The following is a 69,850-nucleotide window of genomic DNA, read 5'->3' as shown; positions in this document are numbered from 1 at the left end:
TTTCGGGACATATCTTGTTTTTGCCGTTATTATATGGGCCGAAAATTTATTTTCGGGACATATCTTGTTTTTGCCGTTATTCTTTTTTGGTTTCCTATGGTTTCCTATGGTTTCCTATGGTTTGTTTCAGACCGACTTTTGTCCGAAGCTTTATAGAAAAAGTAGACATCGTAGAACCTTCAAATTTTCAGACATGGCGTAGAGTGGTATGTAGGTGCTTTGTAAAAGTTTATGAGGCTGCACTCCCAGGGGCCTTTGCTTGGGGGGTAAAAACCTGAAATATTGCGTTTTAGCACTTTGTAGCTAACGACAGCCATCTAGCAGCAGAAAAACTTTCATACAGAATTCGTTCATATTCGCTTGCTTTGTCCAGCTCGCGTCGCGACGAGGCGGCTGCTGGCATCCCTGCTGCGCCCTATTGTCCCGCGCGTGCAACATTTGTGTTGGAAGTGGCTTGCCTAGTAAAACTATGCACACTCGACTTGCCTTTCATAAAGAGGCCTCTCTAAGTAAAAAAACCTGTTGCTCTTACAACACAAAATATTTTACCACCGCAAATTTAAATGCGAATCCTACAGGCAGTGTACACATCTCTGTTAGCACATGTTGTAATTGTTGCACCATTCAAACATATCAACACCAGGTCTAAGCAAATATAATTATGCAAGGGCCGCAACAACAAAAAGCTTAAGTTTAACGCATTCTTAACGACGACGTTACAAAGCTACGTCATAACATGGCGTCATAAATAAATAAATCTTGCGTTTATTGGATTTAAATTGGCAAAACTTTCAATATAAAACGTGGCTTATTAGGCACATAAACGTGTTTGCATATTGCTCAAAACTACAGATTTAAACTCTGTTTCAACAGTGATTGCTCAGACCAAGGCATGGTAAAAATTTACACAGTAAAAGTTGGAAAAAGTATAGCAAACCATAGACGTTAAATCATTTAGAGAGAATGAAAATATTGACTTTTTAAACATGCTAGCTGACCAAAATGTAATAACATGGCCGTAAGCATTATCTACGTAAATTTTTATTGATCAAATGTATGTTTCGATCATTTGCCAAAATCTACGCCATATTTGAACCCCCTTCGCTTCAAAGCCATAACTTATTATATTATTATACACAACTTATAATTGTGTGTAGATATGTTGGATTGGAGTAACATACAGAACAGGTGCAAATAGCAAATATTCTCCAAATACGATGTTTCCAATATTCTCCAAATTGTATTTCATCGTATTGTCGCGGTAATACACAAAGAGGTAAGGCCGTGAATAAAGTTTCACCCACCGTACAATTAACGGAGGGAAGCATTTCGAGTAGGGATGTTCAAGGCAGAATATCGGCGACACATTTATAATGCTTGCTTTAAATGCGGCGTCAGCATTTTTTGGGGCGACCAATTACTTCGCGATAAGCTTCGCCTAATAATTAAGTGTCAATAGGGTGTATTTACCGCCGCAAGTTTAAATGCGAAATCTTAAGGCAGTCTACGCCTCTCTGTTAGCACCTGTTGTGCATCTTGCTCCAACCAGCATACCAACATCAGGCCTAAACTTATCTAGCAAAACTTTCGATTTAATAGTTTGCTTATTAGGCACGTAATAGTGTTTTTCATATTGTTTGAAACGACAGATTTAAAGCCTGTTTTAACAGTGATTGCTCGGACCAAGCTATGGTAAAAAAATACCTAGTGAAAGTTTGCAAAAGTATAGCAAACCATAGGCGTTAAACCATTTTTAGTCTTTAAGAGAATGATAATATTTGATTTTCAAACACGTAAGCTGGTCAAAATTGAATAAAATAGCCATATGCATTATCTAAGTAAATTCTATTTATCAAATATATGTTTCGATCATTCCCCAAATTCTACGCCATATTTGAACCCCTTTCGCATCAAAGGCATATTTTAAGTGGGGAAGTTTTCGGCCCATATCTGTTTTTGCTTGCAGAAACAAGTTAAGGAAAATGAAAAACAAAATATATAATATAAAGTACACAATACAAAATATTAAAAAAAAAATTTAAAAAAAAAAAAATTAAAAATAAAGTAAAAATTGAAAATAAACACTAAGCCCTGAAAATATATCCCCTGACAAAATATACAACAACCGCACCCCCGTCTAGTTCTTTTTTGGTTTCCTATGGTTTCCTATGGTTTGTTTCAGACCGACTTTTGTCCGAAGCTTTATAGAAAAAGTAGACATCGTAGAACCTTCAAATTTTCAGACATGGCGTAGAGTGGTATGTAGGTGCTTTGTAAAAGTTTATGACGCTGCACTCCCAGGGGCCTTTGCTTGGGGGGTAAAAACCTGAAATATTGCGTTTTAGCACTTTGTAGCTAACGACAGCCATCTAGCAGCAGAAAAATTTTATACAGAATTCGTTCATATTCGCTTGCTTTGTCCAGCTCGCGTCGCGACGAGGCGGCTGCTGGCATCCCTGCTGCGCCCTATTGTCCCGCGCGTGCAACATTTGTGTTGGAAGTGGCTTGCCTAGTAAAACTATGCACATGCGACTTGCCTTTCATAAAGAGGCCTCTCTAAGTAAAAAAACCTATTGCTCTTACAACACAAAATATTTTACCACCGCAAATTTAAATGCGAATCCTACAGGCAGTGTACACATCTCTGTTAGCACATGTTGTAATTGTTGCACCATTCAAACATATCAACACCAGGTCTAAGCAAATATAATTATACAAGGGCCGCAACAACAAAAAGCTTAAGTTTAACGCATTCTTAACGACGACGTTACAAAGCTACGTCATAACATGGCGTCATAAATAAATAAATCTTGCGTTTATTGGATTTAAATTGGCAAAACTTTCAATATAAAACGTGGCTTATTAGGCACATAAACGTGTTTGCATATTGCTCAAAACTACAGATTTAAACTCTGTTTCAACAGTGATTGCTCAGACCAAGGCATGGTAAAAATTTACACAGTAAAAGTTGGAAAAAGTATAGCAAACCATAGACGTTAAATCATTTAGAGAGAATGAAAATATTGACTTTTTAAACATGCTAGCTGACCAAAATGTAATAACATGGCCGTAAGCATTATCTACGTAAATTTTTATTGATCAAATGTATGTTTCGATCATTTGCCAAAATCTACGCCATATTTGAACCCCCTTCGCTTCAAAGCCATAATTTATTATATTATTATACACAACTTATAATTGTGTGTAGATATGTTGGATTGGAGTAACATACAGAACAGGTGCAAATAGCAAATATTCTCCAAATACGATGTTTCCAATATTCTCCAAATCGTATTTCATCGTATTGTCGCGGTAATACACAAAGAGGTAAGGCCGTGAATAAAGTTTCACCCAGCGTACAATTAACGGAGGGAAGCATTGCGAGTAGAGATGTTCAAAGCAGAATATCGGCGACACATTTATAATGCTTGCTTTAAATGTAGCGTCAGCATTTTTTCGGGCGACCAACTCCTTTGCGATAAGCTTCGCCTAATAATCAAGTGTCCGCTGCAAATTTAAATGCGAAATCTTAAGGCAGTGTACGCCTCTCTGTTAGCACCTGTTGTGCATGTTGCTCCAACCAACCTACCAACATCAGGCCTAAACAACTAGCAAAACTTTCGATTTAATAGTTTGCGTATTGAGAACATAATAGTGTGTTTCATATTGTTTAAAACTACAGATTTAAAGTCTGTTTTAACAGTGATTGCTCGGACCAAGCCATGGTAAAAATTTACCGAGTAAAAGTTTGCAAAAGTATAGCAAACCATAGGCGTTAAACCATTTTAAGTCTTTGGGAGAATGATAATATTTGTTTTTCAAACACGTAAGCTGGCCAAAATGTAATAAAATGGCCATACACACTATCTACGTAAATTCTATTTATCAAATATATGTTTCGATCATTTCCCAAAATCTACGCCATATTTGAATCCCTTTCGCATCAAAGGCTTAAGTGGGGAATTTTTCGGCCCATATCTGTTTTTGCTTGCAGAAACAAGTTAAGGAAAATGAAAAACAAAATGTATAATATAAAGTACACAATACAAAATATTAAAAAATAAAAAGTATTAAATAAAAAAAAAATGAAAATAAAAATAAAACATAAAAAATGAAAAATTAAAACAAAAATCAAAAAAAACTAAATAAAAAAAATAAATAATAAAAATAAAAACATTAAAAAATAAAAATATTGAAAAATAAAAATAAATAATTAAGTCAATCAAAAATATTAAAAAAAAAATTGAAAAAAAAAAAAAATTAAAAATTAAAAAAAAATAACACTAAACCTTGAAAGTATACCCCCTGACAAAATAAACAACAACCGCACCCCCGTCTAGTTCTTTTTTGGTTTCCTATGGTTTCCTATGGTATGTTTCAGACCGATTTTTGTCCGAAGCTTTATAGAAAAAGTAGACATCGTAGAACCTTCAAATTTTCAGACATGGCGTAGAGTGGTATGTAGGTGCTTTGTAAAAGTTTATGAGGCTGCACCCCCAGGGGCCTTTGCTTGGGGGGGTAAAAACCTGAAATATTGCGTTTTAGCACTTTGTAGCTAACGACAGCCATCTAGCAGCAGAAAAACTTTCATACAGAATTCGATCATATTCGCTTAAATGCTTTGTCCAGCTTGTGAAGTGACGAAGCGACTCACCGCCTGCTGGGCTTTATTGTCCCGCGCGTGAGACTTTCATTGTGCGAAGTGGCACGTCCTAAACTGGGCTCGTGCGACTTGCATTTTAAAACAAGGCTTCTCTTTAGTAAAATTACTTAATGCTGTTAAGAAACAACTTATTTTACCGCCGCAAATTTAAATGCGAAATCTGGTTGCAACTCTAATCCAACATATCAACACCAGGCCTACACAGCTTAAAATTGTGTGTTGATATGTTGGATTGGAGTAACATACTATACAGGTGCAAATAGCAAATATTTTCCAAATACGATTTTTCCAATATTCTCCAAATCGTATTTCATCGTATTGTCGCGGTATTACACAAAGAGGTAAGGCCGTGAATAAAGTTTCACCCACCTTACAATTAACGGAAGTAAGCATTGCGATTAGAGATGTTCAAAGCAGAATATGGGCGACTCATTTATAATGCTTGCTTTCAATGCGGCGTTAGTTTGTTTTCAGGCGACCAATTACTTCGCGATAATCTTCGCCTAATAATTAAGTGTCAATAGGGTGTATTTACCGCCGCAAGTTTAAATGCGAAATCTCAAGGTAGTCTACGCCTCTCTGTTAGCACCTGTCGTGCATCTTGCTCCAACCAGCATACTACCAACATCAGGCCTAAACATCTAGCAAAACTTTCGATTTAATAGTTTGCGTATTGAGAACATAATAGAGTTTTTCATATTGTTTAAAAGTACAGATTTAAAGCCTGTTTTAACAGTGATTGCTCGGACCAAGCCATGGTAAAAAATTACCGAGTAAAAGTTTGCAAAAGTATAGCAAACCATAGGCGTTAAACCATTTTTAGTCTTTAAGAGAATAATAATATTTGGTTTTCAAACACGTAAGCTGGTCAAAATTTAATAAAATGACCATACGCATTATCTACGTAAATTCTATTTATCAAATATATGTTTCGATCATTCCCCAAATTCTACGCCATATTTGAACCCCTTTCGCATCAAAGGCATAAGTTAAGTGGGGAAGTTTTCGGCCCATATCTGTTTTTGCTTGCAGAAACAAGTTAAGGAAAATAAAAAACAAAATATATAATATAAAGTACACAATACAAAATATTAAAAAAAAAAAAAAATAAATAAATTAAAAAAAATAAAATAAAGTAAAAATTGAAAATAAACACTAAGCCCTGAAAATATACCCCCTGACAAAATATACAACAACCGCACCCCCGTCTAGTTCTTTTTTGGTTTCCTATGGTTTCCTATGGTATGTTTCAGACCGATTTTTGTCCGAAGCTTAATAGAAAAAGTATACATCGTAGAACCTTCAAATTTTCAGACATGGCTTAGAGTGGGATGAAGGTGCTTTGTAGAAGTTTATGAGGCTGCACCCAGAGGGGCCTTTGCTTGGGGGGCAAAAACCTGAAATATTGCGTTTTAGCTCTTTCTAGCTAACGACTGCCATCTAGCTGCAGATAAACTTTCATACAGAATTCGTTCATATTCGCTTGCTTTGTCCAGCTCGTGAAGTGACGAAGTGGCACGTCCGAAACTGGGCTCGTGCGACTTGCATTTTAAAAAGAGGCTTCTCTTTAGTAAAATTACTTAATGCTCTTAAGAAACAACTTATTTTACCGCCGCAAATTTAAATGCGAAATTTGGTGGCAACTCCAATCCAACATATCAACACCAGGCCTACACAACCTAAAATTGTGTGTTGATATGTTGAATTGGAGTAATACAGGTGCAAATAGCAATTTTCTCCAAATACGATTTTTTCAAATATTCTTCAAATCGTAGTTCATCGTATTGTCGCGGTAATACAAAAAGAGGTAAGACAGTGAATAAAGTTTCACCCACCGTACAATTAACGCAGGGAAGCATATCGAGTACGGTTGTTCAAGGCAGAATATCGGCGACACATTTATAATGTTTGCTTTAAATGCGGCGTCAGCATTTTTTCGGGCGACCAATTACTTTGCATTGAGTTTTGCCTAATAATCCAGTGTCAATAGGGTGTATTTACCGCCGCAAATTTAAATGCGAAATCTTAAGGCAGTCTACGCCTCTCTGTTAGCACCTGTCGTGCATCTTGCTCCAACCAGCATACTACCAACATCAGGCCTAAACAACTAGCAAAACTTTCGATTTAATAGTTTGCGTATTAGGCACATAATAGTGTGTTTCATATTGTTTGAAACTACAGATTTAAAGCCTGTTTTAACAGTGATTGCCTGGACCAAGCCATGGTAAAATTTACCGAGTAAAAGTTTGCAAAAGTATTGCAAACCATAGGCGTTCCATTTTAAGTCATTAGGAGAATGATAATATTTGCTCTTCAAACACGTAAGCTGGCCAAAATGTAGTAAAATGGCCATACACATTATCTACGCAAATTCTATTTATCAAATATATGTTTCGATCATTCCCCAAATTCTACGCCATATTTGAACCCCTTTCGCATCAAAGGCATAAGTTAAGTGGGGAAGTTTTCGGCCCATATCTGTTTCTGCTTGCAGAAACAAGTTAAGAAAAATGAAAAACAAAACATGAAATATATAATATAAAATACACAATACAAAATATTAAACAATAAAAAGTATAAGATAAAAAATAAAAATTAAAAAAATGAATATGAAAAAATAAAAATTGAAAAATAAAAAATAAAAAAATAAAATCAATTTAAAAAAAAAAATAAAAATAAACACTAAGCCCCGAAAATATACCCCCTGACAAAATATACAACAACCGCTCCCCCGTCTAGTTTTATTTTTATTTTTAAGCCGTTTTTAAAGATAGGCCAAGTTTAACGTATCCGCGCAAAACTTTTTTTCAAGCGCAATTACCTGCCGGGAAATAAAAAAATAAAACTATAAAAAAAAGTACATTTCCTTTATAAAGTAAAATTTTAATGTTTCCAACTAAGACTATTATGTTTAGGAACTTATTGATGCCTGTTTACGCGTAAAATTTAGGTAGAGTTCGCAAATTTACGAAGAATTCACTTTTTTATTTTTAAGCCGTTTGTTAGCGATAGTAATTGAGGCCAAATCCCAATGACTTCTTACAATGTGTTTACCCACGCAATACTTATATATTAAATAATATTGCGTTTATTGCAAAAATATTGCGTTTATTGCAGTAGTTAACATTAAGCATTTGTTTTTTCAATGAGGATTTTTCTCACGTTTGACGCAGTTTAGCACCGGGATTACGTATTTGCTTAAACATGACGCTATCAAGCAAGTTTAATCAATTGCTGCTGCAACCTAAAGTTTTACGTTTGGGAGTTATTCTCAATTGACAAACGTCACGGGTTTTCGTTACTTAAAAGATGTATTGCATGCTTAGCCAAGTGTTGTGCGCTATAGTTAACCGACTTCATATCACATGATTTGAAATTTCTATTTAGTGACACTCAGTTCAAACGTTTAGGCATAAGCAAATTTGTTATGACATTTAAAAAATATATGATTGCATTATTTATGTCATTTACGAAGATCTTACGAATAACCGGTAAATATTCTTTTGGGTAATACTAGTTTACGGAATGATAAATGGTCACGCTCACTAATTTAAGTGTTACCCCGTTAAAACAACCATTAAACCAACACACAATATTTGATTTAGGGTGGGGGTTAGCGTTTGGTGAAGGTTAACCTGGGCAACGCCGGGTATTTCGTCTAGTAGCTTATATTATATATCAGTACCGGTAGTAATTTTAAATAGGTTTTCATCAGGGTTTTTAGAAAACACAAATCAACTGACTCACCGACAATTTATTTTAAATCGCTATGTTTCATATTTAAACACCACTGTACAACATAAATATCGTTAAAATTTCGCCCTATTAGCTGTTTCCCATCTAAATAACTTTTCCAAGGGCTAATTCAGGGCGAAAACCCAGCTAAACTTCATCACGGCAGCAAAAGAGAAAAATCGATTTGATTATTTCGAATTCTGTTTTATAAATTCATAGTTGGATGTAGAAATTACGATAAATGCTCGACATCTCAAAGGAGATGACTGACGATGATGGACAAAGATACCTGATATGTAAATTTGAAACGTGTTGTGATTGTTTTTTTGTTTTTTTATTGCGACAAAATTAGCCTACTCATTATTATAAACTAGTTAAAAGGTTTTCCTTTTTTTTAGAAACCCAACATCATAAGCTAAAAGTTTTGCCTAAGTAAGTGGCATTCGATAGAAGTTCGGGTGATTAATACGAAGGCCATTAAAGGTTTAATATTATAACGAGTATGCTTGATGTTGATGTTGAAGAAAATGTCTAGAAAATTATATACTTTGGCAACCTAAATATATTTCCATGCTTTTATTTTCTCGCTATAGTCTGTTAATGAAAGCGACGGGAAACAGATCTCAAAAAACTTATTTTTTATTTGAAAAAAGGAAAGGCAACAACGTAATGCGCAAACGAAATCTTTGGAGAAAATACAAAATCTATATGAACCACAAACACTATAATCAAACAGCTGTTAATATACCTTCATTTTCAAAATTGAGTTTTAGTACAACAACATTAAAGCTGGGTGACAGAGCGTAAGCAGAATTACGGTACTAAAAAAAGTAAAGACCTTTAGATTTTTTTTTATATATTGCTAGTTTTTTGTGGTTGAGGATTGGAGATTTAAAACTTTCTCAGTTTTCCGCTTTAAATTAGCTTTGTTTTCGCCCTAAATTAGCCTTCGGAAAAGTTATTTAGATAGAAAACAGTGGATGGGGAGAAATTTTAACTATCTTTATGTTGTTCAGTTATGTTTAAATATGTAACAATAGCATTTTTAAAAAAAAATTGTCGGTGAGAAAAGTGATTTAAAACTTTCCTAATTTTTCTCTTCAGACATTGTGTTTAGATAGATTTTCGCCCTAAATTAGCCTTTGGAAAAGTTATTTAGATGGGAAACACCTAATGGGGCAAAAATTTTCCTATCTTTACGTTGTTCAGTTAAAAAATTGTCGGTGAGGAAAGTGTTTTGAATCGATCTTAACTTCGTTCGAATTTTTGTTACAATTTTCGCTTAAGCACTCTTGAGAAAAGTGATTTTGCAATTAAACCAGTGACGATTAAAAGGCCAGATTACTATTATTATGTTTAGTAATGTTAATTTCTACTATATGGTAATTTTCAGCAAAGAATTCGTTTAGGAACTGTCTAAATTTTCGTTTCCTGCGATTCTTGCGGCAAATGGTTTCATGCAGTCTGCATGGATCTTAATGAAACAAAAATAAACGAGAATGCTGCAAAACCACGGTGGTGCCTACAACTTGTTATCAACAGGATACTTGATTGTTCTATAGTTTTGTTTTTCTTTCGATTTCTATTTCACTTTTTATTTTTTATTCGGATTGCGTGCAACGCTAACCTTTTTTGTTTACGTGTGTGTAGCAGTAAAAACCTCAATGTGTGGCCAAAACTAGTCCGTATTTATTTCGTTGTGCGACTGTCAACCTTTTTTGGCATCCCTTGCTTTGTAATAAAAGATAATAAAACGATGTGTTGAATGTCAACTGCAAGAATCCAGGAAGAATAGATTTTTTGTGTGTTCTGCGAGTGATTTATTGTGATTTTGCAAAACAGTTATAAATACTGTTTGATATAACTTCTAAGGCATGTCTAATGTCCTGTGTATTTCGGGGCAGTAATGTGTGACAAGTAGCAATCATTTTGGTACAAATAACAACTGCTTAAAATTAAAGTGTTCCAAATTACTAATAAACTTAACCATATCATAATAGGCAATTCAAATAACATACAGAGTGCTTTTAATAATTACTTTTTTTATAAATCAAACAAAAATCAGTCTCATCACTACCGGGTATACATTTAATAGGATTTTAATGCTGTTAATGGAAAAAAAATTTGGATAAAATATTTTTTTGGCAATTTTTTTCAAAATATAATTACCACAGTTTATTTGAATAATATTATGCCCTGAAAAATTTCTTTAGTGTATAAATTAACGATGTATGACTATAGTCTAGATATAATTATTATTCACCAAAAAACTTAAAAAAGAAAAAAAAAAAAGAAATTGTTCCTAACAGAGTTTTACTTTGATAGCTATTAATCTTTGTAGTCATTACAGTCATTTTATGATCAAATGGCTGCATGGCCTTCCTTTAAAGATTCCATGTGGTGATGGACTGTCCACACAGCCAGCAGGATATGAACTTACCAATTTTAGTGTTTCACTACTTGACTTCTTGAACAACTTCTGTTCTAACAAAGGATTTCCAGTTGACTGTAAACAATCAATGTAAAGTGTTGTACCGTATACAATTTTTTATGTTGTTAAGTTTCCAGCCGCTGGTTTAGAAGAAGGCTAGGTACCTATTATCGGGCTGAAAATCTGGTACAATTGTATATTTCAACAGGTGAGACATGACCACCGTGCTATCTGAACTCCACTAAATCGAAACTAAACAAACTGTCATAGCATTTCAAAGTGCATACTGTCAGGTCGCTTATAGATTTATTGTACATTCACATAATTTAGCATAGCTCGCTTTCAATAAAAGAGCTTACAGCGCAGTAAAAACGGGTCTCGCAAGTAAGGCATGCATCTGTTGACTGTAGTGTTCAATCCAACAGCAGCGTGACACTATATAGCACAAGAGCGACTGCGATGGAGATTAGCTGAGTCGAATGTCGGCTAGATTTGCCAGAACGGCCACGAAAGGAAATGAGTATCTAGGTGAAATATTTAACACTTTACCAGGCGAACACGCTATAATTACAAGCACAAACAGACATGCGTCGTTTCTCTACACAATCAAAAAGTATTAATTTGAACAGTATAATTTATCAGTGATGAAAAATCCACAATTAAAAATATTTTTAACCTAATAAAAGTGCGCTTTGACCATAGCAAACCTTTTCCAGATTAAAAATAAAAATGAGTGACAGGGTGTCACCACATCCATGACAGGGTGTCACGAATCGTTGACAGGGTGTCAGTGATTTTGTGATAGGGCAGTGGTTCTTAACCTTTCTCCTTGCTGCACCCCTTTCAAATCACCAACCAATTTTCGCACCCCCTTCTGTAATTGCTTAAATAACAAAACCATTGTAATTTAACTTTTATACAAGTAGGCTAACTGATAACACAGCCTGACACGAGATTTACGATGAAGAGGAAAAATTGACGCATAGCGCTTGACTCTAAAAATTGGCGAAATAGCTGACGGCGCTGTCACCTTCGTCAACTAAAAAATAAACTAACGGCGCTAGCGTGAGTGTCAACGTACAACACCGATAATGGGTTTTTGTATTTGCATAGAATAAACCTAACCAACCTTAATGATTCAGCATCCCCGTACCCCCTACGAACAGTTCTCGCAACCCTTGGGGGTGCGTGCACCCCTGGTTAAGAACCCCTGTGATAAGGTGTCACGGAGTCGGTGACAGGATGTCAGTGATTTGGTGACACTAACAGGGTGTCACTAAAAAGTCACGACCCCTCCTCGAAATTCGCCCGTATATGCGACCTCGGCTACCAACCCCTCTCGGTCATAGTGGGTCATATAATAATATGCGGTTTACATTTTAATTTTTTTTGTATACTTTTATGAAGGAGTCCCTATTTTTGTTACTTATATGCGTTAATTAAGGAGTAAATATATGACCGCTTTATCATATATACAGGGTACTGAACACAGTGCTTGGTCTAACAACAAAGTTTTTTTCAGGTTGTGTCTTCCTGAAAACATTTTGTTAGCGCCATCATGAGATGTTATTATGCATCAGTTATATGTGTTTGCATTCTGGCAAGTGTAAAGATTGTGCAGAGCCAAAATGGTGAGAATATGTGACCAAAATGAATTTTGAGTTAACAGCATACAATAGTTTAAAGGTTTGCCAGCCTACAACTTCTTCCCTGTTGTCCGAATAGCACTAAAACTTTCGTTTTTATGACAACAAGTAAGACATACTTTTTAAAATTGAAATGCCTAAAAAATTTTTTGCTGCACCAAGCAAAACAACAATTTTGCCTACCGAATAGTTGAATGCATTTTAAGGGATGGCTTTTCAAAGTTACGTCATAACATGGCGTTATACAAAATTGAATCTTAAAAACACCTGTTGTTCCTGAGCGAATTCTTGTCTGTTTTAACGGTGATTGCAAAACTTAAGAAGCGCACCGCTCCGAACAAAAATCAGTCAGCAAGGTGTAAAACTTTAATACAAATATGCATTTCGCCTATAAATGGCATCATCAGTTTGTCTGTACAAATGATTGCAAAACTCTTTTATTGCCAAGGCACGTTAAATAAATATTAAAAAAATTGTATTTACTGAGTAAAAGTTGGCAAAAGTATAATAAACCATAGGCGGTAAACCATTTTAAAATAACTATTATATTTGCTTTTAAACATGCTTGCTGGCCAAAATTTGTTAACATGGCCTTGCATTAATAATTTTCATAAGGTCTATTTATCAAATATATTCTTTATCATTCCCAAAAAACCTTATTGCATTTGAATTTAAAGTCAAACAAATTTTTTTTTTAAATTAAATGGATATTATCCGACGGGTGCTGGGAAATTTCTTTTTGAGGGAGGTCCAATCTTTTTTATTTTTTTAAGAAGGGTTATTTTTACTTTGGATGTTGGGAGATATTTTTTGTGGTCCCCTTTGGGGCCTTAAATTAGGGGACAGAATTGTGAAATAAGAGTGGTGTCATCGTATAAAAGCTTTAAGCTCTATAGCCATATTGATAGCAACTTTGAGGCAGTGTTGAAAGTAGAATGTTGGGTCCTTCGCTACAAATTCAAACTGAATTTCAAATGATACATACTTCTGTATGGGCTTTGATATTCTTATTATGTCTTACTACAACCTCCAACCATTATGCTCCAAACTGAATTCTTTTGCCGTTTATATCGGGTAATTGGAACCTCTATAAATATATTTTTTACTCAGTAAGCTTGCGCCTAATTTTACACACGCTAGTGGCAAGTTCGGATAAATAACTGTCGCTGTGGCTACACATTTATACTGCATGCTTTAATCTAGCCATGTAGTGCGGCGCCAGCATATTTTCAAGCAACCAATTACTATGCGATAACCTTCGTCTTAAAACTAACAGTCAATCAAAAAATATTGGAGCGAGCGACTAACGTGTAATGCCAATGGAGGATTTGACAATTTCCTTAAATGCAATAAATTGCAAAAGTAGCATTCCATCGTAAAACACAATAGCTTTGACAAAATGTGCTGTAGGGTTATGTTAGGCCAATATTTAGCGAGGTTGAGCACAACGGAGTTGTTAAGTAATAGTAACCCATTACTGGCAATAGTAACTTTGTATTCTTGTAGCACAATATTTGACCAGATTATTGACAAATCATGTTTGTAGTAAAGTAAAACGAAATCGCAACAATACCTTACAAAATAAACCTAATTTGTGAAGAGTTTATTATGTTGCATTTTACTTAATACATGGGCAAAAATTAAGTTTGACAACAACCTTTTAATGTGTTTATTTGTGTAGTTGTGCACAAATATTTAAACTACTGCTTTCAATGGCAGTTGTTTAGAGTGTAAATCATTTGTAATTAATTATTTGATAACTATAGTGTATACATATGTTAGAAAATATTTTGTGATTAATTACTGTTTTGGCTTTATATATTTTGAATATTTTACCAAAAAATAAAAGGTAACTAATTAAATAAAAATATACTAGGATTCGCTATTCTGGATTCGTTATTCTAGATTCGAAACCTAATATTCTAGAATACCTTGGGATTCTAGTTTGTGCATCCCTAATGAAAGTAACGCCCACAAAAGTCCTATAAATTGGTGTTTATAAATAAATGAAGATATGATTATTTTAGTTGTTCTCTACAAATAATAAAAAAATATAATTAAAAAATACACTTTGTACAAGCTGGCCTCTTAGGTAACTATAATGCTTACTAAAATGTTTTTCCTAATAAAATAAGGACTTGTTTTATTACTTTTAAATCCATGTACCCTTACAGTTGTCACTCCACTCCAAATAACCCCAAGCAGTAAGCAAGTTGTCGGAGGATCTGTGACAGCTTCTGTAGAACTTCAGCTCACCACTTTCCAAGTGCATGTTAAATTCAATACTAATGTAAGTCTGTCATAACCAGGACTGTTTGCAAACCCCTGTTACGACTTTACTAGTAATTCTAGAAAATTACCTAGGCCTCCTGTAAAGTCGCTAGTGAGTCCTACTTTTCGGGCAATAAATAACCTACCAAAGAGAACTTATATTAAAGACCACAACAAGAAAACCCAATGTACAGGTGTATTGGTTGCAAGAGTAGAATATTACCACACCACAAACAATAATGACACTTAGACACACACAATTACTTACAAACAACCGACAGACAGAGCATAATCAAACTTACAGTTTTACTCGCTAATTTCACAAACCTACACCCAGACGTCTAACGAGCTGTAGGCGGTCAGCCGCTCGTAATATACGCTTAAACAAAACTCCTTTTCACGGGAACCGACGCGCTCCCGGAAACCCCAGGCCCGCCTTGCAGGGCGGCCGTTTCGTGGAAAGATAACATTGGGCGGACCTTTTCGTGAGAAGTTAAACCGCGCCGGAAAACAAGTGATTAATGATCGTGAGATTTGCAGAAATGTTTGGAGACAGGAAAAAACACATGTCTAAAGTCCAATTAACGGCGAACACCACAGCGCACAAGAATATTACACTAATATACGATTATACAAGTCTCGAAATGCCAAAACCTAATTCCTAGCCCTACATTTAGGAACAAAGGCGCAAAATTAATAATGAATGTTAGAATTTACAGTCGGCGTAATTAGCAACCGGTGATAATTTTGTAGTGCTAATTAAGCACGTAACACCCCTGACCGTTTAAAGTTAAAAACTTTTGCTGTTTCGCAAGTCAGTTTTAAAACATTGCCAAAAGTTACCATTTTAAACTTATGAGTTTCACCAAAATAATACAAGCAACAACAAAAATAGTGTTTCTTAACTTCCTCGTCTTTGTTAGAACAGGGTTTGCTATACATTTACTATTTAACTATTATAGTGTTGTGTTTCTTGCAGTTTTATTGTCACTTTTTTACTCCCAGAATGCTTATCTGTGCCAGTATATTTCTGGAGCTGGTAATGTTCCGGTATGTGCAAACAACTCTGGAAGTACTTATACGACCCGGTCAACTATAAGGTAATTCGATTAATTACTGTCACTATAGGGTATATTGTGATTAATTATATGGGCCGAAAATTTATTTTCGGGACATATCTTGTTTTTGCTCGAATTATATGGGCCGAAAATTTATTTTCGGGACATATCTTGTTTTTGCCGCTATTCTTTTTTGGTTTCCTATGGTATGTTTCAGACCGATTTTTGTCTGAAGCTTTATAGAAAAAGTAGACATCGTAGAACCTTCAAATTTTCAGACATGGCGTAGAGTGGTATGTAGGTGCTTTGTAGAAGTTTATGAGGCTGCACCCCCAGAGGCCTTTGCTTGGGGGGCAAAAACCTGAAATATTGCGTTTTAGCTCTTTGTAGATAACGACTGCCATCTAGCAGCAGAAAAACTTTCATACAGAATTCGTTCATATTCGCTTGCTTTGTCCAGCTTGTGAAGTGACAAAGCTACTCACCGCCTGCTGCGCTTTATTGTCCCGCGCGTGAGACTTTCATTGTGCGAAGTGGCAGGTCCAAAACTGGGCTCGTGCGACTTGCATTTTAAAACGAGGCTTCTCTTTAGTAAAATTACTTAATGGTCTTAAGAAACAACTTATTTTACCGCCGCAAATTTAAATGCGAAATCTGGTGGCAACTCCAATCCAACATATCAACACCAGGCCTGCACAACTTAAAATTGTGTATAAACTGTTGCTACCAGGCATGGTAATGTAAATAAAAAAAACAGCTCCTCTGGTAGTGTAATTGTTAAGAAAACGTTTAACGTTCAATAATAGCACAAGAATCAGACTACAGGAAAAGATTATTTTTGGAATCGTGGAATATTTATAAGAAGGGTAACACCATGAACGTCAAAACTGACGTGATGCTTTCTGCATGCTACAAGCACCTGCTAAAGGCCTAGAGGCAGTCGCTAATTATTTTCTTATCGTTTTGTTGCTCGCGTTTATTTCTGCTTTTTTTCCTTTCCATTTATTGTACGAGCGTTCAGTGTCAATCACCCTGACGAAGGCGGCTTGTATAGGTTGCCGAAACGTTGGTTAACAATTACACTTACCAGAGGAGCTGTTTTTTGATTTATATTAAAATTGTGTGTTGATATGTTGGATTGGAGTAACATACTATACAGGTGCAAATAGCAAATATTCTCCAAATACGATTTTTTCAAATTGTATTTCATTGTATTGTCGCGGTAATACAAAAAGAGGTAAGGCCGTGAATAAAGTTTCACCCACCGTACAATTAAAGCAGGGAAGCATTTCGAGTAGGGATGTTCAAGGCAGAATATCGGCGACACATTTATAATGAAAAGCTTCGCCTAATAATCAAGTGTCAATAGGGTGTATTTACCGCCGCAAATTTAAATGCGAAATCTTAAGGCAGTGTACGCCTCTCTGTTAGCACCTGTTGTGCATGTTGCTCCAACCAACATACCAATATCAGGCCTAAACAACTAGCAAAACTTTCGATTTAATAGTTTGCGTATTAGGCACATAGTAGTGTGTTTCATGTTGTTTGAAACTACAGATTTAAAGTCTGTTTTAACAGTGATTGCTCGGACCAAGCCATGATAAAAATTTACCGAGTAAAAGTTTGCAAAAGTATTGCAAACCATAGGCGTTAAACCATTTTAAGTCTTTAGGAGAATGATAATATTTGCTTTTCTAACACGTAAGCTGGCCAAAATGTGATAAAATGACCATACACATTATCTACGCAAATTCTATTTATCAAATATATGTTTCGATCATTCCCCAAATACTACGCCATATTTGAACCCCTTTCGCATCAAAGTGGGGAAGTTTTCGGCCCATATCTGTTTTTGCTTGCAGAAACAAGTTAAGGAAAATGAAAAACAAAATATGAAATATATAATATAAAATACACAATACAAAATACAAAATATTAAAAAATAAAAAGTATAAAATAAAAAATAAAAATTTTAAAATAAATATGAAAAAAAAAAAATTGAAAAAAAAAATAAAAAAATAAAATCAATTTAAAAAAAAAATTAAATAAAATAAAAATAAACACTAAGCCCTGAAAATATAACCCCGACAAAATATGCAACAACCGCACCCCCGTCTAGTTCTTATATGGTTTTTTTGGTTTGTTTCAGACCGTTTTTTGTCCAGAGTTTTACAGGAAAACTATAATTTGGAGAGACTTCAAATATCCATACAAGATGGAGGCGTATATGTAAATGAGCCTTTAAGGGTTTAGAAGTCTATTTACCTAGGGGCCTTCAGCTGGGGGTAGAAATTGGAAACAAAATATGACGTCATCGTAAAATTGGTTTTAGCTCTGTACTCCTACCTTGCGGTGGCAATATTTCCTAAAATAAGGATCTGGTTAAAACGACATCGGTTATACAGACTGTCTCGCGTTACGCGACAAAGGGGCACTGTTAAAGCAGCGAAACAGATTCGCCAAGGGAGTACATTCTGCTTTGGGGCGCTAGACTCAAGTATGGCAATACTTACAGCCGAAACCTAAACATCTTTCCTGCCATCGGCTGTTATATGCAATTATGAAAACTGTCCATTATGTTTTTATAGACCTTTATGTTTGTGTATTTTAATTTTAATCAATAATGCATTAGGCAAACCGCAATATAATAAATTAATAATATTTTTGAAATTAATCTATCACATCACTTTGAAAAACCCGTACTACGTATGTAGGTATGTAGAGGCTACGGTTTGTATGAATTTACACTAAAAGCTAACCTTGTATAACCTTGTAGCCCTAGTACACGGTGTCCAACCTGCGGCCGTCGATGAAAATTGTGCGGCCGTTAACACGTATTTTAATAAGCATGTGTTGGCGGCCGTGACTGTGCTGGCATGCGTTAATGGTTGATATGATAAATGCAGATTAGAATTTTTTTACGACTTAAGGGACAGCAGTTAAATCAGTGAGCTAGGCTCTCCGCTACATTCTCAGTGAACAGAATTCTTATGTGCGCCAAAAAAACTTGATTTCATTGATTGATTGATGCACAAAGAAATCAGTGTATGACAGGGGTATGCAACCTACGGCCCGTGGACCGGATCGGCTCGCTAATGTAATTCATTCGGCCCGCGGCCTCTTTAGACAAACTGGACACAAGTCCATTACAAATAGTTTTTGACTATTTTAACTATAGGTAAATCTCATGCGGCCCTTTTCAACAAACTTGCCTATTCTGGTTCAAATGTTTATTTAGGGCAATAAGAGGAAAAGGATTTTCAAATGTAATATCATCATGATTTGTCAATTGCACTCTTGGGATTTGAGAAAAATCATTTTTAAAACAAAAATACAATTTCTCAGTGTCTTTCATCCATTATGTCACAGTTGGGCGCACAACTGTTTGACGTCTTTTTCGCAGCTGCACTCTGGGGGAGTTATTACTGCTTTGTTGCGAAATGATCTTTGGTTGGCTGCAAAATCTAGAAACTGATGCCTGGCCGCCCTAAACAGACACCGCGTAACGGAATCTGATTTCTGTTCAATGTCGCGTACAAACTGCAGTGATGTGGTTCTAGTGACCTCCACTGCAGACAGGAGAACGAAAATACGTAATGAATAGTAAAACATACTAAACGAAAAGAATTAGGCTACGCCTAATCAAAACCAGAAACTTTTATGCGCTTGCAATTACACAACAACGTTTATTTATTGATTAGGAAGGATTAGGAAGGATTAAAATTTTGAACTTTAACTGGAAAAATTAATTACCCCAAAACTGCAAAACTTTTCGCTTGCAATGGTAGAATATATTGGGCAATTATAAAACGAATTCAGTCTTGGAATATAATGCCACCATTGTTTGTTGTATTTGAAATTTCGTTAAAGCACCAACAGGTTTAGCAACAAAACCTAGTCGATATCAGGCCCTGTAATAAAGAAGTCCTGACAAAACAGAACCTATCTACTGGGTTAAAAGCCTGTGTTCTTGTTTCAAAAGAACTAAACGAGTTTACCGCAATTTTACAAGTGGAACATGCATTAAATGTTTTATAAATGCACAGAGCAAAATAGTTACACTTTAAGCCAAAACACGCACTTCAAAGAAACATTACAATCTCCATTACTAGGATTAACATTCAAAACGCAAAGGCCAGGCATAATAAGTTATGTCAAAAGTCGAATATTGGATAAGATCAATTATAAGTGTGTAGTATACAATTTTAACATTGTGTACAGCTTTTTGAACTATAATTTCAATAGCCATAATAGGTTAAAACGAAAAAGTTGTGGAGGCTGTCTCGCGCTAATAAATGTAATTATGAAAACTGTTTAATATGTTTCCATAAGCCTTTATATTTTGCAGTATAACCAGTTCATCGGAATGCATAACGTCTAGGGATGCTCAAAGTAGAATATCGAATCCAATTCTGTCGTTTATTTCGGGTAATTGGAACCGATATAATTTAACGTTTTACCGCGGATTGTTGCGCCTAACTGCACAAACGCTTGTGGTAAGTTGGCATGTCGCTGCGGCGACCAATTTATAGTGCTTGCTTTAAATGTAACCTCGTAGTGCAGTGTCAGCGTTTTTTCGGGCGACCAATTACCGCGTCTCGCAATAACGTGCGTCTAATAATTAAGTGTCAATCAAGCGTTATTGGGCGAGCGGCTAACGTGTAATGTCTGGTGTGGAGTTCGCAATTGCCCTAAATGCGTTAAGTTGCAAAAGTAACATAGCGTTGCAAAACGTGCTGGCCGTCCACAAAATGCGCTATGGGGTTACTTAAGGTCAACTTTAGGCCAATATTCAGGGAAGTTATGCAGTTATGCACAACGTAATTGTCAAGAATTCGTTATGTCAATAATTACTTTGTATTCTTTGCAGTATCATTTTACTGCATAACAGATCATGTTAGTCAAAAAAGAAGCAATAAGACTTAACAATGCTTTAAAAAACAGGACCGAATTGCTTAAGACTTCTATGTGCATTGTTGCATTGTACTCACTATTGGCAAAAATATAAGTTTTGGACACAACCTGGACAGTTGACATATTACAGTTTACAGAACGGCTTCAGATGACAGTTGTTAAAAATGTTAAACATAAGAGAGTTTTTTTTATAATGTACACATGTTAGAAAAGTGTTTGGGCGATTTATTGCTGTGATTGTGGGCCCTGTAGGGTAGATTAAGATATCCCTTCCTCAAACAAAATCGAGGTTAAATAATTTAATAAAATTATACTAGGATTCGCTATTCTGGATTCGTTATTCTGGATTCGTTATTCTAGATTCGAAACCTATTATTCTAGAATACCTTGGGATTCTACTTTGAACATCCCTTATAACATCACATTAAAATTGGGTGCGCTATCTATTTTTTTATCTGAATAAACAATTACAGAATACGGTAAAAAACATTCTAATTAATTCTAGACTAAAATCTCACAGTTAAAGAAAAAATTTAATTGACGAAACTCCGCAATGATTTTGATATGATGGTAAAATCAATAAAGATGATAAATGATTTTTTATTCACAAGTAAACAAAACAAAATCTGTCGTGGAATACTATTTACCAGGGTTGCAACATTTTTTACATAATTTCTGATAAACAAAACGATGGTTTAAGGGGCATGAAATGGCCGGAAACGTAACGTTTTAAATTTTTAAGAAACTTGCTGTTGTGACGCATAACAGTGCACAAACAAGCAGCTTAAGTTCAGTGTTTTTGCGCAAAGCGCGACAATGTTTTTTGTGTACACCATGTTCATTGTTCGTATTTAAAAAATGGATTTTGTTAATTGCGCCTCAAATAGAGGGTCTATAACCTGGTACCAATAAAGTTAAACTTTAAAACTTGACATATTCGGCTTTCATCTTTAAAATTAATGTTTATTATGTTAATTGGGTTTATAGGTTCAAAATTATGAGCGGATTTTAATTAAATAGTGTGACGTTAAGTTATTTGAAGCTCTCTACGCCTACCTAGCGACAGTAATATCTAGCAATATATCTTCCTTTTGTAGTGTTCGCCAATATTTATGTAAATTAAATCGCTAGTAAACCATAAAAATAATACTACGAACCCCTTGTTTATTTTTCATTGTTTAACAACTCAACAATCTGGTGGTTTTATAGCAAATTAATACAAAAAGTTGATTTATAAGAAAACTGTTGGTTTTACTTAATTCTAATTTAGATAAAAAAAATGATTAACAATCATGTAGATTTTTGTGGTTTGGGCCCAAGGGTTAGGGATGCATTTTTTTGAAAGGGGTTTGAAAAAAAATAATTTTAAAAATACTGTTTTTGTTAATAAAATATTTACTCCCGGGTGGAGACAGTATTTTGTTTATTGTTATTTTTATTAAAAGGGGAAAATAGTTTTTTTATTTGGATTGAGGGCTCGGAGGAGAGAGGTTAAAACAATAAGCGTTTTTTTGTGGAAAAAATATTTGCATTTACGTCAGAAGGGATGGCAGAGATTTTTCGGCCCATATCTGTTTTTGCTTGCAGAAACAAGTCAAAAGAAAATGCAACTTAATATAAACCTTAAAACGAGTACCAAAGTGTAATATATTATATTACAAAAATTAACCTGGTAAATAACGCTATTTATAATGACCCAATTATTAAACCACCCATGAAAATAAGGCCCTTAAAAATACCCCCGGCAATATATACAACAACCATAACCCCGTCTAGTTTTTATTATGTTATGTAGTATAAAACCCATATTGTAGAAGTAATTGTCGGACCGCGGTGATACTTATGCAAACATAAATTACTGGATCCTAATAGCGTACAACATATGAGTATATAGAAGGGTATATCTTTATGGAACCTACAACCATTGGCAGCAGTTTCTGCTTGTCGATCACTATTCCGCTGATGTGTATATAAAACAAGTTTTATTGTTGACAACATAAAATAAATTCCTAACTGCTTTAAAAGTACCTAGAAGCAAAAATTTAAGCATGATATTTTGCCTGCTTTGCTTTTTTTTTTGCGTTGTTAAACATACAGTAAGAAACAACTAGGCTTTAATCTCTGACTGATTGGAAACGGAAAGTGCTATCCCCATTTTCAGAAGTTTGCGCCAGGGATGGATTAAGATGCGCAAATCATTGCTTCAAAGAAAGTTCATTACAATATTCATATGTTGGCAGAGTGTTTTGTAATAACTTGCTGTTACTGTAGGTTATATTATGATTATTCACTCTTAAACAAAAAATAACCGTTCAAAAAATATACTGGGATTTGATATTCTGAAATTCGTTATTTAAAACCTAATATTCTAGAATCCCCTGGGATTCTACTGTGAACACCCCTAAACATCTCACAATCGAACCACTCAAATTACGGCGATCATGTGAAAAAGGGTTACATCATGTAAAAACATGAACCAGAATGATTGATTTTTTAAATATATGAAGGGAACTCTGAACTAAATTCACGCAAGTTAACCCATCTATCCTAGTATTACTGCAGGTATGTTTTTGTCTTGCAGCCCTACCCTTTTAGCAACTGGGGTTCAAATAAATACAACACTTTCTTCGCTGACTGCAGCAGACACATCCATTGCTGTTGCATCAATTGGGGGAGATTCTAAAGGAAGTATAAACCTAAATGTTCAATGTAAGAGTTTATTTTATCATGAAAGTAATTACAGAGGCTTTAAGTTACCTAAGTAATGTGTCTTTTAGGAGTGTTTAAAGTAGAGAATCTGACATTTCTACTGTGATGTTCTAAGCGTTTATAGAAATTCCAAGTCTGTGCATGTGACATGGCATGAAGCTACTTTGACCATAACATTTGATTACTAAAATGAAAGAATGTTGAATCAGAAAATTAACAATCATGAGATTTACACATTTAAAGTAGTAAACATGTTTTACCACATTGAAAAGCACTTAAGCAACATGCCACCCGCGCACGAACTTATTAGGAGTAACTATTATGTTATGTAAAACACCTATATAGGGGTATAATACTCTACTATGTACAACAAAGTATTAAGTTTTTTTTTTTGTACAAATTTTCAGACCCAAACCCCCCTTTCCTAGGTGATATTATCGTCTTTTGCTCAGTTGTGTCAGGGTTTACCTTACTGTTAAGAGCGGCAATGTTTTTAATGTTATTGGGTCACGCGTCTTAAGCTAATGCGGAGCCAAAATCAAAGGTAAAACGCTGTTTTTCATCTCTTGTTTGGTCGACCGTAAATGCAGGATATTTTTTCCCTGTCGCTCAGATTGTGTTCTTTCAGATTGTGGAAATCCGAGCCAAGCTGGTGTGTCAGCAGCCCCAGCAAACAGTGGGTTTGGAGCTACACACACATTCAACTGCACCACTCACTACACAGGGACAGCAACAACTGCAACTTGCCAAAACGATGCAACCTGGAATTTAGCAAGCAACTCTCCTTGTTCAGCAGGTATTTTGTTCCTTAGACATTTTATGTTAAAGCTTCACATCATGAATGACAGCCATTGTTTGCTTTTATGTTGCTTAGATAGAGGCATAATTAACAAGTTGGGATACTATTCAAATTATCAATTCTACAGCGCTCTTTAATTAACATACTACAGGTTAAAGTGATACAACTAGCCCCAAAGTAGCACAAAAATGAATCTGCAACAAATGACATAAAGACAATAAGACCCAAGTTATTGTACTATTTACGCATGTTTTGTTAACAGCAGACAAAACAGCAGTTTTTGGCGATTCGGATGTCACAATGATTTTAAATTTTAAACTTTAATAAGAATGAAAGCTGAATATTTTTTTAAAACATGTTTTGCTGAAAAATTCTAAGTGAGTTATATTTATGTGAGTGACAATTTGTGATCTGTTTTTATCATGAAATAATTATAATCCCAGAAGCTTATTTTTGAGTTGCTAATCAGATGGCACAGCGACTAAAAAGGTAACACCAGCTGCAGATGTTTTGCAGTCTACCTGAACCTTATTGAAATTAGTTTGGATAGCAAAAGTATCATTTTATCACAGAGAACAATGGTGTTTATTAAATTAAACATAATCTGCTTAGTAAGGTTTTGTCTATATAGAGTGTGGTAAAACATGACGCACTTGTCATATAAATTGAGTGCTTTTGCGATCCATAGGGTAGAGAACTATGAAATAGTAAAAATTTCTAATATGAAAAGTTTCTAATAAAAACAAATATTTTGATGAGCAAAGCTTGTAATACGACCACGATACCATCAAATACTTCTTACGTATCTCCATCCACATCTGAGCTGATGATTGTGGGAAGCTCTAAAGATCTCAATTGTACTTCGGGTTACATCGGAAGTGCAAGTGCTGTTTGTAACGCTGCTGGTGATACAAGGAGCTGGAACATTACTAACGGGTGTAAAGGTAGCTACAACATGACCTTACTCAAAGACCGATGAACAGAATATTAAACGCTACTTTCTACAGCTGTGTGTAGCCAACTATCGGCTGATTACTGTGTGCATGGAACCAACACAAATGTTACAACAGTAACCGAGGGCTCCGATGTAAACGTTGGATGTTGTAACGGTAAAAGTGGGTCTACTACGGCTGTTTGTGTAACTCCTGGAAACATTACATTGTCACTGGATTGTTCACAAGGTATCCATGCTTAAGTTGGGTGCAGTTTGCATGTCCATCAAGCTTTGCATGAACTCAGCGGTTAATTCTGTCCGGACAATTTCATTGTTCACTTCTATAATTCACTAGAATGGGTTTGAACCTTCTATAACTTCAAAGATACAAGAAGATTCCTCGCATATATTTTGAGCAAACCCTTTTTTTATTAAAGACTATTTTTTTAAACATTTATTGCCAGAAAAATGAGATTGTGGTTTACTTAAGTACTTACGCATCAACCAAAGCATGAATTCAGAAATTCAGCATTATAACATAAAAATTTGGTCCACTTAAAAAACTTTGCATGTTTCATAACTTGCTTTAATTTGCTGCAGTGTGTATTTTGTTATTTGTCATATTAACAACAGTCATTGTAAGTTCACCTGTCTATTGGAAGCCATGAGTAAAACGCTTCACAGAAAATACAATTGCTATTTAGGGACAGATAATCTACTTTTTAAAAGTTTATTAGAAGTTTCTAAAAGCTTACTAACTGGTTTCATGTTAACTAAATATGTGCGCTGCAAAAATCTGTCGTTTATTTTTTGGTTAAGTGGCTTATTTTTACAGTTTAAGTTGATTTAAGATAATACCAGGTAGATTTTTAGTTTAGAAGAGTGTTTGTAAGGTGGCCTAAGGTTTTGTAACTAATCGTGAATGGGTTTCTAGTAAGCCATAAAAGATTAGTTGGAGAATTTGTCGCTTTTATTATTTTGTTGTGTGATAAAAAACTTGACATTTAGAATAATATCAGGTACATTTTTCATGTTGTTTTTTGTAAGTTTGTTTAGAGAGTATTTATAAGGAACCTCATTTGATCCGTGTCTTTTCTAAATGAGTAATGTTTTAATTTTTTGAAGTTTGCAATACTTCTTGGTTACCGTTGAATGAATATTACTCCTTGCCGAGGCCATCTCAGCTTGTAGTTGTCGGAAATACAATGAGTTTTGATTGTAAATCTGGCTACAGCGGAAGCACCCACGCTTTGTGTGTGAATGCAACAACACAAACATGGAACATCACAAACCTGTGCAAAGGTAGCTTCAAAGTGGCTTTCACAACCATCTCCGAATCTAAACCTGCTTTCCACAGCTGTGTGTGTTGTTGCGTCGAGCGAATATTGTATTTCTGGAGCAACTAACGCGTCTGTTATCGAGGGGTCTGATGTTGAGGTCACTTGTTGTAATCTCACGTCCAGGACTGCCATGGCGAGTTGCTTGACCCCTGGTAACCTTTTGTTGACCTTGGACTGTACCCCACCTCCAACGACGACCCCTGACCCCAGTACAACCACCTTAACCCCAACTACCACAGGTACAACCTGTTGCATCATGGAAGGCCTTGCATTTCTAGGTGTTGCATGATCTAGGTGATCAGCACAACTCTTGATAGAGGAAGCTTGTGCATTTATGTCATTGTTGTCGTTGGCTCCGTGGCATCATTTGTCCTTGCTGTTTAATCGCACGTTAGGCATTAAATAGCTTTCTACAGTAACAATGTTTTATTCATGTCTGTGCCACTCTAGGAAGCACTTGATAAACGACTAATTTTTTACTTGATTTGTTTCCTGTTAATTGCTTGTGCTAACCTGGTGAAATTCACAGTGGCTTTTCTTATATAACTCTTTCATAATGTTTGTTTTTCAGCTAATATTTTTGGTATGCGCATTAATCACCTAAAATTTTACAACCAAGTGTTGAATATTCTGTTCTTGGTTGGGAATAAGTTTTTTTGATAAACTTTTGGTTATTTTGCAAAAATTAAAAAAAAAAATTAAAAAAAGACAAGTTTTAGATACAGTTTTAATTTTTTAACCCTCTGCACATTAAGACATTTAAACTAACAGCACTTATCTTTGTGGTGGTCATTTTGCTATAACAAGCAAGGTTTCAGTTTGTTCTTGCATGTTGATAAAGGTGAACATGTGTTACTGATTTATCCTGTGAGCAGTTGTGTTCTTGCATGTCGTGGATGTTTTTGTCCCAACACAAGTTGTACTTAGTTGCATTAAAAGTTGGTAAAGTTTGCGTTAACGTTGCACAGAACCCATACAACCCAAAACCCAACTCACAGCAAACTACCTTTCCTTGTTTGATTGCGCAATTAACTTTGTGAGTCTTGTAGTTGCCATGGAAACCACAAGTAGCATGGCAACCGCAGGATCTATAGTCATGGTTACGACATCCATTGCCATGGGTACGACACATGTTTCCACGGATACAAGTGTTGCAAAAAACATGAGTGTCCCACCGACAATTGTCGCGAACCAAACGACAGTTAGTTCCCCAAGCCTCTTCCAAACAACCAACGAAGGTAATGCATCAAAATGCACCCCAGCTGCTCTGTGTTGCCATCGAATGGCAAACATTGGCAATGTCTTCCTAACAAACAGCAGCAATGAATCTTTTTTTCCTAAAAACAGCTGCGTTTAATATTTTTCTCCCAAAACAGCAGCAATAAATCTTTCATCCTAAAAAAAAGCAATAAATCTTTTTACCAGTTTTCTTGCAACATCTTTCAACTTGAGACTCTTTGCTATGTTTGTGTGTTTTGTCCTTTATTGATTTTACCTCCACAAGTTTGTGAAATTTACTTAAAACTGTGCATGGTTTGCAAATATCTTCTGCCAAAAAGATTGTTGTTTTAATGTTCTTTGCACACAACGCAGCTGTCTTCATCACTACATCACTTTGTATCGCAAACTGGTTTTACAACTTTAGTTTTTATTTTTTCTTCTCTGCAACGTGGCTGTGTTGATTAACAGTATGAGTATCTTCTCTAAACTACATCAATCGATCTTCAAATTGCACCAAAGTGATTGCTTTGCATAATATGAATAATATTGAGTGTTTTGCGGCAGATGTTATCACCACACGAGGTGTTACGAGTAGTTATGCTTCACCGAGCGCTGCTGGTCGCGATGCCAGCTCAGGTAAACATAAATATCTTAAGTTGATTGAGTTCCTTGTATACTGCTTTAGCACGGCACATATGCTAAGTCTGTTCCGTGTGCTTATTTTTTTTAAGTCGTGCCTTTAGTTTTTGTTCAAGTACTTTTGGCATTGGATGATGTTACAGAATTGTAACATGGAAGTTAGTAATTGGCTTTGTTGAATAAAATACTCACTTGTTCAAAAGCACCATTTTTTTATCTGCATGTATAGGTTTGGAAGGTTATGCATGTCATAGCGAATATTTTAAACATGCAATATATTGTTACTTTTTTTTAACTCTAGTATGGTTTTAATTATAAATTGCTATACGCAAGAATAGTGTTTCATGTTCTCATGTAAGAAATATTATTTTTTAGTTGAAAATACTGTTTTGGGGCTTAACAATAATTAACCATTAGAATATTATTACGTTGGTAAAAGTGTGATAAAGTCTAGTAGAACAGTAACTTTATAATGTAGTATATATGTTGTTTTTCAGTTAGTATGGTTAGTTTTCTAAACATTTTGTTGGGTACAAACAAAACATTCATTCCATAATTTTATTTTTATGTATTTTGTCGATAGTTGTCGTTGTTTACCACATTTTCACACAGGTTCATGTTGTTCTTTTATGTTCACTATGTTTTGGTATGTTGCAATAATTTTTAAATATTGATTTTGTGTCAGTTTGTTTTAATGCTAGAAAATGTAAATGTCCAGTATACTTACCGGTTACCGTACTTATAATGTGTGACTGTAAATATTAAAGTCCTATTGTTTTAACATAAAATGTTCTAAAAAGGTTTAGGTTGCATAGAAATGTGTTTTTATTTAACTATAGGTTGTTTATGGATATTGTTTGCTGTTGATTCTTATTCACACCTTACAAGTCTAATTTAACTAATGAAATAAGTTTCTAGTGCTATTAAGTTGAATTATGTTGTGGTTTTGCGGGAAAACACTGTTAAAATTACACTGATACGAAAAATATACGAAATTTTCAACTAACATGGAGTCGCCAAACTTTTTCATAAAATCCTGGATACTTATAATGTCTGACAATTTCTGGGATGGAATTAACTTTAGTTTTTATTGATTTGATTACCAAGAAAACATAACAATGTATTTTACAAAAACTGTAGTGAGATTTATGACTAAAATTTTTTTAAAAAAGTAGTTTAGAATTGCATCAAAGACAGAACTTTAGCTGTATATTTTGCATTAGGTCAATTTGGCACCGGCCAGCAGAATAATTAGGTTTGATGTCCATAGTTTGATGAACTCCCGAAGGATTTTAGTTTTGTACATTTTTTCGTCACTTTATTTGCCTTTTGGTGAATTGGTTGTTGATTGCAAGCGCTAAGTGTTTCATATTTGCGAACAGTAACCACGACAACGACAGCTGCAACTACCGTCACCACAACAACAATTGTTGCTGCCACCACAACAACAATTGTTGCTGCCACCACAACAACAGCTTTTGCTGCCACCACGACAAGCAAAGGTAACCCGGTTAACCCCTGACCCCTGACCTTGAGAATGTGGTGGCTCTGAATAACTTGCGTGCTTAATCAAACCCTTTTGTTGAGAACACACTGTTGTAGTTTTAAATATTTGTTTTGTAAGTTTTAAAAATTTTAATTTGAACAGCAATGTTTTTGGAACACAATAGAATACATTTCGTAACAATTTTACTCAAACTATTAAAGCAGGATCATTTGATTAATTTGGGTGAATTTTCTGACTTTTTTTGTAGAAACAACAATGATTTGTTTTTGTTATTAGCTGCTCTTTTAAATTGCAGTGCAAACTGCTTTAAAGAGACTAAACAAGTGTTTGTTGTGTTTAGAACCTCAGGCAAGATTAGATGCAGTTACTTCAGCAATGAGCACACAGACAGGTTTGAAGTTTCAACAAGCTATTATTTGCTCAGGACAGGTAGTTTAAGTGATGTTACAGAACAGAGAAAAGTTTTGCTGTTTTGCAGAATCAGTGAATTCAACTACAAGCGTTTCAGGAAACTATTCACTGGAAAATAAAGATTTGATATATTTTTAAATATTTGTCATGTATAGTTAATGGAAAAAACAGTGAATATGTTAGATAAGCTTAGTAGAGAATGAAGTTTACTTCATTTTATTGAGCTGAATTTATTTACAGAACTTATTTTAGTATTATTCAGTGTTTGGGACTATGTTTAAATCTTTAAAGTAGTCAGTATGAACAATTTTGTTACAGATTTTAGCTTATTAGGCATTTTGTTGAAAAAATATGTTTTTTGTTTATTACCAGTTTGTCGTTCTTTTGATGAATTAGAAATTTAGATTTTCAGTTTTCTGAAATAAATTCAAACAATAATTGGAATGTTTTACCAAAAGTGATTTTACTTCACCAACAAATAAAAGCTGAATGTTTTGTGCCTTTATATCTCTCCCCACATGCATGTTCACTCTGTATCCATTGTGGCTTTTACCAACGCTTCCTTCTTACACACATTTGCTCTCGGTGTCAAACGACCATTGACCAACCACAATTCTTCCAACTGTAGTTGTTTGTTGACAAGTGGAAAAATGTTGATTTCTATGCCAACTTGTTGTTTCTTGCATCTTAGTTGCTGATTGTGATTTGTTCCGTAGTTCTTGAGTGCTTTTTTCTTTGATTTGAATTCCACAAATGCAAAGGTGAGTAGATTAATTAACAGATTTGTTGTCTAGTGCAGAGGTTTTTAAATTGCGTCGTGTTTTAATTTTTTAATTCGCGTCGCCCAATGATTCCGATTTGTAACTGGTTTAGGCTGCGGCAATAAAATGCTTGCCAACATTAATTCCTGACATGTGCATTTGAATTCTGTGGTATGAAAAAATTGGGGGGTTTAAAACACTCTAGGTTTAAACACATTTACTTCTTAATATTGTGGTGGGCTCACAACTAACGATTGTTGCCACATTAACTGATATATAATTATGCTTGCTTGTAGCCGTGGTTTCCTGGTGTGCCAGATTTAATTTGTTTGTAGAAATCATTTGCTGTGTTTGTGAGTTTCACAATTAAAACTTAAATCTCTGTAAGTTTGCAGCAACACTTGCACAATGTGACGATGGTGTTTATTTATTGTTGTTTGATTTGTAGCCCCTCGTCTGTGGATCGGAAAGTTCACTTTCTCCTCTCTTCAGCTCCTTGCTACTTTAACAATCTGGATCAACTGCAACAACTTTATGTTCTAATACATCGCATTCAGTTTGAATCATCATATTTGCATGTCCAAGATTTGCAAAATACATATACAAAGTCTTTATAAAACTTTAATAATTATGTTTTAAGAGTAAAAAAGTATATTTGATTTATTAACAGCAAGGTCTTTCTTTTTTTTCATGTATTAAACTTTTGAGTTTTTATTAGAACCTATTATGTGTTTCTATGTACATCATTGCACAAAATTTTGTGGCAAAATCACAAACACAAATTGCTTGGTAAACTTTCAATGAACCGACTAAATAAATATTTCGCCTACGATGCTAATCTACAGTTTATTTTTAATGGTTATTTTTATTATAAAGCAACAAACTATTTTGTTATCAGTTGGTTTATGCTATTTTATCCTACCTAAAGGTGAATAAGCTGCACTTTATTTTCAATTTACCTTAGCATTGGCACTTTTTCATTTTAATAACTTTATTACATTTGATTTTATCAACTTACTGAAGGTTTTTGTTATCGGATAAAAAAAAATAATGATTCTTGTTTTTATGTGATGCAAATTTTGTACTTATATTGTAATTATGCAATTATATTTATGCATTTTAAAATCAGAAATAACATCACTTTTTTGGCGCGCACATTACAATTTATGCGCAACATTCGTTTATTGCCTTGAATTTGTAGGAACGAAAAGTTTGCCTGTAAATTAACATTTTACATTTGAATTGAAGGTAACTGTAAAGGCAAAGCATCAACTGTAATCCAAACCTATATTGAAGGATTTTGTGACATTTTGCACATTTTTGTTGAATATTTGATCAGTTTATATGTGAGATAGAAAATACTAAAAACCTTCAAAAAGTTAAATTTCTACTGGCAACTATCATGTTCAACATACAAACACTTCAAGACATTCTAATTATCATTTGCCTATTTTGGTAATTACACTATACTGTTTATTCAACCAACATCAATTATTATCAATGTAGGATTATAACTGACATTTAAAATAGCAGGAAGTCGAATATAATTAGTGATCATGTGCATGTCTCTAGTTTTATACAGACAAATATTTCTGGTAGTTAAGTCTAAAGTGAATACCTATATATATGAATGTGCACAACATGTGGAATTATTCAGTGTACATATGCTTTACCTTTCTTTGTTTCCTTGTTATCCATAATTCTCAAACTCTTATGTTTCTGATACAAACTCACAATTACTTTGCAGTTGGCTTAAATTTTATTTAAAACTTAATCATCGGCAGCAGTATCGCTGTAATTAACCTTTAACTATAACTAATAAGATGTATCGTTATAGTAGTGTTCATTAAGTGTGTTGTTTTTCTATAGATTATGCTTAAATGTGTAAATATGTCAGATTGTTGTGATATAAGCTCCAATAAATCTAATGCTTGAAGAACTCAATGTGTTTTTGATTCGCAAAATTTTATTTTGTTTAAACCAAGCCAAGGCCATGATCAAAATGTTAATATTACATAAAAATATAATTGTTAAACATTACCAAAAAAAGCAGAACTGTTTTAACAAAACCAAACAAAGGCACAAGTAATTTTGTTTCTCCTAAAAGTTTAAGCAACTCAAATATGCTAAATAGAAATTAATATTCATAAGCAGCTTCTTAATTATGTTTCTGTATTTTTTTTTTGCTTCTAGTTAATTTTGCTTTTTGTTAACTTACACTTAATAATTAGAACGAAGTACAATACAACATCCTTATCTTATGACTTATTTAAAACGTTTAAAATGCTACCTACTGACTTCTGTATGGTCAGAATTTTGTTTCGATTAACAGAATCAGTCTGGATCCGAATGGTGAAAATAAACGATTCTGGTTGCACATCAATGATAAGATAAAACTTAATACAGAAGATTATAAACCGAAAATCAGTTTGTTTAGATGTTATAATATGATAAGTATATTTCACTATTAAAAGCATCATCAGTATCTTAATTCGAAGAATGATTCTTTAGTTCTGTATGTGCTTTGATCTACAACCTCCAACCATTATCCCAAGAATTATTTAAAACATTTAAAATGCTATCTACTTCTGTATGGAGTATTAAATTTGGCAAAAAATATTGTTCATTTTATTTTACTTGGTTGATATTGAGATGATAAAATGTTGTTTTTTCCTCGACGATTGTTCCTGAAAGGTGGTACGCAGGATTACGAACAAATTGCTTTTTGTTTTAAACCTGGTCATTTTAACAGTTTGAGCAAACATTCTGTTTTATCCTGAATCTTAATATGTTTAATGACTTTCACAACTAAATGTTTGCTAAAATGATAAAGATTCTTGTTTAATAGGTTTTCTATTCTTATGGCCTGTTTGATAAAAAGATAAATTATTTTTTGTGTTACAAGCAGTTGCTTCTGTTTTTCTACTTTGATGATATTTCCTTTTTCTTTATTAACTTATTCACTGCAAGTTCAACGCTGATTATTTGTGATGTTTCAGGACTCACTGGAGGCCAGATTGCTGGGATTGTCATTGGAGTTCTTCTGGGGATTGCTCTAATCGGAGGATTGGTGTGGTTTTTCGTTTGCCGCGATCAAAGTAAGTGATTGAATGTTCTTTGCAACTTTATTAGACATGGTTTTCTACAAATTTTCGTAATTTAGAATCTGCACTTAACTTTTCACTTATACTTTGTTACTTAAAATCTGCATTTACATAGATGTTTTTAACATTTTAAGTGATGCGTTTTTTACTTGTAAATGACTGTAAAAGCCAAAAAGGTTGAGTAAATTGACATCATTTTTATGAAGATACGTACTTGTATCATCACTGTCGCTTTTCTCATTATGTAAATTAGGAATCTGCATTAAACTGGAATTTCCAATGTTTAGGCCAATTTATAAAAGGCAAAGTTTCACCAGAAGATGGTAAATGTTGATTATGACTTTTCAGGCTTTTAAAGCATGGCAGAATTAATATAATTCACTCATTTTCAAACAATAACAGCTTTGCTTTTTCTATTTCCCTCAGATAAATAAACAATACAGGTCAGTAGAGCATGTCTTCGGTCATGGGAGCCTTATTTCGCCGGCATGGCATGTTTCTAACACTACTTTATATTAAGTTCGATAAATATTGATTTTGTAAATCACAAAATCTAAAGCTGCTTTCTGGACATTTACTTTAGTTTTATGACATTTTCAAATATATTTTTCAGATGTTTTAATGTTGTAAAATGTTTTTCTCATTTGATGTTTGTCTTGTTTTATTTCTTTGCCTCTTTTTAAAATTTTCTCAAATCCACAAGTTTTACAAAAACATCAAAACAAATGTTATGCTTTGTGATGTCACAAATGTTGTTGTTCTGAGTAGAATGTCCTACTATCTAAGAACAAAAATTGGCACATACTTCTAATTTACATACAAACAGTCAAAAACTGGTAATAACAATCATTAATTTTTCTATTTATTTATTGATCCAATCAAACATGAAACAAACTAGGGTAATTACATTAGGTATTATTGCCAAATAAATATTTTAAGGAATATTTTGGCAATGTTTGAAGTACATTTTAATGCGTCAGACTTACACTTTATTTGGTAGTAAATGACTGCAACCTGTGAAAGCTTTGCATCGAATTTATAATCAGTCGACCTGAAGTAAACTCTGTGTAACTATAAGGCATTTAACAATTACCCTGTCCACAAAAAATTTGTCATTTAATCAACTCCAACAATCCAAAACATTTTAAATGAAATTGTTTTACTTCCTAATATCACCAAATACAAGCAACATATTTGAATCAAGAATAACAGCAATTTAGTATAAACAACACAAAAGTGTTTATTCTTTGTGTAAATTCTCCTCAAAACAAAGTCATGCTTATTGATTAATGATCATTATTGTCATGAAATAACATAAATGGTTAAAGTTTGGCTCCAAATATTCACTTCATTCTACTAATAATTATTAAACTACTCTTTCGCTGCTTAATATGAATGTTTCCTATAAGTTTGTACTCCAAGCAGCTTACTGATTTTTATAAATATTTTTAATGTGGTGTTAAAAGGCAAAGATATCTAATCAGATTTATTTTATAAAAGTTTCTTTTGAAACTTGAATGTTTAATGTAGACTGTTACTAAAAATAATATTTTTGAACAGTTTTATTATAACTGGAAAACTTCATAACAATGTTGGTGATGTTTGGTTTGCTTGCACAGCCTTTGTTGATATATTATGTGTGTTAATGCCAGGATAAGTAGATGTGTTTGTATGGTACTGGGTGATAATAGAGCATCATTTAGCAAATAATTTTTTCCTCAGGTGAAAGTCCAAAACCTAATCCAGAAGAATCAGATTCATTACGACGACCAACCGAAACTTGAGCTTTATCAACATAAGCTCTACAAGTTAAACTCTCTACCATGTCACATTTATGTTATAAATGTGTGGATTTTAATTTTTTATCAGGTATTGGTCGTTTTAAGTCTAAATGCCTTGGTAAAACACAGTCTTCAGACTTCGTCCTTGTGTTGTAGTTATGCATAAATTTCCTACAAAGCAGTTTATTTTATTCATCTTGCTCTATTAATGCCCAACATTTTTTGTTTTGTTTTTGCAAAAAAATTGCTTTTAAGAAAGTATGTTGTGAAATGTGTTACGCCTACTATATTTTCCACCCATAATTGACATGTTGCGCCTAATTAAGCCCCGAAAGTTGCATGAAAACCACAATCTTAACAGATGAGCTGTGTAGAACAACAAGTTCACCAACACCCTTGCAGCAATGCGTTACATATTAATTTAATGGTAAATTCAACTTTGGATTAATAAATGCCAATGTTATTGGTAAATTGCACACATTTTATTCACAACAACAATATTTTTCGGCTCTAATTTAGTTCCTGTTTTTATTTTGTTGCCTTTATTGTTGTTATTTGTGCTTTTTTTTATTTAGGCTGATATCGTTTAATTAACTTCAAAAATATAAAAGTTTGAACATTTGATAAACAAGTTATTGTTATTTTATGCATCTTGATGCAACATCATGGCCACTTATAAATAGTGTGCCTTGTTCAACTTAAAAAAAAAAAAAATTTTATGCATTTTAATTTTTAATATTTAAAATGTAAATGTCAGTGTGTTATACCCATTATATGTAATATGTTGTTCAGGAATGATATATCTACTTTGGTCAACATTGGTATTGTGACAATTGCTGGAAATAGGATTTCCTAAAACAACCTTAATTCGTTATAATAAAAGGATAAAAATTAACCTGGTCTTATACAACTTATGTGACAATGCTATGAAAAATGTATGTTTCTATCTGTCATTTCATTTGTTAAAATGCTTATTTCTGTTGAATTATTTACAATAGATTTGATATTGTCGGTGGTTTCTGGTGTTGAAGTAAAACATAAAATGCTGGACTTTCACAAAATTGTTGCATGTAATGTGTGTGTTTGCAGCTAGTCTTTTTTTGTGTCTAAAATTATGGAATTTGGCATTGATGGTTTTACAAGTAAATCTTAAAATAAACTTTGGAATGTGTTTGGCTTTCTTAAGTGCAACTAAAAGATCAGTTGCATGCTAAATATTTGCTAATGTCTTGCATGAAGTTTTCAATGTTCCAAAGTTGTTTTCATAATAAATTGTTTGTGCTAAATTGCTTGTTGTTTGTAGAGTTTAGTGAATAAGTGATTTGTGTTTTCACCCTTAGATGAAGTTTAAAATATTTTAGTAAGCCTTGAAAGCTTAGGCCTAACCGTAGGCGAGCATCACAATGAACAGAGGAAGCGAAACCAGCAAAATCCCCTTCTATACAATTACGTCATACTTCAAACAAACCAGGGCGGTTTGTCTAGACGCGCCGAAGTCTGGCCAGAAAAGGGGCCTGGAACCTTAAAAGCGGCCAAATGAACTGGCCATTTTGTGAAAAGCGCGTTAGTTCAGTAAAGCAAGCGGTGTCAATTGAAAGTTTGTTCACATTATTCGGGGTAACGTTTGGGTTTGGGTAGCCTAGTTTGTTATTAAATGTATTCTTTCATGTTTATTTTTTTCTTGCAATTACAATTTGACAACTCGTTTCGTTACTGCAAAAAAGTAGTAGAATTCTATACCAGCGCCGCCAAATCGAACATTGAATTACACTGCTCATTTTTAAACATGTATTTTGATTACAACTTCTTTTCAAAACAAATTTCCACCAGAAAAGGGCTGCGGAACCTTAAAAGCGGCCAAACAAACTGGCCAGTTTGTGAAAAGCGCGCTCAGTTCAGTAAAAGCAAAGCGGCGTCGATTGAAGTTTAACGTTTGTGGAAGGGAACTTCGGCTTTGCGCAAACAACTTTTTGTGGCAGACTTCCCGCTTTGTTTGGTGAGTGATTGCGTTTCGAGCTAACCCCTGTACTCAACAATCCCGCTCTGTTGACGTAACAATAATAAACGCGCGGCCACCCATTGTTCTCTTATAGTAGGACCTTTATGGTTGTATTATGTCGTCACTGAGCCCATTCGAATTATAAAGTTCCGACAATTTTCGTGGAAATTTAGAAAACTATTTTAAAAACTAAGAAAGATATTTACTTCGTTTTTGCAAAGGAATAGATTAAATAAAACAATTTGTTTGATATTTCCGGGGAATTGGCTTGTGGCTGATATAAAACTGTGTTTCCACAAATTCTATTTCAAGCATATCGCAGACTTGCATAGATCACAGGTGCTTTCATCGTTGCTACACTCGTTTTAATCATTCTTGTATTTCAGGTCGTGTTTTACCAAAAGTTATTTTATTTGTCAGTAGCATATATAAGCTTGCGCACGCATTCTCGTTTTAATTATTAACCCTGATAAGGTCAGCTGGTATCTGCTGCCGAAACGTCGGTTTATACTTCGTTTACACCAGAAGAGCGATTTGCTGCCCACAACGCCTTAATGTAACCACAAACAAACAACCTGAGGTTTCGCAACAAAACGCGTCTCTGTCATTCTGACTCCCGTGATTCAGAGAAACCCATCTTATTTTAGAAAACCAAGGGTCGTCTTACATACCTGATGAGATACGTTATGTAGCAAACGCCAGCATTATAAGTACGATACCCCAGCTCAAGTATTTTGTAAAAGATCATACCATTTTGAAAATAATATGTAAAACATTACATTACTTAAATTATCCGCATACATTGAGTTTTTGTTTTATGGTCAGCAAGGTGGCTTGGAGCATTTTGTTATAACTATTTTTGTGGAAAGCTGTCACACGACAACGTTTTTGGGTTCAACTTTGTCGAGGGACCCGCCGCCCCCTACAGACCCTTCTCCCCCCAAGCCCCCTACTCCCATTGTAGGGAACCCTTCACGATCCCCACTGAGCCAAGCCTTTCAACCGTTTAGTTGCTAAATATTTACGTCACGTGACTTCACCGCTGCTTCCAACATCATCTCCTTCCAAGCACTCCGAGGTAAAACATGAGCAATCATGGCACCCAATTTATGCAACAAAGCTTCAACGCATTTTAAACCAATCGCCTTGGTGTTACTTCTGCACGAAATCACGTCATCTAAGTTCGTCTTTAAACAATTCTTTCGTCGTGTTCCCGACACAATCCCCGAAGTAGCTGCTAAGGATAGGAATGACTTTACTTTCTCGAGCAAGACGTTTATTGGACAGAACGACAATCAGTACGGCAAATAACCGTGCACACCAAGTGCTCGCATAAGGCTACAGCTTGTCTCTAACCAACGAGATTGCAAACTGTGCTCAAAATGCTTCCGATTCTCTCGGTATCCACCCGACGAATGCCGACGCAATACTACAAGACAAGAAGCGATAAATATAAGCACAAAGAATTATGTTAAGGTCGTAAAAACGATATTCCGTGTAACGTGAGTCGGCAGGTGTATACATGAGGTAAAAAAAGGCAAGAAATATTGCTTATGAGAATAGAACGGCGGATCCCGCTGACAAACCTATCACTCAATAGTTCAGAACAACAACTTATTTGTGACAAAACAAATTAACGCGATTTTGTGTTCTTAATTTAGAATCCCGATCGTGTTTTAAAACAAAGCTTCTTTCTACAACGAACTCTTTTTTATAATCGAGTGTCGTATTGTGACGTCACATTGTCCGCTGTTTGACTTACTAGCACTTCCTTGTTTCGTAATCACGTGACTTGCGTCTCGCGTCTATTATTACGTCATTTTATTGATTGATATTTTCTAATTAGTATTTTTAAGGTACAGTAGAAAAACCACCAGACTGTGTGAGTAAAAAATGTTTTCGCGATTCGTTTTTTTTTTTAATTTTTTTTGTCAGTTAATAGTAAACCTCGAGCCCAAAGGCGCAATATAAACTATGACATGTTGTGCCGCTGCTAATAAACATACAAAGTGAATTTCTCACAAATTAAACTATAAGTTTAAAAATGTAAAACAAAAAAACTCAAGTTTTTTGCGCTCCGCGAGGTTATTATTTACCTGTATATTGAGCCCAAATTCGCTCGAAAACAGCAGGTGATTTCAAGAATATTGTTTTGTGACGCAACGGTATAACGTAATTATGTGACTTCCTCAAAATTTTCATGCCTCCTTGCAAAACCTTGATCCGCTATAGGTTGTGACTTTGCGCCATCAGCCCATGATAAACGAGTTGCACATGTTCTATACCTTTTGCCGATGCTTGTTGACCGCGAAACTTTTTGTAAATTCCAAAAATAACCTATTTGTATTAAAAATACGCGCAAAGACAAGTGCAAAAGCAATATTGTTGGTAAATTAATAGGAGTGTGGTATCTCCCTACTATTCCTTATCATTAAGCAGCAAAGGCGATTGTGAAGTTGTAATTGTATTGTTTTGTAACAAGGGTGCCGCGATTGTTATTTCAGTGTTTCGCATTTGCCAAACGTAGGAGAACGATGACATTACACAATTTTTTTAGTATATATTTGTCTATCAATGTAAAACTGGGGCAATATAAAGTTTGAGTTCAACTTTTAGCAAATATTTTCAAATAAATGATGAAGGCAGACATCTCGATTATGAAAATTGTTTGGAAGTTAAAGTTATTCCAATCAAGAGTCAATTATGATTCGCTGTCTCGAGCTAAACCCGACGATCGTACAATAGATGTCGACTCTTGTATCCTCGTCAGTTCCATGAATAAGCGCTTGTATGCAAACGAAGCGTGATGTAACCGCACACAACCTGCCTCTGGCTGCTGACTCAACCGCGTTTCACCACAGCGGTGTTACAACATCAGTGACGACTGGAACCTCTCACTCCACAACAATTTATTGCACCGATTAGAGAGAGTTAATAATTTGCCACACTTTTGTAAAAATGTGGTGGAACATTGATTTTAACTTGTTGAGCTGCGACATTTTTAGTTTCGTGACTGCGACTTTAAACGTCGCTTAAGCCGTTTATGTTTTTGCACATAGTAGTTTGTGTTTTGTAGATTTCAAGCTGAAAAACACAGTATTTGAAATATTTTTTTCAAGCATTTTAAATACTTTTAGTTTTATCACGCCTCGTATTATTGTAAGTTAGCAACCAAAAGCTGTGAATGAATTAATTTCTGGCGGTTTGTGTTTGAGGAAACCTTACCACGACCAAGTGATGAGTTTGGTTAAACATGTAAGCAACGCTCAGGTGTGGTTAGTTTATATTTGGCGTCCACTTCCCGACAGCGTTGGTGTTTCGGTGTGTCGGAGGGTTTAGCGTTACAGACACCTTAAAAACAAACACGGATTACCCAGCATTTTGCAAGGCATTTAACAAAATGTGTTGTTAGCAACAAACTTTTGATCACAAACACGTCGCACTTTTACTGAAATATATTTAGTTGACAGCCGTGTTTATATACAGGATAAAACCACCAATATTTTCACCATTTACTCTGGTGTGCAAGGCGACAGCTTCCGGTGATCATTTGTGGTTTAGTGGTTTAATGTGTTTGTGTGTTTAGCGTCACGCCGCCACCACAAAAGCTTGTCGATCCACAATTGTAACCACCCACCCGTGCATTTCCAGCGCTTTGTTTACATCGCCACTTCCCCTTCAGTTTCAGTTACAAGCGACAACGTTGCGAGGCTTCATCAATAACTCAGTTGCGCTGCATGGAATATAGGTAAGCTGCTACAGAAGCATTGCTTTTCTGGGTAAAAAAAATGATTCGGAACCACAAACTAGTTTGTTCAGAATATCAAAATGACTAATCGTTGCAAAAATGAAATAAAAAACACAATAATTTTGGTTCTACTCAAGTGCATAAGATCTCACAAAAACTTTAAATTCGTTCAGCATAAAAAAATAGTTAGATTTTACCAAATAAAAGCACCATTGTATCTTTATATGAGGACCGTCTTTGTACAACAATGACCCCCCTACCCCTTGGGTTGCCTTAGCAGCGATTGTTGCATCACAATAGCCCTGTTAACTCATACGCTAATAATAATAGATGATCGCGCTGTTAACTGTGACGTCACAATATCCGGCTTTGTTGTGCAATTGTTAACGACTAAAATAAGTCGTTTTTGTTACGTGTGAATCACTTTTCGACATTTGAACCCAATCAATTTTTTTTGTAAATTGCGATCAAACAAAGCGAGTCATTTTTAAACAATGCCCTTTTTTCGCCACGCCCAGCTATGCAGCGACACTTATCGGCAACTGTGATTTCTATGATCCACCTTTAGATTTGTTCAAGGTCGTTTAAATATTTTTTTTCGCGTCAGTTGTTTCACTGGCGATAAAAAAATTAAACGCACATTTAGTCGTGAATAAAAAAATCGCAAATTTTATCGGCTTCTTCAAAACATATACTCTGCCCCTAACTTGTTTTATTTTGTCGCAAACTGCTTAAAAAATCGCAAAAAAAACAACTAATTCATAGAATAATAAAGTTATTATAAGTGTTTTATGGATGGAGTCCCTCGCAACGAAAAAAAGTGTTTGTTTAAAAAAAATCGTAAAATAACCTGTCGGTATATTAAATATATGAAATAAATTACGTTTTACTTGTACAAACAACGAAAATTGGCGCTGGTCTAGAATCCTTTTTTTTAGCGCCAGAAGGTACAGTAGCAAAATTTAGTTTTTTAAATTTAAATTCCAAAGGTCACAATAAAGCTGGTTAGGCTGGCCATATTTTTCCCAAAGGTGACAGCATTTTCCCAATAAATTTGTCCAGGGGGGTAATATCTTGCAAGTGGCGACACCTGGCGTATTTTATTGAAGGTTCACGGTCATATATGTTTGCATTATTTTGCCCGAAAATTTAGATTTGTGTAGTTGCCCTTGTGCTGGGTCTACCCTAATGATAAACACACCGTCAGAAAGAGCCAACCCTCTTCTGTACAGCGAGAGCAAAAATAAACCCCTATATGCATGGTGCGACGCCTAGCGGAACTCATAAAGAAAGCCATGATCGGACATATTTGATAAACACATCACAGGCTACGAGGACACATTGGTATCCGTGGCGTGTTGAAGTTATTGGTCCAATGATGTCGATTTCTACCCTTTCTAAAGGGTTCTTCGCAAGATCGTTCCAAGGGGGCTTTTGGTGTTTTTGAGGGTTTCTTATTTAATCCACACTCACGATATTCTATGCAATACCGTTCAGTCTTCTCACGCCAGTCTGGCCAGACGTGTCGTTCCACGACCTTGGCACATTTTTTTACGAATCCCCAGGTGACCACCGCCTAGCTTTGTATCGTGAAGTAGGGGGGGTGAGGGGGTCTATGCCCTTGCCTTAACCATTGGAAAGCTGGAGCTATTTCTTGGTCTTGCTGCTGTGCTTTGCGCTGGCGATAAGCGGCGGCAACGGTTGATCGCGTTTCTTCCGCGCAACGTTTGACGCAAAAACGGCGTTCACACCAGCTGTGCGTTTGGCGACGAAGTGTTTTTGTCTTGCAAACACAGCGGGATAAGAAATGGATCATCTTGTACTGAACAAAGGCTTTGCCAAAGTCAAAAGGGCACGAAAAGTAACGGCTCATAACTTATGTGTCCATGGTTATTTGCGCTGTTGGACGCTTTTAGCCAAATAAAGTGGGTCAGTGTGCTTGATAGAAGGAGTATATTAAACCCCACCCCAGTCATGCATGTTTTTTTATTTATTAAGACAAATATCTTAGCAACGTGAACAATTTGTTATTAAAGCCCAGTAAGGATCTGCATTACCTTTGCTACATATGAACCTAGTTCTTTTCATTCACTGTTTTGTTAAATTTGTTTTTGTACATATTAAAGCAAACAAAGCTTTTGCACATTTTCATGTTTGATAAGCCAGAAACAGCATAAACATTGGCTAATAATACAGAACAAAAAATATAATGAGGTAACAGAACACCATGAGTAAGACACTATACATTGCACAAAAATGTTTGATACAGGATAAAAAAGAGAAAATACAAAGAGGTAACAAAACACCAGAAGTATATGAAATTGAAAACAACTAGACTGTTTAAAAGTGCACATAAGCATACAAAAAGTGCAAGACACTATACATTAGTAGATGTTAAGTTGAATTGATTGAACACAAAACAATATAAAAATACCATCTTTTGGTGTAGCTTCATCTTGTGTGAAATCAATAATTGGACTGGAGGTTTGGGGAAAGTTGCCAACAGTCCTATGAGAAACCACAGATGTTAACAGAGCACATTAAAAAAATTTCTATTAATTTTAAAAATCACTCACACTTTATGCCTCAAATGCTCTTGCAAAAATTTAAGAGCCTCATAGTGCTCCCACCCTGTAAATTTGCAGCAGCAGCACCACTTTTTTGTGCATTTTCATTCTTCCTCTTTTCTTTAGCAAAGCGCTCTCTCAAACTTTTCCAGCGCTTCATGCAAGTTTCAACTGCACCTGTCTGGCCAGTTTGTTGGGCAATATGTTTCCACACATTTTCTTTCCGCTTTTGATCCTTGTACTGGCTGCTACCAGAATCATATATACAGGGAGAACACCAAAATGATTAAATCAAACCAACATTATTGCACCTATCGTGTCTTTTATTCTTTTTGCGACACTTTTTCAAAAAAAAAATATTAGGGAAAGACAAACTGTACCCTTACCATAAATATTACATAAACCTTCTATCCTCAAGCAAACTAACTTAAAACTACGAAATTGTCCCGTTGCAACAAGGTTCTGCACACAGCTCGTCAGTCTGCAAGTAGTGCGGCTGACGGAAAAGTTAAATCTGATTTAACTTTGCCGTCAGCCGTTTCAAGCGAAAAAATCACGCCGTCACGGCATGACGCCGTCTGGTGTGAATACCCCGTCGCTTGCCGTCGAACGCAAAAACGCACCACTTGCCGCCAACCGCGTCTGGTGTGAATCTTGCTTAACGCGTTGCCGGCGTTAACGGCAAATTTCCTCGCTTCTCAGCGAAAGCGTCAAAGTTGAAATATTTCAACTTTTCCGCAACCGAAAGCGTTTTTTAAAAACGTTTGACGTTAACGCTAGACGCGTCTAGTGTGAACCAAAGTCCATAGAAATTATACAAGTTGTGCAACTCAGATTCATGCGCGCTCAAATGTTTCCCAAATCGCCTTAATTTATAATGGGCTCTTCTGGGAGCAAAATAGAAAATGTAGAGAAAGACGCATGTCTGTTTGTGCTTGTAATTATAGCGTGTTCGCCTGGTAAAGTGTTAAATATTTCACCTAGATACTCATTTCCTTTCGTGGCCGTTCTGGCAAATCTAGCCGACATTCGACTCAGCTAATCTCCATCGCAGTCGCTCTTGTGCTATATAGTGTCACGCTGCTGTTGGATAAAACACTACAGTCAACAGATGCATGCCTTACTTGCGAGACCCGTTTTTACTGCGCTGTAAGCTCTTTTATTGAAAGCGAACTATGCTAAATAATGTGAATGTACAATAAATCTATAAGCGACCTGACAGTATGCACTTTGAAATGCTATGACAGTTTGTTTAGTTTCGATTTAGTGGAGTTCAGATAGCACGGTGGTCATATCTCACCTGTTGAAATATACAAAAATCATCGTTTTTAATTTTTTTGGGCAATTTTGTAAATTGTAGCGACCCAATACACAAACGTATATGTATAATGCACCGAATTAAGTTAAAATATGTTACATTTGTGTGTTATATCGCATTAATTTGGTTAGATTAGCGTTCGAACGAAAAGGTAGCAACTATACAGGTTTAGACATTTTGTTAGGTAAGAAGCTATTTACCCGGATTAATAAGTAGGTAAATCGATATATAATTACAAATTAGTGTATGCTTGCTCGAGTGTGCCAGGCAAACAGTCAATCGGTACTTTTTTGGTTATTTACCCGGCTAAGAAATTTATTTAAATGAGTTAGAAAATCAATCATAAAATTTTTTTTTTTTTCGGGCCACATAATAATGCAATTGTTTAAGCTCATTTAGAATAAAATCAAACTCGTATAACAAGGGGGTAAAATCAGATTTATTTCATGCAATATAATAGCGTTATTCATGTTTCTAACGCCTTTCTTGCAATTTTAACTGTGACAACTCGTTTCGTTACAGTTAAAATAAATGTGTTAGGATTATAGACCAGCGCCAAGATAAATATAATGTTACTGAACCCTCTAAACGCTTTGTATTATAATTATTTTGGCGCTCTTTCACTTATGTACGTGAAAATTAATAAAAAAAAAACTCTTCAAATGCCGCATACCACAACGCATACTGTTTGGGTTAGGGTGCGGGTTGGCGTTTGGATGAGGATGGGTCAAGTTATATTATGTTTATTATTAATAATAACTTGACCCACCCTCAAACGCTAACCCAAACAATTTGCGTTGTGGTATGCGGTATTATTTTATGGGCCGAAAATTTATTCGGGACATATCTTGTTTTTGCCGTTCGGTATGTTTCAGACCGATTTTTGTCCGAATCTTTATAGAAAAAGTAGACATCGTAGAACCTTCAAATTTTCAGACATGGCGTAGAGTGGTATGTAGGTGCTTTGTAAAAGTTTATGAGGCTGCACCCCCAGGGGCCTTTGCTTGGGGGGTAAAAACCTGAAATATTGCGTTTTAGCACTTTGTAGCTAACGACTGCCATCTAGCAGCAGAAAAACTTTCATACAGAATTCGTTCATATTCGCTTGCTTTGTCCAGCTTGTGAAGTGACGAACCGACTCACCCCTGCTGCGCTTTATTGTCCCATGAGACTTTCATTGTGCGAAGTGGCACGTCCTAAACTGGGCTCGTGCGACTTGCATTTTAAAACGAGGCTTCTCTTTAGTAAAATTACTTAATGCTGTTAAGAAACAACTTATTTTACCGCCGCAAATTTAAATGCGAAATCTGGTGGCAACTCTAATCCAACATATCAACACCAGGCCTACACAACTTAAAATTGTGTGTTGATATGTTGGATTGGAGTAACATACTATACAGGTGAAAATAGCAAATATTCTCCAAATACGATTTTTCCAATATTCTCCAAATCGTATTTCATCGTATTGTCGCGGTAATATACAAAGAGGTAAGGCCGTGAATAAAGTTTCACCCACCGTACAATTAACGGAGGGAAGCATTGCTAGTAGAGATGTTCAAAGCAGAATATCGGCGACTCATTTATAATGCTTGCTTTCAATGCGGCGTTAGTTTTTTTTCGGGCGACCAATTACTTCGCGATAATCTTCGCCTAATAATTAAGTGTCAATAGGGTGTATTTACCGCCGCAAGTTTAAATGCGAAATCTTAAGGCAGTCTACGCCTCTCTGTTAGCACCTGTTGCGCATCTTGCTCCAACCAGCATACTACCAACATCAGGCCTAAACATCTAGCAAAACTTTCGATTTAATAGTTTGCGTATTGAGAACATAATAGTGTTTTTCATGTTGTTTAAAACTACAGATTTAAAGCCTGTTTTAACAGTGATTGCTCGGCCCAAGCCATGGTAAAAAATTACCGAGTAAAAGTTTGCAAAAGTATAGCTAACCATAGGCGTTAAATCATTTTAAGTCTTTAGGAGAATAATAATATTTGATTTTCAAACACGTAATCTGGTCAAAATGTAATGAAATGGCCATACGCATTATCTACGTAAATTCTATTTATCAAATATATGTTTCGATCATTCCCCAAAATCTACGCCATATTTGAACCCCTTTCGCATCAAAGTGGGGAAGTTTTCGGCCCATATCTGTTTTTGCTTGCAGAAACAAGTTAAGGAAAATAAAAAACAAAATATATAATATAAACTACACAATACAAAATATTAATTCGTTTATATTTTTATCTGTAAGTTATACTGCTATTTCCTAGCACTTTACTGGACAATCGACGGTCGGTTTTTAGTTTAACATTTTTCGTTGTAAATAAACTTAATGGATAGATCAATTACTATCAAATCTATGGTTAAAATTGTAAATACTATCTCTTTTCTTTTTGCGCGGTTAGAGTAACGGCGATTTTTTTATTTTTCCAGTCTATGGCTAACCGTGATTCCTATGGACGTTGTTTTTATTCTTGTTTAACAAAAACGAAGCCTGAACAAATGACAGACCCTTAACGTGGACCGTCCAGCAAAACTCACTTTCGAAAAAAACACGCGTTATTATTTATTTGTTTTCGTCGATTTCGATAGATCTCTGTGGCCTTTCTGTACGACTTACAGCACTGGTTTATTGTTTAATATTAAACGATGTTTCAACCACGACTAACAGATTCATAAAAAGTTTTGTGTAAGTTAATTACAGGTTTTGCTGTACTTTGAGGTAGTTATTTGGAAAGGTTTACCTATTGTTTTGTCCTTTAAACTCGTAGCAAAACGAATGACAAAATAATTCCGTGCTCACAACTAGTATAATCCAACGGTAATGGTAATCACACAAAAATATGCACAAATTCAGTATTTCATGGTATTACATTCCTTTCGCCTAAACGGGATTTTCCTTGTGATTTCTTGTGAAAATCATGATCGTAGATTTTACATCGTTCACAAAACTTCGTGAAGTAGATCTATTCACGAAGACATGATCACGTAGGCTGCTCCAATCTGCCAAAATATTTTTTCTTTTAAATTGTTATTTAAGTAAGACTTTCGCATCCCAACGTTTAATAGGATATCTCATGCTTTTAGTTTAAGTTTTGTTTAGGCTGAGGAAATCCCATTCATCGTTTTGCTGCAGCTCACTCAAAGTTAACTCGAATCTTTTCAGCTGCAGAAAACGTAATACGAACCTGAAAAGTCTCCGCATCTGGCTTGTTGGCTCCACGAAGATGTCCCTGCTGATCCAATGCAGTACAATGATGGGTCGACATTGTTTATTCTGTAAAAAATAGTTAGCCGTCAAAACATCAAATGGTTACGGAAAAATTGGTGTAATTAACAATATTATGATTCGAGAAATTAACTGGTCCTTTGTGGATTTTCGCAAAAAACAGGAATAAATCAAAAATTCTCATTCAAAGAAGGAATAGGCCGATTTAGTAATAATGTGGTGTTGTTCGTTGATTATTATTTTCTTGTTTTTTTTGTATGTTATTCGTTTGCAAGTCGGAAAGTTGTTATTAGTTTGCAAGTCGGAAGGAAACTTATTCTCCTTAATATGAAAAAGCGCCCGCCTAAGTATATAGATTGCATTCGTAATAATCCTATAGTGTTTTTTTACAAACATCTAAAATTCTAGATAATGTCCGTATAGTTATCAATATAAAATAGTTTTATATTGTTAAAACGTGCCTATAATTATAGTCGTACCAAGCATCACATTTACTCAATCATCACAAAACGCTTCTATTTTCCGAGTAGGCCTATATATTTGTGGCTTGACATTATACATTGATATATTTGTGGCTTGACATTATACATGGAAACTTTACACATCTGATAATCGATTGTCAAATTAAGCAATCGCTGTGTTTAAAATCACCTCACTCCGGGGCACATTGCGTACGGTGCGCCATAGAAATCGTAAGCACGAAACTGCAGGTATCCTGAAGTAACCTCTGGGCTGGAGTAAGTGAGGTTTCCCTTGACAAAGTTCACCGGAAACACGAAGTGATTTCTTGGCCGGAGATCTCGGATGTCCAATGATGGCGCAACTGAGTGAAATTATCTGGACATTCAGTTGTTTGTGCATGGTGTAGGCTACACGGTAAAATTTAAAGTATAGGCTACTGTTTCCCAAAACTTTTGTAGATAGCCCAATAGGCCTAGTCGACTTTTACTAACTTTGCACAAACATCCCCGTTAAATTCGCCAAAATTAATCGCAAAATTTAGATTCAACTTTTTTGGATAATAATATATTAATATTTACAAGAAATCAGAAATATCAAAGAAAATTATTTAATTCTTTAAAATGAGAGTTGAACAAGCAAGATTGCAGTGCTGACATTTTATCCAGCATTGTTAAACTGTATTGTACTTCTTTCGGGTTTGCGAGGACGTTACTCTACTTTATATTGGATTGGCGTGATTTTAATTTCGTTATAAAGTATCATAGAAAAGCTATACGAACCACGAACTTACGTGTGAAATCGACGATTTGTCTCAGGACCTTTTCTATTTCAGAATAGGTGATAGATTCACCGATGGTACTGGAATACCTACAACGTGAAGCGCACAATAATTAATAATGATGATCATTTATAACCTAAATGTGTTGTTTCAAATACGCAAAAACTCTGAATCTCAAGGCTTCGATAAAACACAGTTTTGTTTTAAATAGACTTTTAACAAAAAACAAAACAACTTCACTCCAATTAAATAGCCCTTTACAAAAGGAAGTATATTTGTATGAAAATCAGCCATCCATACTTGGCCAGAAGGATATATCCTATTAGAGCGTTTCTTGGGTTTTTGATCGAAGAGATAATTTCAAAGTTGTTCCCTTTTGTGTTATATACTTCGGCGCTCGGTGTACCATCATTTCCTTTCTGTTATGTAAAAGCAAACTTTACACAAAGTAAAATTTTTGATTCGAGTATTTACCAAGGATTAATTCGTAACATTCCAAATACAAATAAAACAATAGCCAAGTATAGTGTTGGTATAGACTACATTTTACAGAGGGGGCTGAAGTAATATTTTATTTATGGAGGTAGGCTACAGTTTTACATTTTATGAAATGAAACTTTACCTTTATTTGGAACAAAATCGCGCAAATCACTGACTGGTTTGAAGCTGTTGACGATTCGAAGAAACCTTTTCCGGAAATATATCTTCGCTTGTGCATAATGTTAAAATAATGGAACTTTCTGTACTGATTTTGTTTGTCGGAATCGTGAACAACCTGTAGTTGAAGATGGGAACAAGTTTATTTTTCAATGCAGGAGTAAATTCCTACTTAGGTTATGCCACACTATAATTTAAACGACTTTTAACATCCGCTTATATATTTTGTTGGAAATTGTAATAATAAGAGGTTTAGAAAAGGTAACAGTCTTTGGACAATCCACCAATCCTACTTATTTGATTGGTTTAACTTCAAGTTTAAGAGACGTATTTTAACTACAAATTAACTCAACCTCGACATACAGTGTCGCGAATTGAACTAATGGATGACGGTGTCACATCATAAAAAGGTTTAAATTAACATTAGCGCATAATAGAAAAGGATATAAAATGGACACAGGCGCAAAACCCTGCATTATACGATTTTTCCACTATAAGTTTGCTTAGCCTATGTCTTAAAGCGTTGAAAGGTATGCAATATATGTTATTGTCAAAACATTTCAAAAACCTAAACCTTTATCCTAAATCTTCTTGGGCATCCATCAAAGGCAGAAATTGACGCAAGGGCAAGGAACGGTTGAATAGTCGCACTGGAAATGTGGTAGGAGACAAAATCCCTAGCGAAAGATATATTCGTGTTCAGGTTAATAAACACTTTGATGGGATACACGAAGCAAGACAAAACAATAAAAAATTGAAAGCCGCATTTTTACAAAAGTGAAGTAAGAACTAATCAAATTATATTATTTAAAGTTCGAGTGACCTGTAAAAAGGCTGTAACAGGTTTTCTTCTTTATATGTATTTTTTTTTTTACAAATAAAACATTGGGCTAGCTAACAGGTATTGATTGAGATTTAGATTTTAAGATCGACTCATTTATTTCATAAGCGAGGTATAACTATCGAGATCGACTTATTTATTTCACGATCGAGGTAGGCTTTACCTATCGAGATTGAATATTATTTCACGATTGAGATTTAGATTTCAAGGTCGACTTATTTATTTCATAAGCGAGGTATAACTATCGAGATCGACTTATTTATTTCACGATCGAGGTAGGCTTTACCTATCGAGATTGAATATTATTTCACGATTGAGATTTAGATTTCAAGGTCGACTCATTTATTTCATAAGCGAGGTATACCTATCGAGATCGACTTATTTATTTCACGATCATGGTAGGCTTTACCTATCGAGATCGACTTATTTATTTCACGATCATGGTAGGCTTTACCTATCGAGATTGAATATTATTTCACGATTGAGATTTAGATTTCAAGGTCGACTTATTTATTTCATAAGCGAGGTATAACTATCGAGGTCGACTTATTTATTTCACGATCGAGGTAGGCTTTACCTATCGAGATCGACTTATTTATTTCACGATCATGGTAGGCTTTACCTATCGAGATTGAATATTATTTCACGATTGAGATTTAGATTTTAAGATCGACTCAATTATTTCACGATCGAGATTTAGATTTCAAGGTCGACTCATTTATTTAATGATCGAGATATATGTGAAGCTTTATAGTTGTCTTGCGTGATTTCCCGAAAACCAGGTAATCAAAGCTCTTGACTATTCTGGTTGAAAGTTTATTTTCTGAATGCAATTTCAGTCCAAAGCAATTTTAAAGATCCTGTTCGATCAAACTGTGTTAAAACTGTTTAATAAAAGTTTCTGTACGAGTTTCAATAAATATCTTCTTTATTTTATTTTAACAGGCGGACTTATCACAAGTTTCTCTTTAGGATACAGTTACTTATCTTTTTATAAGTTAAAATCATGCTAATGTGAATTTCGTGCTTAGCAAGCTAGCATCGAGTTGAACTTCAAGGTACTTAAATAAAATTAGGTTACAAAAAGTGGATTAAGCAATGGACCTACCTCGTAAAATCTAAAAAATTCTTAAATTTATCATAGCCTACGTTTAAATGCTAAAACTAAGTAATTCTTTGTTTTGCCTTATCCTCATAAAAATTGGCGGTGTAGCACGTAGTAAGTTCGTTAAAAGGTCAATTGGTTGTTTAGTTATAATCTTTAAACATAAAAACGTGGTTAAACAGGTTTTGCTGTTAAAACATGTTCAAGGATTCCGCAAGGTGGCACCAGAAGTCATCCATTTTTACGATTTTACTCTTAGCAATGTAGCATTAATAGCTGGATCACTGGTTTTCCACGTCACAAACATTACATACTACCAAAAGAAGAGGTTGGACGCTCAAACGCGGTTAATACTTTACATTAGGAAGAAATATGTAAAAACCAAAGACAAAAAAAAAAAAAAAAAATACTAGTACAGTCTTTCATTAACAAAAGTGTTGTATTCGTAGAAGGTTTATTGCTCATGGGCATAGAAGTAATGTAGTATGAAAGAACGAAAAACACACACGGTTAAATAGGACGCAGAATGCAATCATCATTCCAACGTAAACCAATAATTACTGCGCCTTAAGCACGCTATAGCGAAATAGCAACGCGAGCAACGTGTGCACAAGCCGTGCACACTCGTGTATGCTGCATGGCAGCAGATTTATAGAGTGCGACAACCAAATACAGGAAACTTAATTTGATACGATGTTATTACATACGGGAACACACAAGAAGACCTAAAAAGCAACAATACCTATAGAAGAAAAATATATAAAAACAGTGTGAAGACCAACGACAAAATAAAGCCAAATACGCAGTAATATCCAGTACAGCATAATATCAAAATCGTCTGAATTAGACCTAAATCTGTCAAAATAAGGCCTAAATTCATCCAGAAAAGGCATAAATTCGTCCGAATAAGCCTAAATTCATCAAAATAAGTCTTAAATTCATTGGAATAAGGCCTAAGTTCATCGAAAAAAAGGCCTAAATATTGCCCAACCGGGAGGGTATGGGACGATCGGGGGCCATAGGTCTGGCATCGGCCGTTTTGGTGACTACGTTTGGACGCCCTAGTCTGCCAAGGCGCCGGTGTTTTGGCACCGGATTTTTGGTCCTGTTCGGAATTATTGGTGGGTAATAGGTGAAGTTAGAACATGGGTTAGTGTTTAAGTTTTTATGGTAGTTAGTGATGTACTTAGGGGTTGGGTTTCGGGTTAGTTAAAGTGTTGTTTAGGCCTGATTATGACCTTTTAGGTCTTGTTCCGACAGATTTAGGACTTATTCCGATTTGGACGGTACTAATACCATAAGGCATTAGTCCATTGTGGCTTTATTCCGAATTGTGTTTCATTCTGACGTTGGCCTTGTTTGGTCGTATGGCTGGAGTCCTTACATACCATACCAATAGAAACATCATAAAACGACTTTTTCGCACATAAATTACGTGAAAAATTGACAAATTGTAGGCAAGAAGAATGTTGGGCAATGACAGCATCAATTGTATACGTTGGCAATTGGCATATAAATAAATAAATATAAATAAGTATACTTTTTACCACTTACCAGGGTATAATTGAAAAACGACAATAGTTAGCAAGTATTCAAAACGATCAAAATAAATCCAGGTATCCAAAAGATTTTCTAGACAAAAATATAATCAAAAGAGCAAATTTGTGCCAACAATTTGTGGTGGTATTTATTTTCAGCATACAAAATCTGCCCTTATTACAAAATTGCTAAGTTAGCAATCAAGTAAAAATCATAGTTATGCATAGATAAATTGCATAAATGTTTAAATTAAAAGCAACAAAAATAACATAGTATGAAAATTTCATACATATTAACATCTACACATAAGAGTATAAACTAATTCCGTAACAACAAAAACAACCTAGGAGTTCGGCACAGTGATAAAACCTATATCTTTTGAGCGCTGGATAGTATTACAGGACACAATTACAAATACCTATGATACAATATAAGCCTTTGGAGTAAGATTGAAATATTGTGGCATTTTATGGCATGTACCTTTAATTTATTACATAGTTGGTTTTTGCAGTAAGCCAGTGCATGAGACCCTTAATCCACATTCATTAAAGCCGTAGTCAAAGAAAAAATCTAGCTTCCATATCTAACAAATTCCAACAAAGTTGCGGTATATGGTAATCGAGTATGAAAATGTAGTTTAATATTGCTCAGATAACTAAAGCTTTGGGGTATTCATCAACTTACTCATATACATTTTGGAGTGGTGTGTAAGTTGACAAGCGCTAGTCACTTGACCACAAAGGAATCCTTACAGAAAGGAACCCTGACTATGTGATCTTTGATTTTGTTGACCAGACTAAGTCCATCTTGTTTAGAAAACAGGAGATGGTCCAAATTTTTAGAAATTAGTAATGATAGTTGTAGTTTTCTTTCTGTAAAATTAAAACCATTTTAAATAAAAGAAATGAAGTTCTTATCGACTAAGATGAAGGTAAAAATGCCTAATAAATTTTCAATATTTATAAACTGAAATAAATTTAGGAGAAACTAATTAAAATGTAAATAGCGTGTAAGTCAAATTTCAGACTTCTATTTCAACTAAATTTGGTGAATTTACAGCAATCCACTAATAGGGTTGTAATATAACTCCACCCACAGTACGTAGGTGAAAATCCCACGTTTACAATTTACAGTGTCGCCTACAAGTTTCTAACCGTCTACAGCCCAATTTGATTCCTTACTACGCGGTAGGCTTACTCAAATTCATGGTCCAACTGCAGACCAATAGGCAGAATGACATACCTTTAAGTTTTTTTTTTTTTTTTTTTTTTAATAACAATGTGTTACATACAAAATACCTGTTATTCTTGCTATGGACTTCTTTTGTCTTTCTCGAAGTCTATGTTAAAGTGACATTTTTCATCAAAAGTCATAATTTTATTTCATCTAATGTCAACAAACACTTAAAATTTCAAATACTATTATTTTTTCTAAAATTCAAATAAAACATAAATATTTTGTATCATGTACTAGATAAAATGCACACAAACAATTTAGTACAAAAAAGCAACACATCATTACAAAATATTCCATACCCATTACAAAAATATCAGCACATATTATCAACTAACCAACTTGGCGATATCTTTAATTTACCATAAGCAACATGACAAACCCAGGCTGTAAAAATATATCTCATCCTTGCAATTAAACAGTTGAATTTTAGAAAAATTAGTTTTAACTTCTACAATGTTTTTTGAATTAACAGTCATTAACAGTCTAAATTTAATTTCATTGTTAAGGTTGTGCTAATCACTAACTGAAATATCAGTTATACCAATTTCAAGATGTTATGGAAACTAAAAGATAATTGAACATCAAAACAAGATTAACTGTAACCTGGTTATTGGTTGAAAGGGACAGCTTATAGCTTGGTACACAGCATTTGTACCAATAATTTTAGTGCAGAGGGCAACAAGTAAATCTGTTTACCAATTATATATGGTAATTATATAGGTCAACATTTTACCGCTTTATTTTTTTATTTAATTGAAATAACAAGACATCTTTGTGTCCGTTCCGTTTGCCTTAGGATGGGAGTTTAAAAAGGGTTAATTACGGATATTCAAATATAAACTTGTTGGCTAAATATCTTTAAGGTGTCTTAAGTTAAAGTAATGTTAAAAAACATGCATGAAATCATTTGACAGGCCACCATTGATGTTAATTCTTAAGGAAATGTACGTTGTGATAAGCATTTGAATTGTGACACAAATAAAGAGTCATGGTAAATAATACAATGTAATTGGGGTGGCTGCCCCCTTGACCTTGTTACCGGGATACCAAAGTGAAATGTAATTTTATAAAACTTGAGTCGATCAAAAACAGGAATACTTTTTGACATACATAAAAAATTATACAAATTACACAGGGGCAAGAACCCAAAATTGATTTGCAGTAAAGTTGCATGAAATGCTTGCCTGAAGCTGAAATATGTTAACTAGATGTGATTTCGCAAAATAAAGAATTTACCTGATGTACACAAAAAAGGCACTAATGTGCATTAAATGTGCCCTATTTGAGAACCTGGTGTATTTTGATGACCAGGATGTGCTTCTAATGTACACTGGTCATCCAAAGCAATTATGTGCATTGTGTACCTTGGTAAAAACTAAAAATTACAGCAAATGATTTTTGTCACATATACAGGCAAATTAGTCTACCCAGCAAAAGAAGAGGTGTTTCAGGATGATGTCTGCTCGGATTTATTTGGCCATTGCATTTAAAAAATCACTTAGATGTCAATATTATAGGAAAAGGAAGGCATAGTAAATTTCCAATATATATCTAACTAGTAAATGGCTTTGAGTTTATTACTCTATCCTAAACTTTTATACCCCATGGGGATTATTTTGTGCACCTAAATAGCGGCATCCTACTCTTGAACATTGTATTGTCATAGTTTGTATATGTGATGTGGACTGGTGTACTGTTTTGGAACATAGTTGGGGTTTTAGTTTTGGCCTTTTCCAAAATCATTCCACTGACTTAATGTGAGGTAAAATGTTGCCTCAATAGAGATTTCACATGAATTGTGGCCTGACTGGCAAATATATTCTCAGAATTCTGGCTTAAATGTTTGTCTGTCAAAAAATATGGAAGGCAGGCAGAAACCCAAGGACCCTTTCATGTATTCAAGCTTTAGTTGAACCCTGTAATATTCCAATACTAAGCAACTGAACTGTCAAGTCACGGATCTTTTTAACAAGTAGACTCCTGGTTTCACCCCACGCCTTCCATTTTCTGCATGATATTATTCACATATGGACAAATAATAATATCTAAAATTAGGAAATTTGTATATATAATGTAGCATTTAGCCTACTTTGACATCACTATACACGTGACCGTTGTTCACTGACGCGTGACCTAACGCCGAATTGTGCGTTTTCAGCGTTTCGCAAGGATTCTATTTTATACGTCTTACTAATAGCGGCTTGAATCACCGCTCCGTTTATCGTGTGTACTGCTGAGATTTGTTAATATACTCGACGGGCAACATCTACTGAGTGAAGTGTCTTTGTCTAGAGTACAAGAAGTTAAGGACAGGTATTCTAGCGGCCTGCTCCTTTGGAGTCGGATTAAGAACTTGTAAGAGACTAGGCAGCCGTCGGCTCTCGTCTATAGGGTCAGCAGCCTTCTTACCCCTAACTAAACACCCCGATTCGCCAAACTGGTAACCCCCTTGTTCTTCAGAAGGTATCGAAGAACCGAACACTGCAACTTTAAGCAGGCAAGTCTCAGAAAAGCATACGGACTTAAATTTCGACAACCAGAGAGACGACAGTTAATCGTCTCTCCCCGAAGAAGACACATCGCCTTTTCAACGGACCCAGGGAAGATCCTCTCGTACGAACAGCCCAGGATCCTTCACATTCCCCGCACCGGCAGCGTGCGACCTTAAAGACGACCTAGCGTCAAAGGATTATTTTGGAGGAGCGGAGCAGGCATCGTACACGATCTCGTCCCCAGGGAACTTCAGAAGGACGTGCGATTTTCTTCACATCACAATTATTAAATTAGTAAGACAGACATGGGATTTTCGTTCGAAAATAACTGATAGTTCGCAAGTCATATTTTCGAATATAAATTGTCGAATTTTTCTGCAAAAGTATTGTGTTAATTAATTGAATAATTAGTTCAAGACCAATGTATGTTGTGCGTTGTGCGTGAATGAATGTTGGATTGGCACTGTATATTTTAAGTACACTGCTGTATATTAAGCGCATAGCTATCGCGTTAAGCTTAGCAGAGTTTTGGCTAACACAGAAATAGCATCCGGTTTCTCACGGCATAGATCGCGCGAACTGAGACCGGTTTTCTAACCGTTGTAGCTAACAAAAAGCCCTCTGTTTTCTGTCAGAAATCGAACTCTGACCTAACCTAAACTAACCATTTTTGCAATTAACCCTACTAACCTCACACACACTATGTCAAAGACAAGCGCTCAGTCGTCAACCGATATTGACGGAATGGAGCCGGCTTTGCTGACAAAAATCCAGTCACTGGACAAGCATCCCCAAGATGCAAAGCAATCAAAAATGCGGGTGCAAGATCACGAAGAGCAAGCGGAGAAAGCACTGCAAGCAGAAGGACATCACCACGACATCGAAGTAGACCAACTGCGCGAAGAATCTGATGCTCTGTTACGGCGATTGGGAGAAATAATGAAGAAGAGTATGCTGGCAGTAAAGCGGGCACAAACATTTCTAAACCGCTTCTCCACACCTGGTGGAGTCCTTAAGGACCAATCAAGCACATCTAGACTGCAGAATATTGCAGAACTAAGCCTTGAAAAAGACGAAGCCAGTCGAACAGAGCAGTTGATGCCTGAAAAACAAACCTCCCAAGAAAGGCGCCACACAACAGACGCCTCATCTGACGAGAGTGACGACACCTCAACATCATCTGAAGAAAGAAGAAAGTCAAAGAAGTCCAAGACCAGCAAGAAGCCGTTCAAGCGCAAGAGGGAATGAAAACCTGACTACACAGTGCCCGATATGATCAAAGGGAAAGTAAGACAATGGTTTGACCTCGTGGACGACATCTTTGACCGACACAAAGTAACCGACGCAACGCGATACAAACAACTGTCAGAAGCTATGCCTCGTTCCATGTTTTGGACACTCGTACATCAAATTAAGAAAGCGGGAAGGCAAACAACTGACAAGTACGGAACACTAAAAAAGGCAACGTTAGAAGCTTATAGCCTCCAGGATGAATCAGGTTGGTTGGACAGACTGACCAAAACAAAGCGAAGACAGAAAGAACTACCATCACATTACGTTGAAAGGCTCATCAGCGTGATAGGAAGAGAGGATGAATTAAAGATCGACAAAATCAGGGCTTCAGTCAACAGACAGTTCATCGACGAAATCCCAAGATGGCAACGCGCGACCATAACTGCCTTGGATCCGAACGACTTGGCCGCAAGAGCACAAAAATTGGACCAGCTTTGCAAGGAATCCCGCGAATGGAATAATCAGACCAGCGAACAAAGCAGCGGCTCTGATGACACCAGTGACGACAGCAGTAATGAACCAAAGGTAAAGACCAAAGGAGAAAAAACTATACAAAAACAACTCTCCCAGATATTGTTAGATATTACACGAATGAGAGAAGAGAAAACTACAACTCAAGTTCAAGAATCTGTCAAGCCCAAGACTAGGCAATTCTCCACGAGCACCAATTGGAACCCAAGAAGAAACAGAACTTCTCAACATCAAGCAAGAAGAAAAAGCATTTGGACTCAACCCCAGACTTCAAGACGCGCATTCCAAAATAACTCCTGTTATTGTTGGAAACACTTAAAATTCGGCGCGCGGGCGAGAACCTGCGAGGCTCCCTGTTGTTGGACACAGGATCACCCTACAAAGGAACAGTCGGTCAACCACGTTTCAAGAAACGAAACAGCTACTTTGCCGTTTGTAAAGGACGCAAAAACAGGCCAACGATATTTAGTCGACAGTGGAAGTCCATTTTCCTTCATTCGTCCACAACCTCACGCAAAGCCAGACAACAGGCGTGATTTCTCCACAACGACGGGAACCCCAATTAGCACGTATGGACAGAAAACTCTAACTTTAGATTTGGGATTTTCTACGGAAATGACACATACATTTATAGTAGCCGACGTCGCCTACCCAGTTATTGGATGTGACTTTTTAGGCAAAAACACACTTGATGTGAGCATTGCCGACCAAAAACTACGCAACACATCAACGAATGAACTTATTGACATGCAAACGGATCAAATGGAACCACAAAGCGTAGTCGAACGACGATTTGCCAGAGTTATTAGTTCTTTTCCAGAACTGATAAATCCACAGCCAGATTACCACAAGGCCCCGATACACAAGTACCAGATCAAGCTGGAAACGACGGGAAAACCTTTTCAAGGGAAACCCAGACGCTTACACCCCGAAAAGTTCAAAGCGCTAAACGAACAACTCGATATTTGGGAAAAACAAGGCTTAATAAGACCGATCGAGTCGGAATGGGGCAGCCCTGTGAATTTAGTTGCCAAGCAAAACGGCAAATATCGCGTCACAGTGGATTTTCGCAAACTGAACTTAGCCACAACAAATTCGAGCACCAACAAAGCAATCCCAATGATACAAGATTGCACAGATTTCCTCAGAGGATCGACGATATTCTCAAAACTAGACTTAAAAGACGCAGCCGTCGGCCCTAGTCTACAGGGTCAACAGCCTTCTTATAGCTCCCTACGAACCCCTCCACGCTTCACTGGTGACCCCGACGTGATATTGACATGCAAACGGACCAAATGGAACCACAAAGCGTAGTCGAACGACGATTTGTCAGAATTCTTAGTTCTTTTCCAGAACTGATAAATCCACAGCCAGATTACCACAAGCCCCCGATACACAAGTACCAGATCAAGCTGGAAACGACGGGAAAACCTTTTCAAGGGAAAGCCAGACGCCTACACCCAGAAAAGTTCAAAGCGCTAAACGAACAACTCGATACTTGGGAAAAACAAGGCCTAATAAGACCGATCGAGTCAGAATGGGGCAGCCCTGTGAATTTAGTTTCCAAACCGAACGGCAAATATCGCGTCACAGTGGATTTTCGCAAACTGAACTTAGCCACAACAAATTCGAGCACCAACAAAGCAATCCCAATGATGCAAGATTGTACAGATTTCCTCAGAGGATCGACGATATTCTCGAAACTAGACTTAAAGGACGCATATTACTCCGTCGGCGTAAGGCGCGAAGACCAGCACAAGACGGCCACAATTGCGCCAGGCAGAAAACCATTTGCTTGGACGAGACTTCCACAAGGCCTCAAAAACGCTGCAGGATGCTTTCAAACATTCATGAATGATGTGCTAAAAGAAATACTAAACTGCCTGGTATATTTAGACGACATCCTAGTATTTTCAACAACCGATGCAGAACACGAAACCGACTTACGTTGTGTGCTTGAAAGAAGAAATGCGAGCTCGCAAGACGGGAATTGCAATTTATCGGACATGTGATTTCAGGCAGAGGAGTTCGACCGCCAGAACGCAGAATTCAGGCGCTGCAAAAAGTTCAACTCCCAAAGACCCAAAGGCAACTGCGACAGCACTTAGGAAGCCTAAACTACTTTAACCGTTTTCTACCGAAGTGCGCGGAAACTCTAGCACCCTTGTATGCAATGCTAAAACGCAAAGGGACAAGACAAGCTCTGACCTGGACCGAAGAACAGAAGCAGGCATTTCAAGCCTCTAAAGACAAATTATCCGACGCCGTAGCACTTTGTCATCCGTTGTTAGATGCACCTCTTTCAATCACGAGCGACGCTTCAAACCTAGGATGCGGCGCGGTTCTACAACAACGTGTAGACCAAAAATGGGAACCTTTAGCTTTTTCTCAAAAGCCTTTAACAAAACTCAACAAAAGTATTCCGCGTTTGGTCGCGAATTACTTGGCATTTACTTAGCGGTGAAACACTTCATATATTACATCGGACAGAGAGAAACAACTATTTTCACCGATCATCTGCCTCTCGTTCACGCTTTCACATCGAATGCGGATCGCATAATTCCGCGAGAAGCGAGACACTTGGCCTTCATCGCCGAATTCGCCACATCTATGGAACATGTAGCAGGAAAGGATAACGTCGTAGCCGATCACTTGTCAAGAAACGCGCTCAATCACATTCAACTCAACACGGAAGCGATCGACTGGAACGCCATCGCACAAGCGCAAGAAGAAGACCCAGAATTGAAAGCCCTATTGGACAACGGCACTGGCATGTCACTACAAAAGCTCACACCACCAACCACGAAGACGGAATTGTGGTGTGACACATCAAGCTCTGTGCCAAGAATATACATTCCGCAAGGGTTCAGACATCACGTCTTCCGGATTCTACACTCCGTGACTCATCCAGGAATCAAACCCACCATCGAACTGATCGCCAAACGCTACGTATGGCCACATATGAAGAAGCATGTTCGCATCTGGACCAGACAATGCCACGAATGCGCGACTTGCAAAGTAACACGACACAATTTCATTCCAATTGGACGATTCCAACCAGTTGAGAGGAGATTTGAATGTGTGCACGCAGACATAGTGGGACCGTTAAATAACAGCAACGGTTACAGGTACATTCTAACCATGACAGATCGTTTTTCTAGATGGACGGAATTTGCACCTCTTAAAGACATAACAACCAAAACCGTGTTAGAAGCTTTTCTACACACCTGGATTTCAAGATATGGAATATGCAACACTTTGACCACAGACCGTGGATCTCAGTTCACATCACGCCAGTGGAAGGAACTAATGGAATACTTGGGAATACAACACAATACAACCACCTCGTTTCATCCACAAAGCAACGGCCAAATCGAAAGATTTCACAGACAGCTAAAATCGTGTCTAAGAGCACAGACTTCAGCAGAAGACTGGTACTACAACCTGCCGCTCATCATGCTGCAGTTGCGATCAACGTGGAAAGAAGATTTACAGTGCTCGCCAGCAGAACTCCTCTACGGGCAAACACTAAAATTGCCAAATGACGTTTTTGCCACTACGCCGCCAGAAAGCGAGGCAACAGCAGGAAGCATTCTTTGCAAAATTCGCGCCTACATGGACAAACAGCGATACAAGCCGACCGCGAAATAAAAGGCCCAACTACGTCGACAAGGCATTGATGACCTGCAAACACGTCTACGTGAGAAACGACGCTTCAAAACCAAGCCTGGCCCCGCTCTATGACGGGCCATATAAAGTTCTTGACAGAAGCGACAAGTACTTCAAGCTTGACAAAAATGGAAAACCCGACAACGTTTCCATTGACCGCTTGAAAACCGCCTACGCTATGCTAACTGTTCAACGACAGTCGTCAGATAGCAACGACATTTCAACAGATGTCACCGAAGATGAAGACAGTTGCCCACCACCTCAGATGGAGCAGACTACATCGAGAGGACGTAACATTCGCCTCCCAGCCAGATATCGTGATTAGTTAATGTCACAGGACATCAGACTACGATTTCACGGACTATTTTTGTTTGTGCTTTAATTGTTTTTAATTTTTTACCTGTTAGCTACTTCTGCACAGCTAACAAATCTACATTTTAATGACAAGGCATACTTTTCGCAAACCAACATCATCAATACCCCGGAGCCCTTCTACTATGAAGCAGGACCGATCAACAGGTGTTTTCTACAATGTCTCAAAGCAACGACGTTTGTTTGCGACCTGGTGGACTAACTTTAGCTTCACCCAAACATCAATCTCCCCTGGAGAATTAAAACCCCACGCTGCATCGACTTCCCTTGTAGGACGAGATCTCAATAACCTACAGGCCAAAGTCCAAATTTAGCTCACTGCAATACAGCTGAGCGTCAACGTAACACAAGTGCAACTTTGACAACGCAAGCGTTTTTACGCGTCAAACCTGCAGCGAAATTCTTCCTAATTCGAAAGAAACCACTTTCGCTGAACCCTAGACTTTGGATGACATATCGAGTGGAATATCTTATCGCTGGCGATAAGATATTCGAGACGAAACCGTTAGGCCTGATGGACGTCCTCGAAAAAAAAATCGCAAGCTAAGTCTACCTATTTCACGGCGTTTCCTATACACAAGACCTATACCAGTTGGAATTCCGGATTACTCCAACGACGCCGCTCACAGTGCACTTCGTAAACATATTCCTCTGAACTTCAAAGCACAAGCTGTTGTGAATACGCTTCACACATTATCTGCAACGAAGTTCAACCTACAGCAGTATCCAGTGAATTCTATGACAAATTCACGTCGTTTACTGAAAAATCATTATACCGCGTGGGACGCAAACTTCAAACAATTCTGGGAATTCTTCCAGCAAGAAGTCGACTACACATAATTGCTAGACGACTCACTCCTATGCCTTCACAAAAACAAACAACCCTATTCCCTCTAATATATTGTTGTCTTATAACGCCACATATGTGTTTCGCTCGCACCCAAACCATAACCTGATATCAATCTTTCAGATCTCTTTTTTCTTTAATGAACAACCCTTCTTACGTCTGACTTGTTCATTGGGAGGGGGTTTCTGTAGCATTTAGCCTACTTTGACATCACTATACACGTGACCGTTGTTCACTGACGCGTGACCTAACGCCGAATTGTGCGTTTTCAACGTTTCGCAAGGATTCTATTTTATACGTCTTACTAATAGCGGCTTGAATCACCGCTCCGTTTACCGTATGTACTGCTGAGATTTGTTAATATACTCGACGGGCAACATCTACTGAGTGAAGTGTCTTTGTCTAGAGTACAAGAAGTTAAGGACAGGTATTCTAGCGGCCTGCTCCTTTGGAGTCGGATTAAGAACTTGTAAGAGACTAGGCAGCCGTCGGCTCCTCGTCTTCAGAGCCAGCAGCCTTCTTACCCCTAACTAAACACCCCGATTCGCCAAAATAACATTAATAATTTTTAGTAAAAGTCTGATTGCTGGATAAGTTGGGTTGCTTAAAGCAATATGACTCTGTAACATACTAGAATAAAAAATAACCCCTCTGGTACCAGTTATATTCTTTTGTAGAAATATTTTGAATTATTATACGGTTGAAACAGCTATACATATCAGACATGTAGAGTGGGTATCAATGACCCATAACTTACACATTGTTGATTTGTCATTTGGTTTGACTGACAATTCTGGTCCTACATTTATAAAAACTAGTATCCTACAACAGCGTTGAAACAATTATTAAAGCAATGCAATATTTGTCTTAAGGCAGCCTTTCTTAACCTTGGATAAATTTTGTCATTTTAGCGGTAAATGAGCTATCAATCAAAATATCCACATCAGTTGACGGGACAGAAAAGTTGTGCCAGCTGTAGGTATTGGTAGCCTACTTTTGTGGTTCAGATTAACTGCTAATTCTAAGCTAGACTAGTAGCCTATTGATTTTTTATCTAAGTTCAGTTATAGTGAGTTTTAAGTGCTTTATTAGTTATAGTAGCAAGAACTGTAAGGTTAAGTACACCTGTCGAAATTTCGTGCTGGTAATGAATGTGATTGTCTACTTTTTGTCACTGGATATGGCTTAAACGGCCAAATTAGTTTATTGTTGATCATTTTAGCCCAGTGATTAGGACGTTTTAGAGTTGAAAATAATTTATTGACTGATTACTACATTCTGCAAAAAATTTAGTCAAATAGCATGTCCCTAATTATCTCAAGACTGTTTTAACAAACAGTCCCAAGATCATCTAATACAAAAGCAAGAATCTTTCTTTTACATTTTATTGTCTGTGGGACATTTCTTACTTCCTAGAGTGTTTCAGCATGTCCCTAAAGAAGTCAAATTACCAGAGAAATTATTTAAATTTACATATCTTTTTAAGGATGATCGGCAAATTCCTTAGTATGCTTTGTACATGGAAATGGGGGGTCTGGGGCAGGTTTGAATCTGATATTCATCTTCGTTAAAGGGGGTAAAACATACAATATAGGTTAAGAACCCCTGGGTTAGGGTGTCGGTTAGTGTTTGGGTGAGGATGGGTCAAGTATTATTATATTTAATATTATTGCTTAACCTACCAAAACCCAATACCTAACCCCCCAAAAATGCTCGTTGTGGTAGGATTCTTGACCAGCCAGCGCCAAATTGAGGGATTAACCATCTACTTAGATCTAGGGTGGACCAAGTCTGCATTTCATGGCACCTTTCGCTAAGATCTCGGGTGTGCTGTAACAAATTTTTATTATTCTGGTGTTGCAAATTTAGGTGTGCAATGTGCATGCTACTAATTTAAATCATCAGTGTGCGCCCATTTCCTATAAATACAGACTGGGGTGGTGGAGCTGTAATTACAACATTTATACCTACATTATGTTGTTTAATTTATTTTAATTCCGCTTTCAGTACATTTTGTGAACCAGTTTTTCAAGAATCAGGTCAGCCTGGGAAGCTAGGAGTGGCTTAACAACGCGTTTACCATAAAAGACATCGGCCTGGTATCATAGGGTTTGATTGTAACTTTTTTATTACATTTTACTTTTTGTTTTATTTAAAACTACGTTATATATTGCCTTATCCTGTCAAACACGCCAATTGGAAAAAAATATATGCAAACCCTAGCATTTATCGTCTGTTCGCGATACGCATCGCTGGTAAACGATCCAATCGAGCGAGATTATATCCTGGGATAGAAAATTATAATTTTACCGAAGTTAAATCGGCGTTTTTTTCGTAAGTTCACCGATGTGCTTCGGTAAGTTTCATGACGAACCGGGTGTTGTGCGCACAATGTGCATATTTTGGTTTTGAGTCCTGTTGCCTGTTTGGTTGCCAAGCGAAGATTCTGAATGCGCCAATAAATTCTTGTTGTAGATCACGCCATATTTGTTTTAAAGGATAGTTTACTAGTAAAATGAAAAATTTTAATACAATTCTTTTCGGTTTACTGCTACTTCTTTGTGCTGGTAAGTATTTTACGTTACATTTTTTCCTAATTTAGAAACAATAGTTAGAATAATATTAGAGTTGGATGAATTACATTAATTCAGTTAAATGTTGTAATACCTTTACAATTACATTTTGTTGACTGTTTTTATTTTTGGTTAATTTCTAAGTTCATAACTAAAGGAGCGCCCAAAATTGCGATTTAAGTTTTCTGTTACTGCTGAAAAATGGAAAACAATTTATGTATCATCGCTTCCCAAAGAAAATAAACAAGAAACTGTAGTTTTCTCAATATCAATGGAATTTTAAACCAAATTACTTCAATTACAGATTACAATTGATCCAACTTAGGTCTATACATCCATATATTACAGTAAATACATAAGGGTTCTTCTTTTTCGAAATTTTTTTACTCACACGAAACGGGATTGATAAATGGAAATTCCCTGGAATCCCGTTAGGACGTGTAAAAGTAATAAAACATTAATAATTATTCAGATTTTTGCGCCTTTCCTCTCTAAAAACAATGGGGGCTTTGTGGGCGCTCTTTCGCTATTGTACGTAAAAATTAATAAAAAATGTTTTTTCTTCAAATGCCGCATACCACAACAAATATTGTTTGGGTTAGGGTTTGGTTGAGGGTGGGTCAAGTCAGGGGCGTATCCAGAAATTTAAAAAGGGGGGGTCCCGAATTTTCAACTTGCGGAATTCCCCGTTTTTCCGTCTGACGTTAATGACGTCATAAAATAGTGACGAATATGACGTCATAAAATAGCGATTGTGATAACGTCATAAATAGCCTAATACAAAAGTCATCAGAAACGAAACAACCGATTAACTTCCAGCAAAAGAGAACCTTTAGGCGCAAAACGCACACGTGCGTTGCCGACACTCCTGCCAGGCGCCAGCTGCAAAACCGCTTAGTGTGCAATCGTTACCTTCAGGCGAAAAACTAAACCAAGACCGTGAAATATGTGTGATTGATTTTGGTAGATCCATTTACGGGAATAGGCTAAATTACAAGCACGTCTGTCGCCACCTGCAATACTAAACGAAGATCGTTTTCCGGGGTGTTATTAGACTAGCACAACATAAAAACGCCAATTCAAAATAGTTAATCAAAATCAGTGTTTTTAACCTTTTTAATTGAGGGCACACCTGTCGAGCGAAGCGAGCGCGATTTTTTTTGGTATAACGGCATTTCTTTTAAATTTATTGCAAGTTTTAGTACATTGCAGAAACTAAAAAATAAAAAAATTAAATATATGTCCAATATTTTTGAATACGTTTTCCGTTTGTCCGCGACGCACTTGGCAGCCCTCCACGGCGCAACGGTAAAGAAGCGCTGTTCTAGTTGAAAAGACAGCATTAAATATAAACAAAACGGCTGTAGAAAAATCATTCGCGCTAAGCACGAAAATTTTTCGCACTTACGTAGTTAAAATAGTCGAAAAGTATATGAAATGGATTCGTGTATAGTTAAGAGGCAGCGGGCCCGATAAAATACACCGGGCAGCGGGCCGTAGGTTGCCGACCCCTGTCTTACACCAACATCTGATATTAACGCGGACAGCAAACCGCGAGAAACTTGAGCACCGCCTAACTCAACGTTATAAGCGAGAAAAAGGCGGAGATCGCTTAATTTATTGTTGCTGATTGTCGAACACACACTTGCTGATTAGCCAACCTAAACGAATAACAAAAGGCGAAAGAGAAAAACATCTAGCGTTTACGGTCGACCAAACAAAAAAAAATAAAAACGGCGTTTTGCTTTTGATTTTGGTTTCGCATTAGCTTAAGACGCGTGACCCAAGTACATTATAAAACACGCAGCTTCGGACGGTGAGTTTAAACGCTGAAAAAACGAACAAAAAAAACGATATTATCACCTACGAAAAGGGGGGGGGGGGGGTCCGAACCCCCAACCCCCCCCCCCCCCCCTGGATACGCCACTGGGTCAAGTTATTATTCATAATAAACATAATATTACTTGACCCACCCGCACCCTAACCCAAACAATATGCGTTGTGGTATGCGGTATTATTATTATTTTTTTTTTGCATCACTTTTCACGAAAGAGCGCCGCTTTGTGCAGAGTGCAGTGACCTCTGTTTATGATGCCGTTTCAAAATCAATCATATCTTTTTCCACTTTTAGCCTCTTTGCTGTGCAGAGCGCATGTTTATTGGTAAAATATATTTAATTTTAAGTTTTTCCGCTAATAAGCACAAATAAAGAGACTCAGGCAACCACTGTAATAGGTTTGGTAATATTTTTTTTTTTATATCAGTCAAAAAGTCAAGACAAGTTTTTTTTTCAGTTTTGCTATGTTGCCGAATAACCGGGATTATAAAAATTTCCCCAGATCGGAATCATTATTTCGCGGGGAAATCCATGAAATTTCCTGTTGAAACTTTCTCGTATTTGAACCCTAAAATAGGCCCAGTGTTGTTTTTTTATATTATTTAAATACTTCTTGTAAATATAACAGCCTGTAAAAATGTTCAGCCAAATTTAAAATTTTGGCGCTGGTCTAGAATCCTACCACAGTTCTAAAATCAACGCACAAAATTTGAGTTAGGGTGCGGGTTAGCGTTCGGGTGTGGGTGGGTCAAGTAATATTATATTCTTTGTTTAATAATAATACTTGACCCACCTTAACCCAAACGCTAACCCGCACCCTAACCCAAATGGTGTTTCGTTGTGGTAGGATTCTAGACCAGCGCCAAAATTTTTAGTCGTTTATTAATCTT

The 69,850-nt window shown here is 36.0% G+C and overlaps 3 protein-coding genes across 19 annotated transcripts in view; 2 read left to right on the top strand and 1 right to left on the bottom strand.

Annotated features, from left to right (window-relative positions):
* Window positions 1–12,314: 12,314 nt before the first annotated feature.
* Window positions 12,315–37,204, top strand: LOC146170515 (uncharacterized). 7 transcript variants are annotated; one of them, XM_083380361.1, is made up of 15 exons: window positions 12,315–12,460; window positions 14,650–14,765; window positions 15,752–15,846; window positions 23,300–23,427; window positions 24,056–24,223; window positions 24,991–25,170; window positions 25,234–25,407; window positions 26,286–26,462; window positions 26,518–26,739; window positions 28,286–28,357; window positions 29,743–29,862; window positions 34,039–34,137; window positions 34,431–34,466; window positions 34,570–34,586; window positions 35,866–37,204. In XM_083380361.1, the coding sequence occupies exons 1-14, from the start codon at window positions 12,388–12,390 to the stop codon at window positions 34,575–34,577; spliced, it is 1,668 nt and encodes a 555-aa protein (XP_083236487.1). In that variant the 5' UTR covers window positions 12,315–12,387; the 3' UTR covers window positions 34,578–34,586; window positions 35,866–37,204. The 7 variants fall into 7 exon arrangements, with proteins under 7 accessions (XP_083236487.1, XP_083236489.1, XP_083236485.1 ...); XM_083380363.1 differs by lacking the exon at window positions 34,431–34,466; XM_083380359.1 differs by lacking the exon at window positions 34,570–34,586.
* Window positions 37,205–48,372: 11,168 nt separating this feature from the next.
* On the bottom strand, window positions 48,373–50,746 carry LOC146170514 (uncharacterized). Its single transcript, XM_083388722.1, has 6 exons — window positions 50,651–50,746; window positions 50,329–50,447; window positions 50,041–50,117; window positions 49,440–49,611; window positions 48,748–48,836; window positions 48,373–48,562 (listed from the first exon to the last, which is right to left on the bottom strand). Exons 1-6 carry the CDS (start codon window positions 50,744–50,746, stop codon window positions 48,444–48,446), a joined length of 672 nt encoding a protein of 223 aa, XP_083244848.1. The 3' UTR covers window positions 48,373–48,443.
* A 16,236-nt stretch (window positions 50,747–66,982) lies between these two features.
* The window catches only part of LOC146170513 (uncharacterized), a 17,728-nt gene continuing 14,860 nt past the window's right edge, over window positions 66,983–69,850 (top strand). For all 11 annotated transcript variants that reach the window (XM_083383774.1, XM_083383748.1, XM_083383758.1 and 8 more), the window contains exon 1: window positions 66,983–67,117. In XM_083383774.1, the coding sequence (XP_083239900.1) occupies window positions 67,066–67,117 (52 nt within the window). In that variant the 5' untranslated portion in view covers window positions 66,983–67,065. The remainder of the gene's footprint in view (window positions 67,118–69,850) is intronic.

This window comes from Ascidiella aspersa, chromosome 1 (genome assembly GCF_963924565.1).
Source record: "Ascidiella aspersa chromosome 1, kaAscAspe10.2, whole genome shotgun sequence".
Taxonomy (NCBI): domain Eukaryota; kingdom Metazoa; phylum Chordata; class Ascidiacea; order Phlebobranchia; family Ascidiidae; genus Ascidiella; species Ascidiella aspersa.
Note: the sequence above shows the minus strand (reverse complement) of the source record. Positions and strands in the feature narration are given on the sequence as shown.

Excerpts from the sequence above, each read along its gene's own strand:
- LOC146170515 (XM_083380359.1), top strand. The coding sequence starts at position 12,388 with ATGAGATGTTATTATGCATCAGTTATATGTGTTTGCATTCTGGCAAGT. Across the intron at positions 26,463-26,517 it reads CATCACAAACCTGTGCAAAG|CTGTGTGTGTTGTTGCGTCG; the intron begins GTAGCTTCAAAG and ends TGCTTTCCACAG. Across the intron at positions 29,863-34,038 it reads TGCCACCACGACAAGCAAAG|GACTCACTGGAGGCCAGATT; the intron begins GTAACCCGGTTA and ends GTGATGTTTCAG.
- LOC146170514 (XM_083388722.1), bottom strand. The coding sequence starts at position 50,746 with ATGCACAAGCGAAGATATATTTCCGGAAAAGGTTTCTTCGAATCGTCA. Across the intron at positions 50,118-50,328 it reads GGATATATCCTTCTGGCCAA|GTATTCCAGTACCATCGGTG; the intron begins GTATGGATGGCT and ends TTCACGTTGTAG. Across the intron at positions 48,563-48,747 it reads CAGATGCGGAGACTTTTCAG|ATTGGAGCAGCCTACGTGAT; the intron begins GTTCGTATTACG and ends ATATTTTGGCAG.